The 72,089-nt window shown below is 40.7% G+C and overlaps 1 protein-coding gene across 1 annotated transcript; it reads right to left on the minus strand.

Annotated features, from left to right (window-relative positions):
• Positions 1-1,147: 1,147 nt before the first annotated feature.
• LOC127229323 (SLAIN motif-containing protein 2-like) lies at positions 1,148-34,700 on the minus strand (the record flags this gene model as incomplete). Its single annotated transcript, XM_051194417.1, has 6 exons — positions 34,253-34,700; positions 15,130-15,278; positions 9,396-9,560; positions 4,206-4,367; positions 1,757-2,116; positions 1,148-1,279 (listed from the first exon to the last, which is right to left on the minus strand). Coding segments are annotated over exons 1-6 (1,357 nt in total), but the record flags the coding sequence as incomplete, so codon positions are not given.
• Positions 34,701-72,089: the final 37,389 nt, after the last annotated feature.

Below are 72,089 nucleotides of genomic sequence, written 5' to 3' on the forward strand. Positions count from 1 at the left end.
ATCAAATGAAAACTAAAAACTTCATAGGACAGATGCAGATATTAAGTGAGATTGTACAAATCCTTATAAAAGACTTTTAGAAGAAAAGCCAAAAGTTCAGTTTTGTTATAGATTAATAGACTGTATTATTGAACAACCAATTACCTTTATTATGATATAGCCTAAACTATTTAATAGTAAATTTTAATTTTATTTGACTTTTGTGACAGTAGGGATAAAATCCAGGGGCATCATACACATTCATCAAGTATTATCAATGAGTTAATTCTCCAGCTCTAGAAAAGTTTAAAAACGAAGATTTTTAAAGAAAATCTATTTTATAGGACATAGACTTGGGTAGCGGTACTGCTTACTTTCTATAAAATAAAAGCAAAGCCATCCCCTTGAAAGTGACTAGAATTTTTTTGTATTCAATACTTATTTGTAATAAATGCTTGACTTTTTATTTTGTAACAATAATTATGTTAAATACAGGCAATTCTATGGTAGCACAATACATATATTCTTTAAGACCCTTAAATTACATGGTATTACACACAAAATATGTAACTTGGAATAGTGGTATACACTTTTAATCCCATCATGTGTTGGTGCAGAGACAGGAGGATCTCTGTGTAATTAAAGGCTAGCTTGATCTACATTGTGAGTTCATCGACAGCTTTTCAGGCTATTCAGAGAGAAACTCTGTCTCAAAACTAAAAAACAAAAATAAAATAAAGGTGATCTTTGGTAAAAAGAGGAAGTTGAAACCACAGAGAGTGTCAAAAAATTAGAAAAACTGGTTAGAATTAAGTAGCCTATGAAGAAGCAATTTTTAAATTTTACCACAATATTATCTTTTTGTTTTACTCGATTTTCTATTTAAAAATCTGTATTTAGTTACTGGCAGGTAGGAGGGCTGCATCCACTGAGGACAGGTATAGAGGTTAGACATCAGTTTCTCTTTTCATCATGTGAGTTCCAGGTATCTAATTCAGGTTGTTGGCTTGCCATCATGCCTTTATCGGCTGAGCTAACCTACTGGCTATACAGAATCATATTGTGACAATGGTTTATTATGAAGTTATTCAGTACCAAAATCAGCTTGTATAGTTTTCATTTCCTGTCCCTGAATGACATTTCAAAGTGTTGGGATGGATGGACTTACTGGCTGAAGCCTGAGGCTGCATCCGAGGGACTCCTCCATTGGCATGAAAATTGGAGTGGCTTCTACTACTTTTCACAGAGTCAACTGGCGTGTTTGATGTTCGAGGTTTGGCCAAGACTGCGTCTAGTTTTTCTAAAAAAACATGAGATTTTAAATAAATTAATAATAAAAATCAAACCATTATCTCAGATATTAAGTTAATTTAGAATGATACATTTAAGCACATTTTTTCTGTACTCTATGTAGAAGTAACAGGAAAATGCAAAAAAAAAAAAAAAAACCCAGAGGCTATAAATGGATGGGAAATAACAACACCCTTAAAGAAAACTACAAAATTATATAATCAAATCTAAAGGCAAAGGTTACCCCATGAGTAAAATAAAGCAAATCCCTTAAAAATCCCACATGACCACTTAGCCCTGTAATTGGCTTGCAAATCCACAGTAGCTAACTGGCAGGTACTTAGTTTAATAAAGTTAAATTCACTTTCTCCTCATGTATACATTAATAAAATGTTAAACTTGACTACTTAAAAAAAATGTGGGGAATAATGGGCATTCCTTTTACTCTAAAATATGGACATCTTATTCCCAAAGTCTGCTATTTTACCTTCATTTTTACCATTGCTTGTCTGTAAATCTGTGGGATGGCCTTGGAGGGAAAGGCGAGGTTGCTGTAAACGGCTAATCATGGGTTGTGGGGACACTCTACTGTATTCTATTCCCCGGGCAGGAGATCGCGAACGAGGTGAATTTCGAGGTGACTGCTTGGGAGATGGTGGGGGTGAATTGCGTGGTGATGGAGAAAACCTGTTAACAGCGGGGTATACTGCATGGTGCATACTATCATCTCCATCATCCAAGCTCTGTGCATCCAGTTCTTGATCACTAAAAGTGCCCCGCCTTGTAGAAGTGCAAGATGAACCAGAACTGCATCGAGAGGTGGTGGCTGCATATTGCTGCCGGAGACCTAGCAACAATGAAAGCATTATTAATTTCTTTGATTGTATTTTCAGACATTCAAATAATTTTAAAAATTTAAGTAAATGATTACTATTGAGAAATTCCAATTTAGGGTGTAAAGTACAAAGAAAAATTCCTTTTCTACTTCTAGACATCCTTCTATATAAAGATATATAAACTACATCTCAAAGTTATTTTTAAACTGAATGAAAATGTAGTATTTGTTTTAAGTTCAAAACTTCTTGAATCAGAGTCTAAGAAGATAAAGCTATAAATTAAAACCAACAAACAAAAAACCAGCTCTACTCTAAACACAGAAGAAACCCAAACTTGGATTGAAGAAACTCTGAGGGAGAACTATTATGTAGGCAATAAACAGAATATATTAGTTAGCAAACAAACTTTTAAAGTTATAATGGGAGAGGAAGGAATCTAAGTACATCGACAGCAAGTACTGCTAGCTACTGGCACCCACTAGAAAGGATCTTACAGTCAGAATAGACCTTTATGCCATTTCTTATGCACAGAAACTGCTATTGAAGGGGTGAGAGCTAAAGCATCTTTTAAGGCCACAACTTCTTGGAGAAGTAGTTCAGTGAAGAGGACACACAGGGTAAATCTCCATAAACTACAAAATAAAGAACAAGTAACTCCTCCAAGTCCTTAGAACTTCTAGGTTTATGTAGCCCTGTAGGCCTGGGAAGTGCAGTAGTAACTGAGTTACTTATTGTCTAGCTACAGCAAATAGCAATAAGAGAAGTCAGCAAAGCAATAGAGAACATTGTTTTAGAAATGGAAGTCAGAGCCCAATGCATCCTCTCCAGTAACAAAAGAGAGCTTTGAGCAAGTCACCAAGGATTTTGTACTTTTCACTGTAAAAACTAAGACACTTGACCAGGTATGTAATTGACCAAATATGTAATTCTAATTTTTAATATTATATACAAATATTAGAAGAGCCATGGTGTAAAACTAAAAAAGGAGGGAAGGAAGATATTTTCAAGTACGTAGCATGGGTGTTTGGTAACAACTTTTTATTTACTCTGAAAAGAAATATTTTTGTGTGTGAATGTCTTACAAGAACTACTAAATTAGAATAAAGTTAAAATTTCTTTTTGTTACCAAAGCTACAGTAAATAAATAGTTTGCTGAGCTCCTCCAGAGAAATCAGCATCCAAAGTAAAAACTGAGTTTATTCTATGGTGTGGAATTAGGCAGCATTCTCTTTCCAGCCTCTTATGACTCCACTGCCAACTCCGTGAGAGAGATAAAAGTCAAAGAAAACTGTATTGTGCCACTAGGGTTTTGGGGCTAATGAATCCAGGCAGCATGAAGCTCTTCATTTTTTCTAAGGGGGGGGGTCATACTAAAGTGGAAATGATTCAGTAGACTAAGAAACATTCTGCAGTTTCCCACAACATATTTGACAAGACACATCATGCACACGGTGCAACCAAACGCTCTTAAAGTTTTAGCAACACTCCAGATGCTCAGCCACTGTCCAGACTCTTGACATGTAATTCACTGAAAAGGTTACAGGGATCACATTGTAGTTTACTGTGTAACAAGAATAGCACCACAACCACATTCTTGCATTCGAAGAGCCAGGGTATACATCCTCAAAAAGTACGAAAAATTTTTGTCTGTGTATATTTTAGGGGTGCCAGAGGCAACAAAGACATTAGATAACATAGTAGTTTGGGGCTCTTATAGTACTTAGACAGGTGTACACTATAACTATGGTATTACAATTTCAAAGTGTAGTAAATGAAAAGGTAAAAAGTCTCCCTTGGGGGCCATTAAATACACACTAAAAGACACAGAGTAATAATTACAATGCTAAGAGCCAATACAGACTGTACAGGGTATGAATACCATTCATAGGAGCCGAGCCAAATATGCCTTTCTGTGTCCTTCCAACTGCAAAGTTGTCTTAATATAAAATAAGACTTAAAAGCAAATACTAATGAAACGTCTACCTCAACATTTATACTTTCACCATATTTTTAATACTTTAAAATACATACAATAAATTTAGTATATACAACAAACTTGTGTATTAACAAAAATCCCAACTTTCAACAATTAAAACTTACTTTCTTCCTGCATCCGGGCTAGAATCTGCACATCAGTTACATCATTTAGCTTATAGTTGGATCCAATTGAATCTTCATCTAATTCTGAAGCACTTAACTCACTATCTATAGAGGATTGAGGGCTGAGTGGAGGATTTCTATCTGATGAACTTTTGAAGTTACCTTTAGAAAAGGAAAACACATCAAACCTTGGTAAGAGAAAAGCTGAGTTAAATAACTGTTGCAAGTAGCCAAATAATTTCATCCTTTGATTCAGTTTTATTCTGCCGTTTACATGTATAAAACTCTCAAAAAGTGAAATTAGAAACTGACCTCATTAGGGAGAAGGGTTACCCAGACTCCTTTGCATACTTTGTCACAAATACAAAACATCTTTTAAGTATAACTCATCTCATTTCCCATAACTATAACTTTCATCCAGTGCCTGAAAAGCAGCTGATTCAGCAACTACAGGGTAGATCAGTGGTTCTCACCCTTCCTAATGCTGTGACCCTTTAATATAGTTCCTTATGTTGTGGTGACCCCAACCATAAAATTAGCTTCACTGCTACTTCATAGCTGTAATATTGTTACTGTTATAAATTGTAATGTAAATATCCATGTTTTCGATGGTCTTAGAAGACCCCCACAAAAGAGTCACAACCAATAGGTTGAGAACTGCTGCCCAAAGCAGTCACAATCCACAGGTTGAAAACCACTGGGTTAGAGGCTTTCATCTTTTGCACGATACTCAGGAAAGCCATTCTGTAAGTAAATGTTTTCTCAAATTCAGCCATTAGCACAGCAATCTTTTCCTTGAAGAAAAAATTTACTTTCCTAAACAAAACTAATTTGAAAAAAGTAGATTTCTTAGACATTTAAGAACCAACCAACCAACAAAAAAAAAAAAAAAAAAAAAAAAAGACACTCGGTTAATTTGTCCTGCATGATGTCATGCTTACCAAATTAGAAATGGGGATCAGGATGTTGTGATGTTTGGCAGTGAAGTACAAGAGATGAGTAGATTTTTTAAAGAAAATGAGTAGATTTTTAAAAAGTACTCTATCGCCTAAACCAAAAGGACAGAAAACTGTGCAGGACAGGGAATATACACTAGCAGCAGGAACCTAGCATGTATCTCAAGGAACACTCTTCATGGTGACCTGTTTCTCTGAAGAAGCAATAAAAAGCTCAACACTCCCACTAATGTGTTTAATACAGACTGATTTACCTACCATACTTTGTAGCTTTAAAATTTTTTATTGTTATTTATTTTTATTTTATGTGCATTAGTGTTTTGTCTTTATGTATGTCTAGGAGAAGGTGTAGGGTCCCTTAGAACTGGTGTTACAAACAACTGTGAGACGCCATGTGGGTGCCGAGAATTCAACAAGGGTCCTCTGGAAGAGCAGTCTTAACTGCTGAGCCATTTCTCCAGCCCTGTAGCTTGTATGTATGTATGTATGTATGTATGTATGTATGTATGTATATATGTATGTATGTATGTATGTATGTTTTTTTTTTTAAGCACAGGTTTTACTTTGTAATATAAATGATCCTTGAACTTGCTATGCAGACTAGGCTAGCCTCAAACTTCTAATCCTCCTGCCTCAGGCATATACTATATCATGCCCATCTAGTTTCCCCAAAATTTTCACCATTATAGTCAACTCTACACAGCATAGTTCTAGACATGCCTGAGAGCTCTCTTTGTCTGGGAACCATCTTAACCAATAAGTAGCCGAATCCCTTTCCTATCCCCCATCTTTACCCTTCTGTCTGAAGCCACCTCCACACCACAGGTGTACTTCCAGATCAGTAACCTACTCTCTGGAGAGCCAGTTTTGACCCTCCTTTCCTCTCTCATCCTTTTCTGCCTGCTGCCATTTCCACACTCAAGAGCCCTGGTTCCAGACCCATGGTTTGGAGACCATCTTTGCAAGGTCAATTACACAGCTCATCTACCACTTTTACCTAGCTCAGATCATACATTTCCTGCACTGGCCAGATTATCAATCCCACTGGACACAAAAGCAAAGAGAGAAGTCCACAAGCTCAACCTGTGAACTAGCCAAAGCAATAAGGCAATAGGCAAGAGAAGGAAATTAGAATGATATAAATAAGAAGTTAAATATATTCCTATTTGCAGATAATATGACATTATATATAAGAGATCCCAAAAATTTTGACCAGAAAACTTCTACAATTAATAATTTCAGCAAACTGACCAGGGACAAAATAAATTTATAAAAAGGAGTAGCCTTTCTATATACCAGCAACAAACATATTAAGAAAGATGTCATGGACACACTCCCATTCACACAAGCATTAAAACAATAAAATATTCAAACAAACTTATTCAAGGAGGTGACAAACTTGCACAACAAAAACCTTCATATTTGTGAATGAAACTGAGAAAGACACTATGTTCATGGATCAGTTAAATTCTTATGGTAAAAATAGCTATCCTACTAAAAGCAATTACAGATCCAACAATAAAATACAAACCAAAATACCCACAACATCCTTAACAGAAAGAGGAACCTATCCTAAAATTCATATAGAACCAGAAAAGACCCTGAATAGCCTAAGTAACCCTAAACGAAAAGAGTAATACTGAATGGGTTGCCATTCCAGACTTCAAGGTACAGTAGAGCTATATTAAAAATAATAAAGACAATACAATAAACCAGATGTGCAGACCAACAGAATAAAATAGAAGACTCAAACATGACTATTCATAACAACAGCCATCTGATATTTGACAAAGAGGAAAACACACATGCAGGAGAAAAGACAGCATCTTTTAACAGCTGGTGCTGGGAAAACAAGATGTCCAGACACAGAAGAATGAAAGTAGACATTTATCTATCATCCCATACAAAAACTAGTTAGTAGTAGATCAAAGACCTCAATTTGAAACCCGAAATACTAAAACTGCTACAAGAAAACATAGGCAATATCCTACAAGCTGAAAGTGTAGGAAAGAACTTTTTGTATAGGACCCTTCTGTCCAGCAACTGAGGCCAACAATTGACAAATGGGACCTTATAAAACTAAAAAGTAAGCGGGGCATTGTAACACATGCCTTTAATCCCAGCACTTGTGAAGCAGAAGCAAGTGGATCTCTGTGAGTTCAAGGTCAGCCTTGAGGTCCAGGACAGCTGGGCTGCATAGAGAGCCTGTTTCAAAAACACTTCAAAAACAAATAAGCAAGCAAACCTCAACAAAAGAAACTAGAGTTCCTGTAGAGCTAAAAAACAAAAAAACAAAAACAAACAAACAAACAAAAAACAAACAAACAAAAAAAAAAAGGCAAGAAGAACCCTATAGAATGGGAGAAAATCTCTGCCAGCCATTCATGATAGAAGATTAAATATTCAGGACATACAAAGAACTCAAAAATCAGAATGAAGGAAATACATGACCCAATTAAAACATGGGCTAGGCATTTGAACAGAGTGCTCATAATAAAAAGAATCAAAATGGCTAAACAATATCTCAAAAAATATTCATTATCCTTAGCAATCAGGGAAAGACAAATTTAAAATAAGTTTGAGATTTCATCTTACCCCATTCAGAATGACTAAGATCAACAAAACATAACAAATACAGGCAAAATCATGGATAAAGAGAGGAATCCTCAGTCACTCTTGGTGGGAGTATAAATTTGAGGGTGCAGCCACTTTGAAAATCAGTATGGATAATCCTCAAAAACTAAAATTAAATCTACTATATGATTCAGCCATATCATTCCTTGGCCTATGCCCAAAGGACTTAACATTTTACTCTGCAAAACTTGCTCAGCTATGTTCATTGCTGCCCTATGCACAAGAGCCAGGAAATGAAACAACCTAAATGTCCTTCAGCTGGTGAATGAATAATGAAAATGTGGTACATATATATAATGGGTTACTATACAGCTATAAAAATGAAATTTTCAGGTAAATATCTGGCCCTAGAAAAGATTCACATATTGAGTGAGGTAACTCAGACCCTGAGTGACAAATGGTACATGTTTTCCCATCTGCCATTCCTGGTTCCAAAGCTTCAGATGTGAAACATGGAGTCACTGAGAAAAATCAGTAAAGTATAATGGAACCATGGGTACGGGGAGTTCTAGAGATGGGAATGAAAGATGATACACAGAGGGAAAAATGGAGAAGAAGGGCTCCAACTAGGCATGGGGAGGGACATCAATACAGAAGAAGAAAGGGAGGGCAGACAACACCAAGGTTATTTGATAAAGGAAGTTTTGCCACTTAAGCTAACAATGTTCCCTTACAGGAACCAAAAACTAACAAAATTCCAGTACCAGGTACAAGAAACTTCCTTTCAAATGATTGGTCAGGGTAATTCAAGTGACTCCCAAAATAATTGCTGTTGCTCTTGGTTGCCTCTTAGAGGTTAAAGGTCAGATCCTATTGCTGATTATACCACTTAGGGGCAGCAGAGTCTATAAACCAGCACAAGGGCCTGATGGGCAGGTGGGTTTCTGGAGCTCAGAAACCTATTTATAAACAGGTCAGACCCTATTTCAAAACTAAGGTGGAAAATAAAAGGAAGAGACACCTGATGTCAACCTGTGGACTCCCCATGTAATGCACACACATGCACAAATTCACAACTATACATCACACAGTTTCGAGGAAAGCTACACTTAGAGGTATATAAGAAGGCAGTAAGTTAGCAAAGACTAAGCTACTCAAGAAAAGTGTCAGTAGCAGAACAGGAACAGAAGAGACATGCAAGTCACAGCAGTCTGTCCTCCTCCTGTCTTTTACAGCACCTACTGCCCTTGGCACAGATGGGCCATATGCACATTAATCATATTAAATCATATGCTATGATTTAACTGTAGTACCATGCTCACTAAAACTCTTTTAAAAACAGGTCTGTAGATTTTACAACTCTAACAGGATATAAATGCGGTTTTATTGGTTAAAAGAATCAAGTGTGTAGTTCTGCTTAATTTAACCAGATTTAAGTACTAATTTAAAAGCCACATTTAGGTACAATGCAAAGAAAATGATATGCAGAGAATGCATAGCCACTGACTTAACTTGGTGCCCTCAGCACTCAGTAGAGGAACTAGCATAAACAGCACATCCAAGAGAGTCTCTCTTAGTGTTTCAGGGTTTCCTAAACAAAATGAGCCTAAACCTAGGATGAATTGTTCCTTTCTGAGCATTAGGTAAAGCCACTCCTTACCTGAATTTCCAGGAAGTATAAGCTGCTTGACTATAGGAGGTCGCACTGGTGTTGAGGACGGAGAATTGAAACCGCTGCTGTAAGGGCTACTGGCATTTGGGCTATAAGGACTTGTATAACTCATAGAGTTGAAAGGATTATTGTATAAATTTTGCCTCTTGAGAGCTGCATTAATGAAGAGAGAAAAATCAAATTTAGTAAGTGGGAAAAGTTTAACATTTCAAAAAAGTTTCTTAGCAAAGATTCATGAAGGACAGGATGGACCTGTTAAACTGCCTTTTATATCACTATGTTCATGTCCGTAGAGCTGCTGTCAGCTTTGTTAGAGAACCTTTTCACAGTAGTCAGCAGTAACTAGACTTGTAACTGGTCCAAATGCTGAGAATAAGTGATTGTTGAGTGCTTAAGCCACAAATAAGACATCTATATCACCCCCCCCCACACACACACACAAAGCTTAGGGGTCATGGAAGAAGGGGCGGGAAAGAGCCTAAGAGCTGGGAGCAGGGGGATGTGGACATGCTGATTCCCAAGCATAACATGGCTGCTACAAGAGCTCTCCATGAGACTTAGCTGTAACATCCTATAATGGACAAAAGAGAGGCTGGGAAGTCTTTGGGGATTCTATGCAGTTAATAGTTGATGGGGGGATGCTAAGACAATTTTCTTCAGTGGTAGCTACTAGTAAGGTACCTACAATCCAGTCAACAAACATGAATTTCATTGTAAAAGACACACACACACACACACACACACACACACCACATTTAATGGAAGTCATGAAATACCACACCCAGAAGTCTAGAAGTCTGAAATCTATTTAGTAATGATGTTAAAGCTTCAGGAGTTGTTTTTGGTTTTTTTTGTTTTGTTTTTTTTAATTAACTCATGTTTTACATTCCAATCCCAGTTCCCCCTTCCCTCCTCTTCTCCCACTACCCCTACCTTCCATCTGCTCTTCAGAGAGGGTAAGGCCTTCTCTAGGAAGTCTGCTAAGTCTGTCCCAACATCTCATTGAGGCTGGACCAAGGCACCTCTCCACCTCCCACTGCCCCCCCCCCCCCCCCCCCAAGAGAGGAAGGCATCTCTTCATAAGGGATTTTTTTTTTTTTTTCTTTTTTTGAGCAAAGAGCACTGTGTCCCAATCATATCAGAGGAAAGGTAGCAGAAAATCTGATGAAAGGACCAGACTAGGTAATAAACAGTGACTGAAAAAAACAGAATGAACAAAAGAAAAAAGGGACAGACATTAAAATTGTAAAGATAATAAAGAAAAAGAAATAGGATGGCTGAAGTTCTGGTTTGCCTACTGACAGAACAGTGATTTGGGAAGGAATCTTCTGTGTACTTTTTCTGTCTAATTAGATTACGTGAGATACGACATCTTGTACATATTTGTTATGTGCTACTTACTATGCAGCATGATGACAGAAATGTCAACCCGAGCAGAAGAAAACTGCTAATTTAGATTTCCTCTACTTTATTATACTTTACTTGCTTACTAATCACCAGCATGCTGTACTCCTATGAAATGTCAAACATTTACAACATTAATGAACATCAATATGCCAGAGTCCCATATTTGTTTTCAGTCTTAGGTTTTCCTCTGAGTTCTAATCCGAATTCCTCCCCATGGGTATTCAATGTATCTATCTTCCACTCAGCATACCAAATCCAATTCATGACCTTCCTTCTAGAAGCAGTTTCTCCTAGGGAATCACAGGAGGTCCTTCTTTCAGACTGGTGTGGTAGTTTGAGTAAGAATGGCCTCTATATATACTCATATGTTTGAATACTTGGTCCCCAGTTGTTGGAACTGTTTAGGAAGGATTAGGAGGTGTAGCCTTGCTGGAGGTGTATCACTGGAGGTGGGCTTTGAGGTTTCAAAAGCCCACGCCATTTCAGTTATCTTTCTTTTTGCCTCCAACTTTCAGGTACGATATAAAGTCTCAGTTTCTGCTCCTGGGTCATGTGTGCCTGCTGCTACGTCCCCACCATGACAAGCTTCCAATGAAATGCCTTTGTAAATTGCCTTGGTCACAGCACCTCTTCACAGCAATAGGAAAGTAACTGAGACAACAGGTACCATTTGTCCTGCCATACAAATGTAAAACTTAGAAATCACTACGGATGCTTTCTTCTGTTTTATCTCTCACATTATTTATCCCTTTATCACTCACAACTTCCCCATGTTAAATATATTCTGACTTTATACATAGTTCTTACCTCTCCCAGCTCAAGCAATAGAAATCGGAACTTTTCTTCTTCCAGGTCAGTCTCAGAAACTAACATTACATTACCTTCCCCCTTTTTTGTTTGTTTGTTTTTCAAGTTAGGGTTTCTCTGTATTGCTTTGGAGCCTGGAGCCTGTCCTGGAACTTGCTCTGTAGACCAGGCTGGCCTTCAACTCACAGAGATCTGCCTGCTTCTGCCTCCGGAGTGCTGGGATTAAAGGCGTGCGCCACCAACGCCCAGCCTTAAAGATTTTTTTTAAGCCTATTTTATCTTATAGATTAAGCCCCCTATTTCAGAGGGGGCCTTTGCTGGCAACCCTTTCTGTACAATCATATTTGACACAGCTGTCCATTCTTCAATCAAGATTTTGCAATTAAGTCTCCATTAAAAACTCAAAGTTGTACCCCCCCCCCAAAAATAAGGCAAGCTAAAGCCAAACATTTATAAGAAAAAAAAAAACTGAAAAGACAAAGTGGGGGGGGGATAATAGCTAAACACCCATGTAAATGTCAATCATGTTCCCAGGACTAAGCTATGATGGATGTGGAAGTCTCATTTCACTGTAGCCAAGGTTTGTTTTAAACTTGATGTACAATCCAGGATGGCTTTGAACTCAAGTCTTCCTACTTCAGCACATATTAGAATTGCAGACACATACCACCCACCTCCTAGCTCTCTTATAGTCTTTAATACCCTTGTTATAATAAAACAACCCTTCATTTAAAATTGCTATTTTTGAGATCCAGCAGCTTTGCTTTCAGCTCACAAATCTAGGTTGGTAATTAGTAACTGGCAAATGTTCCCACTCTGTTTTAAACCGTTATCTGGAGAATCATAGCCTGCAAGCCAAATTCAAACCACTCCTTCCTACTCATTCACATATTGTTCACAACTCCCTGGGTGCTATGCTTGTGTATGTATGCATGTGTGTCCTATATGGACATGTGCCAGTGCATGTATACAGGGGAAACAAAGACAAGGGATGTCCTACCAGTTTCTGCTTTATTCCTTTGAGACCAGGTCTCTCATTGAACCTGATACTAGCCAACAACCCCCAGAAATCCTCCCATTTCTACCTTACAACTCTGAGTTCAGGTACATGCATGGCATGCTGTACTTTTTACAGGAGTAATGGGAACTGGAACTCAAGTCCTTATGGTTGGTGCAGACCATGTTCTTACGTACTGACTCATTTCCTCATCCTCCTAGAACACTCTTAATGTCTAATAATATCATCTGACTAAAATTTAGTTATTTCAGATTGTCTACAGATTTATAGCAATTTATTTCACTCAATCACAGACTGAATATAAGGGAAATCAAGTTCCAGAGAATAATTATAATTCTATTTGTTTTTCCAAAGGGGCTTCTTTACAGAGATGAAAAGATGCAGACTCGGCAGCACGTAACAACCATTTCTTATTGCATGCCAGGTTAACTGTTCACCTAGTCTTCCCTCTGTTTTCTTTATCACTTTTAGCTTGAACGCTAACCAAAGAACACACATGTCTATAATAAAGCCAAAGCAGAAATTTTTAACCACAAATATAACTAAAAACAAGTCAGGGGCAGGTTGCAGGAAGAGAACCATGGTTCAGTTCCTAGCACCCACACGGATAATTTTAGTTTCAGGGGATCTAATGCCTTGTTCCTGTCTCTGTGAGCACCTACACATGAACACCTATTATTCATATACTCATACACAAAGACTGTTTCTCTAATTTTTAAGTGTCTTTAAGCACAAGGACCTGAACTCAGATTCCCAGCACTCACAAAACCCTGAGCACAGCAGGATCCATCTGCAAACCTAGTGCTGGAGCAGGTGGAGAGAGACAGACCCTTGAGCTGTGTTGCCAGCCAATAGAGCTGCCTCAGTGAGCTCTAAGCTTCATTGAGAAACCGTGACTCAAAATCTAAGGTGGACAGCAACTGAGGAAAACATAGCACTGACTAGTTTTTATGTCAACTTCACACAGGCTGAAGTCGTTTGCAACTGGGAACCTCAGATGACAAAGTGCCCCTACCAGATTGGCTTGTGATAATTTTCTTGACTGATGATTGATGTGGGAAGGCTCAGCTCACTATAAAGGATGCTACCCCTGGGCTGGCTTGCAAGAAAGGTTGAGCAAGCCAGCAACCAGTATTTCTCCATGGCCTACACATCAGCTCCTACCTCCAGGTTCCTGCCCTACTTCCCTTGGTGATGGGAACTATAAGCTGAAAGAAACCCTTTCCTCCCCAAGCTGCTTTTGGCATGATGTTTTATCACAGCAATAGATACCCTAACTAAGCCAACCCAATGACAATCTTTGGCTTACACACACACACACACACACACACACACACACACACACACACGCACGCACACACACACACGCCTGTACCAATACACATGCACACACACCCTCATGAATAACACATACAAATACACATATATACAAAAAGGAAAAGAAAACTTCAGAATAACTTATCATGCTTTATAATTCCTACTTCATAAATAGTGAGTTTTAAAAGAGACCAAGATAGGGCTGGAGAGATGGTTTAGTGGTTAAGAGCACTGGATGCTCTTCTAGTGGTACTGAGCTCAATAGCCAACAATCACATGATGGCTCACAACCACCTATAATGGAATCAGATGCCCTGTTCTATCTGCTGACCTCTTTGTCATGCAGGCATACATGCAAATAGAGCACTCATATACACAAATAATTTTTTTTTTTTTTTTTAAAGGGAGGACTGGGAGCCAGGCGATGGTGGTATATGCCTTTAATCCCAGCATTGCAGTGGTAAAACCAGGTGGATCTCTTGTGAGTTCCAGACCAGCCTGGTCTAAAGAATGAGTTCCAGGATAGTCAGGGCCATTACAAAGACAAATCCTGTCTGGAAGCGTGCACACATGCACGCGCGCGCGCGCGCACACACACACACACACACACACACACACACACACACACACACTTTGTAAGGTTTAAATGAATGCTGTTAAAAGAGTATAAAGGCAATTAAAATATTAAGTACAAAAAAGATAAGCAACATCTGAGAAGGAAGGGAAATGAATAACAGGCACTGTGCTAGACTCTTTCACATATATTATCATTTCTTCATTGGGATGAGGGATGTGAGCTCATAGGAGCCAAACAATCAAGTTCTCTAGTGAGGAGGTAGTACCATTTGGGCCTCTACGAGTATACTTTAGCACAATCCATTTACCAAAGTGTGGTATGTAGGATAATTTTAGATAATGCAAGAGAAACATTTTTCATTTTAGAAACGATTTTAGGTCATTATTAGAAAAATTAAAATTCATAATCTCCAAAATTATAGGTGACACTAAGACTTTTAAAAATTGTTATTACATGAATCCAGCCTTCATGATGGTATACAGTAAGATTCAGAAAGGCTATCAAGCCAAGAATTGCCTGCCCAAACACGCACATTCATTGTATATTCGTTCAGGCCAAGAAAATGAATGAATTCACAAGTAAAATTATAGACATACCTGACATAGTTTGATCAAGTTTGTGAATAAGAGACTTTTTAGCACATTCCACATCAGGACTTGGGTAATCCAAAACTTGCCTGCACCAAACTAACGGACTAACAGATTTCTGCATTGGTGTGAGTTTTTTCTTTGGTGATGTGTATAGCCTAGAAAAAAAACACAAAAGGGCAACATTTGTTACTGAGCACAGGACTATGAAGTAGGGTCTTTCTGTACTGGTTCAAAGAGAGGGTGGTAAGTGATAGATATGTTTAAAGTCACAACTATTCAATGTGCAAGAAAATAATTCTGGCAAGCAGTATTATCCCAACCTCAACCCCAAAATGAACCCAAAAGAGGGATTCTCAAGATGATTCTACCTTTTTTCCTGTGACTAGAGCTATGAAGAAATATGTGGCATGGCAACTATTGATTAGAACCATGACCTTAAATCAAGTGGGGAAGCGGGAGGGGCTCCACCCCCTTTTCCCTTTCTAGGGAACACACACACCTGGCCATGTGCAGTACTACTGGGTAATCTTTTCAAACACTGGTGTGTCCGAGAAGACCAGCATTTCATATCTTTAATGATCTACCATAAACCATGTGTGAGATTACTTTGTTTTAGGAAAGAAGAAAGGGACAGCATTTGAAAGGTCCTGCAGAGGCACACAGAAGGAAAATGATGAGAGGGTAGTATACTTAATCTCCACACTGGAGTTCTTCAGAACAGTCCAGAGTATACTGGTTGTAATAATCACTTCAGGTGTAGTTCCTTATGAAAAATATAGATATTTGATTTTTTTAAATGAGGATCATTTGTGCATTGAGTGGAATTTATAAAGGGAACACATCTTGCTTTGATGTATTTACACAGATATCTCAAGAAAAAGCTTACACTCTCACATTTTCCTCTCATCAAATTTAGCCAATAGCATGAAGTGATGTTCTGGTAAAGTACCTTTTTTTTTTTTTAACAATACCATATTAGACAAACTACTTTAAATAACACAAACTTTCCCATTCCCTCTCTTTTTTCCTCTCTCTGTAGTTTAAGTCTAGTAATACCATTTAGCTTTGACAAAGATGATCAAGAGCATGTAAGGTAAATGACTCCTGTAGTTCAAACTTAACAATTCAAAAAGTAATGCATTCATTTTCTTTCCAACATAAGTACCACAGATGTCTGTAACCAATCTTCATCTTGGCTGCCCGCTTTAAAAAACCATGGTAAACATACTGACTCTATCAGTTCAATCTCTGCAAGGTAAACAATTTACGTCAACACAAACATTTTTACAACTTTGTTTTTTAGGAAATGTCTCACTCTGTAGTCCTCGATGGCCTGGAACTCACTATGTAGACAATACAAATTTCTTAAGTCATAACATATGACTTAATCAAGGAGGCATGGGGGAGGGATTCAGGACTCAGGAGGGAGGCTAAAGATTTCTGGTAAACTTAAGTCAATGTGATGATGAGATTAAATCCAAGATAAATTGAGATGTGCTGCCAGTTTTTGCCTAAAAACTGACATTACCTCCAGTGTTAACTAGTTTTTACATCAACTTGACACATGCTAGTGCCAACTGAAAAGACAGAACCTCAGTTGGGAAAATGCCCCTATTACGTTGGCCTGAAGGCAAGCCTGTGGGGCATTTTCTTAGTGATTGATCTGGGAGAGCCCAGCCCACTGTGGATGGTGCTAGCACTGAGCCCAAAGTCCGGAATAGTATACAAAGAAGCAAACAACTAGCTGAGCAACAGTAAGCAGCACCCCTCCATGACCTCTGTATCAGTTTCTGCACCTCCAGTCCCTGCCCTGACTTCCTTGGATGATGAGCTATATACTGTAGCATGAGGTAAACCCTTTCCTTCCTAAATTGATTTTGGTCATGGTGTTAGCACAACAATAAAAATCCTAACAAAGACACTTCATTATCCTATTAAAGTTAAGTCAGAGGTCCAGTAAGCCTCACTCCCAAAAAACAAAACTCCAAAGAGTAAGGCATATTATCTCAACCCTTTCTCTCCTCCCTAAAGTCCATGGAGCCCATGGGGAGTTGTTCTTCCACACTGTTTATAAGGAGATAGGTAGATCTGGCTAAAACCTAACACACAGCCAATCTGTGTCTACATGGTACACACTTACACAGGATGACTGTTTAATCTCAAAAAATTTTCAGAGTATGAATGAACAGAATTCATCACACTGAAAACAGTCAAGAAGTGTAAGAACAAAATAACTGAATTTAACTAAAACAAACAGCAAATGTTCTAGGGTAGATTTATAATTATACTTAATTTGTAGCATTGCTCCCCAAGTTAGTTCTTCAGAATACTGTTAAAAAGTAGAGCCATTCATTTGAAAACAACGAACAAAATACCAGCATAATGTAAGTATGAATATATGTATGATTATGATGGAATTACTTCCCAAACAATGGACTTTAAAACCACCAAAACTGAATTGCCAATACATATTGCCTGTACCCAAAAGGTGTACTTACAGCAGAGGAAAGGAAATATCAAACTTAGTATTTAATGTGGGAATAGGGCCGGAAAATTTAAGTACCATTTGAAAATTGTCTTTAAAAAAAGTGCTGGTGGGGAGACAGTTTGCCTTACAAGCCTGAGGCCCCGAGTTTGATCCCCAAAACCCAAGTAAAACAATCCAGGCAAGGTAACACATGTGTCAGCAGTGGGAAGGGAGAGGCATGTAGGTGACCCTGGGGCTCACCTAGCCTATTCCAGGCAAGTTCCAGGCTACCCAGCAGAAAACAGAAATAAAAACAAAAGATGGATGAGGCCATTATTGTTAACCTACTTATTATAACCTGACAATGGTGGGATAGGAAGACCTGTGGATTATCATCCTGGCCACAATCAGCAGAGAAGAGAGTAATTGTTGATGAAGGAAGGCTCCCAAATACTGGCTTCATCTTTTTGTTTGTTGAGGCAGAGTCTCACTGTGAAGCGTTGGCTGGCCTCATAGAGCTCCTCCTGCCTCTGCCTCTGCCTCCAAAGTCCTGGAATTAAAAGCCTGAGCTACCATTCCTGCTTGTTGAAACACCTGCTTGTCACCTGAATGTTCTCTAGATGTTCTTTGTTTTTTAGTACCTTTGGTAACAATATTTAGGACAGATCAACAATCTTAGTTCACTTCCTTTGTAGTATTGTCAATTTAAGTATTCCACAGTACTGAATTTGAGTGTGAGTTAGCTGGTTGCAATTCATGATGGCTAAAGACCTTCTTTTCAAGGTAGGGACAACTTTATATCAGCGGTTCTCAACCTGTGGGCCACGATACCTCTGGGCATTGGTTCATAACCTGTGGGTCACAAACCTTTCACAGAAATTGCCTAAGTCCATCAGAAAACAGATATTTATAATTCTTAACAGTAGCAAAATAATAGTTATGAAGTAGCAACAAAAATAACTAATGGTTGGGGTCACCTCAATACAAAGAACTGTACTAAAAGGTCCCACATTAGGAAGGTTGAGAACCATTGATCTACAAGGAGAGCCTTATCCTCTTCCCAATCACTGGCCTAGCATCCTTGCTTTGAAGCACTCTGACAATTTCGTTAACATTTTAGACTGTTGATGCTTGTTTCTCTTCCATCTTCTGCAGTTTCAGTGTTACAAATGGTTTTACCTGGCTTTTCAGGTTCTGTTTTCTTGTGTTAAATGGACACCCTATCATTTATAGGCAAGATGCTGATGGCCGCATAACCTAGCCCAACTTTTTAAAATAAAATCTGATGGAACAATTCGCTCCTCTGCTAAACTTCTGTGTCAGTTTCCTTTGCCTTCAGGATAGCTTCTTCCAAAACTGGTGCCTCTGAGAAGTGTCTAATGATCCTATTGCACTATATCTTTAGCTTCACTTCTCACCTTCCTCCACAACCCAAATCTAAATTGAGTCATATAGGACCAGTTTCTATTCCTGGAAAACCTAAAACTTTTGCTGTTAGGTTACTTGTGTATACTGTTATATTAGCCTTGTCTGAAACAATCCCAATTCAATTCTTTTGCCTCAATGTCCCCTGGCCAATTTCACTCATATCATTCCTACTTTCTACTGGTCTCAGCTTACACAGGATTTCTTCAGGAATACCTTCCTTGAGCATCTCTGGTGCAAACAGTACTAGTTATCCCCATTAAGCACAATGTTGGAAAGCAAGATGTTTTAAGGAAGCATCTTTATAGCCATTTACATACAGCATATCTTACCAAGAAGGGAATTCCACATTCCAATATAATCTCCATCCCACTGAACTCCCTCTACTCATTTTATTCTGTTTGAATGTTTTGAGTTAATAGTTTTAACACAAAAAGACAATTTAGAAATGTATTGGCGGTGGGAACAAAACTGATATAACATGTATAAAACTCAAATCATGATTGCTAAGTAAAAGAAGCCAGCCACAAGACACCACATTCTTTATGACTTATTACATACAAAGTCTGGAATCCACAAATCTATGGAAAACAAAGTACATTAGTGGTTGCCTAGGAATGGGAGGGTGGGTAGAGAACAGGAGTAGAAAATAACTACTTTTTATGAGTACCAAGTGTCATTTGGAAGTGTGGGAAACAGGAAATAGTCTAAAACTGTATTATAGTAATTGCTGTATAATTCTGTAAGCACACTAAAAAGCAACAAACAATAAAAAGCATTAATACATTTAGTCAGGTAAGTTTTATATTATGTAAATTACATTTTATTAATCAACAATTATTACAAGAAATTAAACACCTTTAAACATAATTTATTCATATGGTTAAATGTGGAGAACTTTTAGAAATGTAACTAAGAATATGAATGAGTGAGATTTGGATTATGTCACACACGAATATGTCCATGAGACAACCAAGAATGTAACTTTATTGTGTTTTTGTTCACGTTCACACACACACACACACACACACACACGTCACACTCAAATGAAGACCAGAGGTTACCTTTAGGTGTCATTCACCAAGCGCCATCTACCTTGTTTTTTAAGCAGATGTCTCTTGAGTTGGAACTCCCTATGTAGGCCAAAATGTCTTGTCATGAAGCCCCAAGGATCCCCATCTCTGCCTTCCCAGTCCTGATATTACAAGCACATATTGCCACACCATGAGGACTGAACTCAGGTCCTGATTATGTGGCAAACATTCTATCAACTGAGCAGTCTCCCCAGCACTGAATTTAACTTTTTAAAATGCAAGCACCTTTACAGTACAGAAGTCTACAGATATAAGAATAATAACAACCCTTCCCTTGCTGAAATTAACCCCCATGTTACTTATATTTTGGATTATCTGACTCTTCTATTCATGCTTATATAACTGGAATATTATTAGACTATGGAAAGAAAAGAAAGTAAAGACAAAGAATGACAAAAATTTAACCAAATTTAATGTAAAAAAAAAAAACTAGAAGATACTTATTGAAATATATTTCTTGAGATTGCTGTGAAAATTTTTCTTCTTTGCTGGACAGTGGTGGCACATGCCTTTAATTCCAGAACTGAGGAGGCAGAGGCAGGTAGATCTCTAAGTTTAATACCAGCCTGGTCTACATAGTGAGTTCCAGGATACCCAGGGCTACACAGAGAAACCCTTTCTCAAAAAAGGCTTGTTCATGGTGTTTTATCACAACAACAACAAAGTAACTAGTACACATACTTAAGTAGTTAGAATGAAATGGAAAGACTATCACCAAGGTACTGCTGTTTCAGGCTACAAGAAATAAGTGTTTTCAGCCAATAAAGGCACCTGTAAGTCCTGTTCTCACCTTCATTTACCTGTCACACTAATCTTCCCAAAAAACACCATTTGTTAAGAACATTCCTACACTCAAAAAGCCTCATCAGGCTTTCCACAATATGTTCTCCAACCCAATGATTTAGCTTTATTTTAAAAGTTATTTCTGCTTGATGCACATTAACTGTATTTTCAACTGTGTTTCTCATTTGTTCTCTAACAAACTTCACTCTACTTAAGTGTGTTTACAGGCCATTCCTCTATGTTATTCAAGTACTAATTCTTTACCCTGACTGAAAGACATACCCTTCCACCTGTATCCAAGTCCAAAGTCCTAGCTCTCATATTTAAGTGCATATAAACTTCTGTCCTGGGAACAATTATGGTTTTCATAGAGAACTAGTTTATATTCTGTCTCCAGCTATAGTTCATTTTAATTTTCAACCTGACATAATCTAGATTATCCCAGGACAAGGTAAATCAATGGTGTATTATTGGCCAGTGAGTATGTCTGTTGGGACTGCCTTGACCATGTGAATGGATATGGAAACACCCAGCTTACTGTGGGTGGCATCAATCCCTAGGTCTGTGAGCTGAGTAGAGAAAACATGCATGCATCCACTTTCTCTGCTCTTGACTGTTAACATGGTGTGACTAGCTGTTTCAAGTTCCTATCACTTTGATTCCTGCAATGATGGGCCACAACCTAAAATTAATTGAGAGCTCACACAAGCCCTTTCTTCCCTCAACTGTTTCTGTCAGGGCATTTTGTCACTGCAACTAGAAAAGAAAGTACAGACAAAAAAAAAAAAAAAAAATCACAAAAGCTTTGTGTCATGCTCCACTCAATCACGCAAACAAACATGTGTGTGTCAGCTCCTACTGGCCAGGTTTGGAATAGGACAGGAATTCAAAGATGAGCTATGAGGAAACTAGATTATTACACCTCACAGACATCATTAATCTCTCACAGGCTACACTACCATCAAGATACCTGCCTACTAGATTCCAAACCTCAAGCTAGATGCAGGTTTCTAAGACTAGGGTTTTTTGTTTTGTTTTCTGTTTGTTTGTTTTGTTTTTGTTTAGTTTGGTTTTAAATCAGATTCCTGGATTTAAGTGGGAAGCATATCATCATCATCATCTATTGAGATAAGGTTTTTCTGTATAGCCCTGGCTGTTCTGGAACTCACTCTGTAAACCAGGCTGGCCTCAAACTCAAAGGGATCCACCACCTGCCACTGCTTTCCAAGTGCTGGGATTGAAGACATGGCCACCACACCCAGCTTATTTTATTTTTCTAAACTAGAAATATTTTATGCATGATCATTTTGTCTATGTGTATGTCTTTGCACCATGTGTGTGCTTAATGTCATGGAGGACAGAAGTGGGCACTGGATCCCCTAGAACTGGAATTATAGATGGTCATGAGGCACCATGTGGAATAAATAAGTCTAGTCCTCTATGAGAAAAAGTGCTCTAAGCCACTGACCTCCATCTCCAGCCCCTGGGTTTTGTTTTTAATCATCTTCAAATAAGCTTTGGATAAGAATATCCAATGGCAAACAAATTGCATATGACAAACACAAGATCCTTTATCTATTAGAAGAAAACTGATACAACATATTTAAAGGATATGCACATTCATGTTCTAAGATGATTAAAAGCAGCCATTTCTAACTCTACTACTGAGGTATTAACGACAACATACCATCTTTTTTTTTAAAAAAAAAAAAAAAAAAGCAACAATCTGCCATCTAATCACACGACAATTAAAACATGAAGTAGTGGTTGGTACCAAATTCCTTGACAGAGCCTAATAAATCCCATTCTTACCCATTCTTTCCATCAAAGAGACTCTCAACAGCTATCATGACTGGCTGTTTTGTAACCTCTCCCAGAGATGAGCAGAAGCTCTTGAGTAGTAGCAGAAGGCAGTATGGAGAGCTTTTCTTCTAGTAAACTAGACTTAGGAGACAGCTTGACTTGTCTTGATCATGTAAATCTAAAGTGAACACTTCTGCTTCATCTTTTCTTTCCAGGTAGTTTCACCAGATATCATAATACTGTGCTATGTGTATCTACTGTTCCTCATATTTCATGGAGATTAATATTTAATACCCCTTCCAATAGTTTTTATTTATTTATTGACATAGAGACACAGTTTGTGGAAGAAATGTTGTTTATTAGATTTGTTTTGAATATCATCTCCAAAAAACGGGTGTAAGTTAAAGTTGGACATTTTTATTATTTTTCTTTAAGTGTATGTAGGTATGCCTGTGTAGAATGCCACATGTGTACAGGTGCTCTTTATTGCTTGAAGCTGGATTACAGGCGCCTGTGAGCCAAACCTGAGTCCTCTGGAAGAGGACTAGTTTAATGTAACTGAATTTCTACTACAGACAAGATGCTGTGGTCTTATCTAGAAATATGAAGGTGATTATGATACTGCTCATGACCTAGACTAGAGACACAAAAGCAAAGCACTATTGTGTCAATAGTCTCCAAAACAGACACAGTGATGAGTTAACATGAGAGGAAGAACGGTAAAATGTGAGAATTTCCTAAGACAGAAAGTTGCAGATTTTGGCGAGGGGTGGTGGTGGTGGGGTACCAAATGTACAATGAACATCAAAAGCACCGAGGCCTGAAGACTCAGGAGCTGTTCTGACAAAATGGACCCAGGTGAAAGGTGAATCTGCACAGCATAGAGCCACTCAGACCTTCTGTCCTTGCTAGCACAGTTTGATCTCCTAAGCATGATAAAGGCTTCTAATAATTTATAAAATTCTTATCTTCCCTCAGTAGGAAAGGAATTGGATATTATTGAGGATATTCAAGAAAAACCTAAAAAATAACCCATGCTTCCACTGCCACATACTTCTCTATTTAAGCTTCTGCTCTATTATGTGCTTGAATGACTGTTTTGTTTTTCACAGAAACAGAATTACAACACTTACAAGTAACTTCATCATTAAATATTTTACATATCTTTTAGCGGCCCTGCAACAGGTCCACTCTGCAATCTTTGTAGGAACATTTTCTCCAATGATTCTGAAGCAAGTCTGGAGGCCCAATAAAAAACTAACAACAACAACAAAACTTTCACATTATATCAAAAATTGTCCAATTTTAACTTATACCCATTTTTTAGATATGATATTCAAAACAAATCTAATAATCAACAACTCTTCCCCACACTACGCATCTATAACTAAATAAATCCAGGCCAACTATTTTCCACAGATGGCTTTCAGGCTTAGTGTAAATCTCAATTTTCCCCTATGTAGCAGCTATGTGACTTTAGGTTCAGCGTCCTTTACTATAAGGGGAATGACATACACAAGCTATAAAATGGATTGAACTTTGAGGACACAATGCTAAATAAAACAAGCCAAAACAAAAGGACAGGTGTGCCTGATTCCATCTATGTTAACTTCTCTCAACCTTACAAAACCTTACACCTTACAAAACTTCAACACCTTACAAAAGAGGGTTCTTCTGGCTCTGTTTCAGAGGGTCTCAGTAAGCATGAAAAGCATGGCAATAGCAGACAGTCCACAGCACCAGCACACGAGCAGATGGATAGATACATGGTGGCAGGCAATGAGCAGAACAGTGAAGGGCTGTAACCTTCTATATGCCACCCTTAGAAATCTTCCTCTACCAGTCAGGCCTGACCTCCTAAAGCTCCACAGACTGCTAAAATAGCCCACTAGCTGGTCAACAAGTGCCAAGAACACGACACCGTGGAGGACACTCCATATTCAAAATGTAATAGTAAGCTACCTGGAAGAATCAAGTTTACAGACACAGAAAGCAGATTGGTAGTTGTTAGTGGGCGGGGTACAAGAAGTGAGAATTATAGTTAACTGGCTCAGAATTTCACCTGGAAGGAACAGTTTTGAAAATAAGTAGTGGTAACTGAGATTAGTGGCTCACACCTGTAATCATAGCACTGGAGAGGCTGTCTTGGCCTTACCAGGTATGAGAGGAAGCTCACAGATTTACAATCTCAAAAATGTAGAGGACAAAATTATCAGACCTATGACCACATCTCAGTCTACTTTTGATTTTGCTTTTCTACAATTTTGTGATATATAGCTTCTGGCATCTCTACAAAGAGCATGACGACTCATGTTTTTCTTAGAAACTATTTTCAATTTGCAGACTGCATAGTGGATTTAGGGGGCTCATGCCAGTCATAAAGGTTCTCTCAAAGGTATGGAGAAGGAGAAAGCTAAAGCACAGCCTTTAGGGTGCTAACCGTCAGCCAGCTAACCTAAGCAGCGCAGGCCCTATGAATACATAGGCTATACTGACCCTGCATCTATTCCAGGGCAGCACAGTAAGCAGAGACACAACATAAATTCATTTACACACTTCTTCAAATAAATTCTCCCCCTTTGTGCATACACAAATTCCTTTTTTCTATTAGCACAATTCACAGGACAGATGAAACATTGACTAATAGCATTCTCCCCACAATAATATTTTTACAATATAGTCTGCAGTTCAATTCTTTTACCAAAAGCATCAAATTATAAATGTAAAATAAGAATGGTATTGTGGGTGTTGATATCAGACCCAACAGGTCAAAGACAGGCATGAATAAAGCTGCCCATGTATGGAAGTTTCAACTTTAGCACAGACAAAGGACACAGCTGTGACAGTACAGAGACATGAATGAGGGGGACACTAAGTGCTCAGACACCTGCTGAAAACTTTACTTGCATGACAAGCAGAAAACCTAAGAGATCCTGTATTTACCTCAACCGTTTACATCAGAAATAACAGCTGAGGAGTAAATAGGAACTTGGGTTTGCTCTGATCACCACTGAGGACATATAAATATCAAAACACAGACAACAGAAGGGCAACTCCTTTAACAAGTTAAATTAGGGACTTGGGAGGTATCTCCAAAGTTAATTTGTTTGCCATATACACAATAAAAGTTTTCTGTTCCCAGAAATGCCAGGTGGGAATGGCAGCTCACTTTAAAATTCCAGTCTCTGAAGGAGACACCCCCCCCCAGCCCCATTCACCCCACCCCGATTGGCAGGACCACCCATTTATCAGTGAGCTCGAGGTTTGACCGGGAAACCCTAACTCAATGAATAGTAGAAGTAGAAGAACTATCAAGGTAGGTTTCTGACTTAAACTTGGGCCTACACACCACACATCCACACACACATTATTTCATACATACATGCCTACACACTTGAATAAGTGTACATACACAAGCACAGCACACACCAGACAAGAAAGGGAAAAATTTAAATTACCATTTGATCCATAAAATCCACTACTGAGGACTGTCAAAATGTGAAAGCAACGTTTTCCATCAAGGAATGAAGAAAATGTGATGTATATAACAATGAAATATCACCTAGCCTTAACAAAGAAAGAAATCCTGTCAAACGCTACAAATCCTGAGTAACGTATGCTAAGTGTGACAATTAAATGACAAATAAAACCCACTTGTATAAGGTGCCTACAGCAGGTCAGGCTCTGAAAGCAGACTGGTGACTGTCAGACAGGAGAAACAGAGTTACTGTTTAACAGTTAGGAAGTTTCCATTTAGGAATATGGAAATGACCTACAGCTGGACACTGCTGACACTTCTGTAAGAAAATGAATATATTTAATGTCACTGAACTGTATATTTGTTTAACAGCCAGGAGTGTTGGGTGGCTCATGCCTGTAATCCCAACATTTGGGAGGCTGAAGGATGCTGCAAGTTCCAGAACAGCCTGGGAGGACAACCTAATGAGTTATAAGCAAGCAGAGGGAGACCCTGTATAAAGAATTAAAAAAAAAAAAAAAAAAAAAAAATAGGCAGGGGAGATGGCTCAAAGGGAAAAAGGTGAAATGCTTGCAATAAGCTCAAGATTCTCGGTTTGATCCCAAGAATTGTTTTTGGGTTTTTTTTTTTTTTTTTTGGGGGGGGAGTGAGGGGAGGAGATGACTGTGTGCTTTTAATCCCAGTGCTGGGGAGACAGAAACAGGTAGATGTCCACTCACTGGCCAGGCAGCCTAGCCTCCTGGTTGAGTTCCAAGCCAGTGAGAAAAAAAGTAGGCTGCACCCGAGGTCTCTGGCATCTGCGCAAACATGAACATGTACACACAGCAGCAAAGACATTCATGTTATTCTACTTTAAATAAATCTTGAAGAATGCAAAAGCCTAAACTTGCATGTGTAAGGATGTGAGTAAAGGTGAAACTTCATTTACTGTTGGGATTACAAACTGGTGCAGCCACTCTGGAATTTCAACCACCATGGAGACATCTCGAAAAGCTCAATAATAATAAATCTATCACATGAGCCAGCTATAGCACTCCTTGACATATGCCCAAGGACTCATGAACAGGCTACTGCTGTTGCCCTTGGTTGTCTCCCAGAAGTTGATGGTAGGTCCCTATTACTGAAGACACCATGCACTTTGGACACAGGACTCTGAGGAAATAAGCTGGATCTGATCCAAAGGCTCCTCCCTGAGGAATAACCTTTAAAGAGCCAGAAGATGCTATGTGAGCTCTTACTTAGGGAGGAAAGCAATCAAGAGGTTCTATCCAGCTGTGATAGCTAGGAACCACAATAATGATCACCAGCATGGTACAACAGTGCCACTTCGATCTTAGTAGTAACCAATATGTGTCTAGCTGGTCTTAAGGGCCACTCAACAGGAGAGAAATCATGCCTAGTACTGAACACCTAGCCAACTATCAGTTACTACCAAGCTCTTAGAGGCAAATGTACTACTGCCACTTTCCTAAACCAGCATAATTGCTAATTGCATTCTAAGTGCTTAGCCTTCTAACAACAGCTAAGTGGAGTTCTCACCCCTTGTTTCAGCAGATGGAGGCCATTACAGGAAGCTCAGCTCCTGTTGACATCTACAGCACAACACCTCCACCTATGGCTAAAGAAACATGGTGTGTGTGTGTGGTGGGGGGAGGGGGAGTGAGAGCCAAAGCACCAGAAGTCGTCTTTGAAACTGTGCCTTCTAGTTACTACAGGAAAGCTACACACATGAAATCTCAACAATATGGCTGCCAACACTAGGTGACATACCAACAGGGATTGGAGAAATGTCATGGGCTGCAACCATGACAAAGCATCTCAGGCAATTAATAACTGCTCAGAAAGGGAGAATTGGTTTTCCCCAGAGATTCAATACCAAGTGGTCAGCCCTAATAACATATATACAAGCAACACTAAATGAACTCAGCTGAGTCTATTTACATATACATTCATATATGTGTAATATATTAAAGAGAAAGATTATAAACTTAAGAGGAAGCAGGGGTTGGGGAGCATGTGAGAGACATTGAAGGAAGGAGAGGGAAACGATATAATTATATTTTAATTAAAAATAAGGGAAATTGCACCTGTGGTGATGCACACTTTTAATCCTAGCACTCTAGAGACAGAGGCAGGGCAATCTCTGTGAGTTCAAGGTCAGCATGGTTCTAGGCCAGCGAGAACTACACATCTTCAAAAAAAAAAAATTTAAAGAAACTTAAAAATTAAAATCAGCCAGGTGTGGTGGAGCACGCCTTTAATTCCCAGCATTCAGGGGGCAGAGGCAGGTGGATTTCTGTGAGTTTGAGGCCAGTCTGGTCGAGTTCCAGGATAACCAGAGCTGTTTTACAGGGAAACCCTGTCTTGATAAAAACCAAGAGAGAGATCAATATCCAGAATCTATAAAAAATTCTTACAACTTTACAGTGTAAAGACAAATAACCCAATTAGAAAAATGGGCACATGGAGTCAGGGATATAGCTCAATGGTAGAATGCTCACCTAGCATACTCAAAGCACTGGGTCCAATCTGTAGTACTGAAAATAAAAATCTTTTGAATAGACATTTTTCTAAAAGAATTATGACAAATGACTGAGAAATACAGAGAAAAGATTCTCAGCATCATTAAGCATTAGAGAAATGCAAATCAGAACAAAAACGATATTAACAGGACTATTATAATAAAAAAGGTAGATCTAACAAGGGCTGACAAAGATGCAGAAAAATCAGAATCCTCATACATTGCTTGTGATAATGAGAAGTGGTACAGCTACTGTGGAAAACAGTTTCTCAAAAAATTAAGCATGATGATACCATTTGGAGTAATTTCACTCCTAGGCACATACCCAAGGGGAAAAAAATAAAACATATGTTCATGCAAAAATATGTAAATAAATGTCATAGCAGCATTATTTATAATAGCCAAATGGTGAAAACAATCCAAATGTCCACCTACTAATGAATGAACAAACCAAAACATGGTAAATTCACACAAAGGGATATTGTTCAGGCATATAAAAGAAGGAAAAGATCAAAGTAATATTCTGACATGTGCTGCAGCATGAACCTTGAAAGAATTATGCTAGATGAAAAGCAGACATATTGGCCATTTGCTATATGATTTCATTTACATGAAGTGCCCAGTATAAGGCAATGTGATAGCTCAGAGAGAGGAAAATAAGGAATGACTGCTAATAAGTTACAGTAGCCATCATCGATGAGGAGTATGTGTAGTTTGATAGGGGTGATGGCTGCACAACTAACTTTGCCTATATTAAAAGTCACTGTTTTGTAGACTTTAAAACATGCCTTATGGGGCCAGAGAGATAGCTCAGTGGATAAAGACACCTGCCACCAAGCCTTACTAACTGAGTTCAATCCCGGGAAATCACATGGAAGAAAGAAAACACCAACTCCCACAAGTTATATTCTGCCCTCCAGGTGCCCAGTAAATAAGTTAAAAAATAAACTGTACATTATAAAAAATAATTTAAATGATGCATCATATACTATAAAATTATAGTTCAATGAAAAACTTAAAGAGGAAAATAAATTACAGTAACATCAGTAGGAAGCAGCCATAGTCCCAATCACAAACAGAATATGCCCTGACATTGAATATGTAAGACAAAATAATTCCATCAGTTTGTTTGGATGGGAAGAAAGGTCTTCAAAGAGAATCAATGGCCAAAGAAACAAACTGAGCTATTAAGCTATATGTAGTTAAAAGAGGCTTAGGTCTACCCCTCCAAACCATAGAAAAATAACAACAACAACAATAACAACAACAAAAATCATAAAACCAAAGATGGTAATTTCTAAAGAGAATAATAAGCAGTTCTAAAAGTTCTGCAGCAAACTGATTCCTTACAAAACTCAAAGTAAGATTAAACAATGCAGAAAGGAGTGACTTCATAAACGTTACTAGATTCATCAGAACCACGTCAAACCAAATTCACTCCAATTTCTCCTTTAAGAGAGTGACTTCTAAGAACCATGCAGGCTCATTACAGCCCAATTACACTGTAGCATTTGCCAAAATCTTTCAGAATATTCACACAAACTAAAGGTCATAGGGGCCTGACAACAGACTGAACTAATAGCCAGTGAGTAACCATAATGGTGTTAATGGAGGCAATCAGGTTGAGCTGCATACTTCAGAGTAATCTACTCTGTCACTTAAGTTTTTGTCAACAATCTGAACAAAGATCTACAATGTTGTCTACTAAATACAAACATACAAAATGCCTAAGTCAAAATGAACATGAAATTTAAATGCCTTGTATTTAAACTCAAGAAAAAAAAAAGTATCACACAAAAAAGGAAGACATAGTTTAACATAGTTTATGTAGAAAACACATGGACAAGTTCATACTACAAGCACATATTAAACGCAGTCACAGCAGTTGAAACTGTTATGATTAACAGTTTAAAATGTAATAGTGGGCCTCAGTGCACACTGTAATCCCAATACTTGGGAGGCTGAGGATTGTCATGAGTTCAAACCAGTCTGGGCTATGTAATAAGATCCAGTCTAGCCTGGGGTATAGTATAAGACCATCTCTAAACTAATTAATCAGTGAATTCATAGTATTTACTGTTTTAAAAGTAGCTTTTAGTCGGGCCTTCCTGGCTCACACCTTTAATCCCAGCACTCAGGAGGCAGAGGCAGGAGGAAGGAGGATCTCTGTGAGTTTGAGGCCAGCCTGGTCTATAGTGCGAGTTCCAGGACATGCTCTAAAACAATTCAGAGAAACCCTGTCTCGAAAAACCAAAAAAAAAAAAAAGGGGGGGGGTGTTATACAATTCTGGATATGTCTAAAAATGAGCACCTAGAGTAAGAAAAAAATTAAAAATAAGCCAGGTGTGCTGGCTTGTGCCTTTGATCCCAACACCTGGTAAACAGAGGCAGGCAGATCTCTGAATATGAGGCCAGTCTAGCCTACAAGTTTCAGGACGTGGTATGACCCCGTTTCAATAATAATACTCTACTACTACTACTACTATTAACAGAGAATTATATTATCTAAGAAATTATTCAATGAACTGAAATTTATTCTGAAGATAAAATGTCTAGCATATGGTAGGAAAAGGGTGAGGTACACACTAGTAGTCTTCAAATACATAAAGAGGCAGTTTATGTAGGAAAGCTGATGCTGTATTTGGAAGAAAATACAAAACACAATGGAAATATCACAGGCTTTAATGTATAAAGAGCTGGATTCTAATCTTAGTGTCATCATTTACTGTGTGTGTTATTTGATGCCAAGATAAAGTTTCCTTACACAGAAACTGATACCGACCTTACCTTATAAATATATAAACATTAAATCTAATTAGATGCAAAAAACTTTTGTAATTCCTTCCCCCCAGTATCACCAAATGCACTAACTATGACACACAATCATCTTAATTCTTTTGCTGAGACTTTTCTGAATAATGAGAGCAAAGTTGTTCAGACTGAGAGTTGTAATAACCCATTAGTGAATGCAGAAGTCAGCCTAGTAGTAACTAGCATATTTCCCCCTAATGAAATACAAAAAATAAATAAAATAAAATAAAATAAATACAAAAAAATTAGAAACTATTAAAGTGGTGTACCACTCATAGTAAAAGTAGATACTGTTATTCATATACTGGTGTGTACTGTACTGTGTACTTGGTATCACAAAGCTGTCTACCACTACCGCCTAAGTGTTCTGAGACAGTTCTCCTTGAGAACTCAACTAAGTTTAGGAAACAACCACAGTCCCTAGAGATTTATTATGGCCAGTATACATCTGCATCTCAGAGAAGCCCAGCATGAAAGAGACACGTTATTTTTTATAAACCCAGTTTCCCTTATATTAATTTTACTCCAGAATCTGATTATTTTTCCATATATGCCCACTCCTACCTTCTGCATTTTGTGGCATATATGCTAGGGGCAAATATTTCTCCAGATGAAAATGAAGTGCAATAGAAGCAAGCTTTGGAAGGTAGTTTCTGACTTGCCAGGAAAGCAAACTTTACTATGACTTCCTGCTACTGACAGCCACGCCCAAGGCATTTTGATTTCTTTATCTAACTCTCCCCTGACCTATCACAGCTAAGAGACTAAGATCAAACCCAGGGCCAGATTTTAATTTCAGATTTAATTTAATTTCAAGAAGAAGCATAAGATATCTATAGCACCAAGACACAAAAACAGATAAAAACAATAAGTAGGAATCAGGTAGTCAAAACAAACTCCTGGCATGCTTACCTATGAATATTTGCATATTGTACCTTGACAAACACACACTCAGAACCAAAGTAGCTAAAGACTTGCTTGGTGTTTGGAGGAGTCACTGTGCTCCACCAATACATCTACAATGGGCTGACAAGTGCAGCCAATTCTCATTATCATGAATGAGCACTGATCTCATCATTACTTGGAAAAGATGGATGATACTTGGATGACTCTGGGTTCTTTGAAAGTACATACATACACAGGAGTCCTTCAGAGGGCAATAAGTCTCACTAACATGAAGCTGAAGCTGTAGCTACAAAGTTCTATAATACTTGGTATCACTTGGCAATAATAACATAAGAAAGCATACCTCTGTCATTCATATCATCCTAAGTATGAGTTCTGAACACTTCTTGTAGTTTTCAGGACATAAAATGCAGTTCCTAGTTCCCACTCTCAGATTTCTACCTTATCTGAAAGTTTGCCCCATTATCAGGACCAATGCTTGCTACCTAGCCTTTGCTCACTGTCAGCATTCATGTTCTCTATCTCTCCTCAGACCTCACTGCATGCATCCTATCTTGTTTAACTGCTGAGACTTAGCTCTCAACCGCCTCATACATGGGCATCAGCACTTAAGAATCTTTAGACTCTCCCACAGCAGGGATCACATGGAAACTCACTAAATAGTGGTGACTTAAATAGCCAGGCTTAAGGGTGATAGTACCCAGTCCTGTAGAACTGACTGTATGCCAAGCCCAGTGCTAAAAGTACACATGGATTATCTAATTTAATCGTCGGAACTCTACAGATGTTAAGAATGGTAATTTTCCTGAGGACAAGAGTGAAACTCAAAGTAACTTCTTCAAGGTCATAAACCTTTAAAGTAGCAAATTTAGGGCCTGCATTCAGAGCAAGCTTACAATAAATACTTCAAAGTTCTAGGCCTGGACACCATTCTGTTAGGGAGTCCAACTTCACAGAAGTTTTAATGTCAACAGCAAAACATTCTAGCTAAAAGTTAAGACTTCAAAAAGATGAATTATGAGGACAATTTGCCGCAGATGTTTTTAAGTCTAATAAAAGCCTCTCATTCCCTTTCTATTTAATGAAAGTGTGACTTTAAGGTGTGGGGTCACAAGCTCATCAAGAGATGCCGTATGACAATTACAGCTTTGGTCTGGATTTTAAAATAGGGCTTTTTTTTCTGCCTCTAGGATGGCATGGAAATGATGGTCAGCTTTGGTAACTACCGCCTCACAGCTCCGAAATTGTTAGACCCAATTCTTGTTTTCAAAAATATAAAATTCAGGGTTCTTGTTCCACAACCGACTTAACACAAAGCAGTCCGATCCCTTCTCTGCCCTCTCTCTGTACACAAAGCAAGCTTTACCCCCACTACCCAAAGGGGAGTGTCGCTCACCCAGCCTCCCCCACAGACATACCCATCTCACTCCAGTCCAAAACACTGCTACTCAGTACGTCCTAGCACCTGGTGCTACCTCATGAAGCAGACCCCCTCCCTATATCCGAAATGCCCAGACCACCACCCGAAAGCCAGTCTTTCACACAAAGCAGGATCCCTTTCTACGAAGCAGCTGGCTACCTCTGAGTGCTCCGAGCGTGCGGGCCCACGGGAGCTGTGCCAAGCCACAGATCCCATCTGGGTCCACTCGGGTCCAGCACCCCAAGATTCCACGCACAAACCAGAGAAGAACTAGCTACAGATCCGTTCCCAAGGCTCGAACCAACTCTAGGCGACCTGCCCGCAGCAGAAGCAGGCAAAGCCAGCATCCCCACCACCGTCGAGCCCACCCTGCTTCCCCGGGGACCCCACCCCACACCCCGGCCCGGCACCCCGCACTCACCAGCTCTCCTCCTCTTCCTCCCAGCCTGACAGTCGCTCCAGCTCGTCGGGCCGCAGAGGCTCTACCTCGTCCAGCAAGCCGCCCTCGCCCGCCGCCAGCAAAGAGGTGGTGTCCCGCAGGTCCTCGCTGCTGGTCCGCCGCGGGCCTGAGCCCGCCACGCCGCCCACCTTGGCTCCCAGGCCCAGCGGGAAGCCCCGAGGGGACGCCGCGCCCGAGCAAGGGGTGGACACGCCGGCCCGAGCCGGGCTGCCGGGCCCGAGGAGGCCTGCGCCCTGCACGGCTCCTGAGCGGCTCCTCAGCTGCTCGTTCTGCTTCTCCAGCTTCTTCACCAGCTCCTGCAGCTTCCGCACCTCCTGGTCCGCGTTCACATTGGAGTTAACGTCCTCCATGCCGGCCGCGCCGCCCGCTCCGACTCCCAAGCCGCCGGGGAAGCGCCGGGGGATGGGGTGGGGGGTAGACAGGCGTTACCGCCGCCGCTCACGCTAGCCGAGGCGCCCGCATAGAGCAGGGCCAGGCCCCACCGCCAGGGTCCCCCCGGCTCGGGTTGCGAAGCACCGCTGGCCCCAGCCGAGCCGCCTCATCTGCGCCGGCTCCGCGACTGGGGGAGGCGGCGCCAATATCCGGCCTCGGCCGCCATCTTCCCTCCGTCCCTCCGCCCCCTGCCGGCCAGCCCGGTCGGTGACCTCAGAGCGTCGGGGGAGGACGTGGCCGCCCGCGGGCTGAAAGGACTAGGCGCTGGGCTCGCGGGGGGCGGGGCGGGGCGGGGCCCGCAAGAGTCACGGGGTCTGGAGGGGCGGGGTCACTGTGGGGGCGGGGTCCCGGCCGGAAGGGGTGTGGTGGGCGACGGCCGGCGAAGGTGGGCAGGGCCGGGCTGGCTCTGGGGTGCTGCCCTGGCCGCCGGCCCTACCGGACCTAGGCTCGTGGCGGGCGGGACTGAGACTCTGAACCTGGCTCGGGCTCTGCCCCTCCCGAGGCGTCGGTGGTGATGGTGAGGGGCCGGTGCTGAGGCTCCGCCTGGCCGCGTGCACAGTTCGCTTGGTTTGTTTGGCCTTACTGGGTTGGTTTTTACTTGAAACCCGAGACTGTCGTAGCTTGCGGCGCAGCCCCGGAGACCTCGATTCCCAAATGGTTAAGAGCGCGAAGGTCAAAATAATAACCGTGATTTGTTGAGTGCTTACTACCGGCCAGACACTGCGCTGAACACTTTTAAAGGAATTATGTCATCCGTTAAAACACGTGGAGGAGGTTGTTTTGTTTTTTGTTTGTTTGTTTTGTTTTAAGGTTTACAGCGCAGAAACAGAAGTGGGCGATGGAAAACACATCAGTATTCATCTTACAACGTTAATTAATGCGTGTTGTATTCCTCCGATCTTACCTCTGCCCCCAAAGACTTTATAATAATAGTATGTCTTGACTTTGTTTAGTTTCAAGGCAAGGTTTCCCTGCGTATCCCTGGCTGGCATGCCTCTGCCTCCAGTGCTGGAGATTAAAGGCATATGCCCCCTTGACTTTTTGGTTTTGTTTTTAATTGTGCCGGAAAAGTACTTAAGCACGGGGTTGACAGATAACAGAGAACGTGGGAGGGACATAGGTAATTGTTACTTCGGCAGCAACTGCAAACAATTTAAATGTTTTGCTTCCATCACATTGGCAGTTGTCAATTGTAAGTTACATGACTTGCCTATACAGAGTAGTTAAATGCACCTAATTTCTCAACTACTTGGCTGGTGTTTGCAGTCTGTTCTTGCCTCCTCCACCTTAAGCTAACACTGAACCAATCTTACACCTGGGTGTGGACTCATGAGAACTTAAACACTTCTGCCTTTCTGTACTGTATTTTCCTTGCCTAGAATATCCTACCTACTACATTTGATTTCTTTTTGTAAAAAACCTATGCCTACCCCAACCACGGAAATAGTTACTGTTTGCTCTGACATCACCACCTCAATAGTTGGCTACAGATATTTGTATTTTTTAAGTGCATTTTTTTCTAGCAAGTCTTCGTTTTGACCCATACAGCTCATTACAATGAACCATTTCATTTCCCTTGCCATGTGCAGTACAGTGTTTGACAAAATGGATATTCAATGTGTTTTGCTATAATTAAATGGGATGTTAAGTTTTGACAGGTCAAGTCCCAGATAGCAAAATAAGTAATTTGAGTATGCTAAAGTTTGCTGTCTAGTACAAGCATGTTCCTAGCTATTCAGACTTATTTAAAAAGATGCCTTTGTTTGCTAACAGAATTTTGTGAAACAAAATATCTGTATGACACATATTAAATGCTATGGTTGTCTGTGGCACAGCTGAACTCATTGCTGAAGGGTACACCACTGAGACCACATCACATATCACAGTAATTCATTTATATTAATGAAGTCTAACTAGCCAGTGTCTAAAGAATGCTTTAAATGTATTTCTTGAAAAGTTTAGTTAACATGAAGTTATCATCAGTGTTCTTGAGAGGGAGGAGGGCCTGATGTATGATCTGTGGACCAGGAGGTCTGCTGGCAGGTTCTCCTTGTACCATGAATGTGATCCTTGAACGTTATTTCTCTCCCTTTAATCTGGGCCTTATTTTTTGTGAGAATGCGTGAACTGAGTGATTCTAATATTTAATCTATTACCAAGAAGTAAAGGATTCTAGTGAATCATCATGATTATAAATTATAAGTGTGAATATTCATAGATGATATATTTAGATTTTAAATCCACTTCCCTTACTACACCTTGGTTTTTAATTTAGTAACTAGTAAGTGTATAGTATATGGCAGGCACTACTCAGGCACTTGATGGTTAATAGGCTTCGTTTGTTCAAGGCAGCATCTCATGTAGATCCAGCAAGCCTAGAACTCACTAGGAGTCTAGAATGAGCTTGAACTCCCACCCCTTCTGACTCTACCTATAATAAACCTTTTGTATGCCAAAAACTGAAGTTAGCTGGGTATAGTGGTGCATGTCCTTAATGCTAGATTCTAGAGGCAGAAACAGGAGGATCTCTGAGTTTGAGGCCAACCTGTTCTACATAACAAGTTCCAAGACAGCCAGAACTACATAAAGAGACCTTGTATCAAAACAACAAAACTGAAGTTATGGTTCATACAAGTATTTAACACCACACACAGAATCAAATCTGTTTGCCCTATACTACACTATTACAGTAAAAGCTCTTTTTTATGTTTAAGCCAAAAACTGTGATGATGACTACTAGTCATGTTCATTCACCAAATCCATTCCTTAAGCAGACCCAACTGCCTTGAATTCAACCGCCCAGCTGTTGGAATGTCAGGACTCTATTTCAAGTTGCCCTTGTTCTCCCCTCTGGTTTCCGCCCTTCTCTCTTGATGGGCACATCCCCTTTGCTATTGATAGCCTGATGGATACAGTAACCAGAAGATCCTTCCTGTAAGTCAAGTCACTATCAGAAGCCTCCCCAGAAGTTGCTTCCCAACTTACTCAACTCCCAAGTCCCTTTGACCCACTTGGCTTTGGATAGTTGATTCTGAAAGTGTAGCTCCTGGACCACCACTCTTAAGTCCCTCTTTCTGCTAACCTCACTAACCTTCTAGACTGTTTTCAAAAACAGCCAAACACATTTCTACTGTCAGGACTTTGTACTGGCTGCAGACTTGTCTAGTTAGGATCTTTGGATCATCCAGAAGGTCACTCGTGGTTTAGTCTGCCCAAATGTCACCTAGGTTTACTGTCTTCATTATTGCTACCTCACAAAATAGCATTTCTGTCATTGTTGATCTTCTTGGGCTCCTCCTCCCCTTATCAGATACATTTTTGTTGTTATATCCCCAGTAGAACTGCAGAAATTCCCCCACTACATCCCCAGTCTGTAAAACAGTATCTGGTATGTACTAAGTTCCCAGTAAATATTTGTCAAATGAATATATGTGGGTCAGGTGAAGCCTCCTAAAATAGGATGTCAGATAGATGTGTTGGTTATATCTTGAATCATCAAACTAGAAATTCCTAATTGTTTTGAACAGTTGGTTTTTAATCTACATTTTTCTTCTTCCAAAAGAACTGCATGTCATACCACATAAAGCACCTTTAAAACTAGGTCATAGTCCATGTCCTGAGAGCCAGCAGCCCTGCAGAATTGCTGAGGGTAGCCTTGGGTTCTGCCTGAAGTGGGAGATAAGTGTATTTTCTTTCCATCTGAGACATTGCCACAGCCTTCCTCTTTCAGGTTACTTACAACACTCTTCTCGGGTGACTCAGAAGTTAGTGTTAGTCTAAGGTCACTTTTTAAATAAAGACAGGATCTCAGGTTCCCCCAGACTAGTCTGGAATTTGCTATGTAGCTGTGGATAGCCTTGAGCTCCTAATCCTCCCAGCTTTAATTACAGGTGTTCAGTACCATTCCCAGTTTTCTGTGGTGTTGGGGATGGAGCCCAGGGCTTCACATCCCTTCTAGGTAAGCACTCTGCAGACTTAGCTGCATCCCCAGCCAAAACCAAACAAACATTGATCAAAGTAGATAGGAGGAGAGCTAGTAGGTGTCTGACAAGGGCAACACAACAATCCCAACTAGCTTTTCAGGCGCCCCCTCCCATGAGAAGCTCACTTTGTTGCTGAATGAAGGAGCTGCTGTTTTCTGAGCAGGTGTGGTCTTTTCTACGGCTTGCTCCTACTTGCATATTTGCCCCACTGAAAGCCCTGACAAAGTGGAAATCATTACAAACCACTGCAAGTATGTTGAGGGAAAAGCATGACTCAGTGGCTTAAAGGCATTTAGCAGTCCTGAATCAAGGGTTGTGGTAGGGGGCACATACCCAAAAGTAATTCTGAGACTGCTTTGCACTTACAGGAATATCTGTGTGTATTTAAAAAAAAAAAAAAAAAAAAAAAAAAAACTGCTCAGAGAGGTAGAGGCAAGTGAGTTCAAGGCCAGCCAGGACTACACAGTAAGATCCTGTCTCAAAATAAATAAAAAAAATAAGTAAATAATTATTTTTAAAAGCCTTTTGAAATCCTTTGGCCTAGCCTGCACTAGCCAGGGTTTCTACTCTATCTGCATTGCACATACTTGGTCAGTCATTTCCTGCTGTCTCTGTCCCTCACCAGTGTCTTTCCTCCAGATGTGCCTGACTTTGGTCTTCCTGGGGCCTCTTAGGGAAAATGAATGAAACCAACCTTATGCCTATCCATCCCCTTTTAGCAGCAAGTGGAAAAATAAATTGTCACATAGCAGTATTTCCTCCTCTGTTTAGGTAGTAGTATTTCAGCAGGGCAGTGAGTTTGAAAAGTACAGTCTGAACTAAATATCCTAGATGTCCTAAAGAACTAAGAAGACGAGAGAAACTTGCCAGGAGTTATGTGAATCTCCAAGGACAAGGTGAATCCCAGCAACCTAATTTACAATTTAAAATATAAATCTGGACTTTGTTTTAGGGATGTGATGAATTCATTGTAAATGAAGAAACACACAGAGAGATTTCCCAGGAAGCCATAGTAGGTAGCAGCAAAGCTGGGTATGAAACCAGTGGTCTAACTTCCTAGTCTGTGCTCACAATCCCTGGTTGCCAGTATCTATGATGAGTTTACCATTCTTTTACTTAGAAGAATAGTCATATCTCCATTACTATCTGATGTGGTCTTTGGGGACAATATTGAGAACTTAAGAGTTAATAACTTTGTAATGTCCAAAAACTCAGGCCTTTTGTTCTAGGAGCAAGCTTGCCAAATTTGATTTATCAGCACTTCTAAGATATGACACATTGCAACAATCAGGACCTTAGAGAGGAAGGCAACCCCTCTGTGTCTTGCTCAAATACTTTCTAGAAGCCATTGACAGTGACTGCATTCCAGGTACATGCAAGATGGATGAATGCTGGACAACACCTGTTGGTGGCTTGCTGAAGTGAAGCGTTGACATCAGCTTCTCACTAGAAAGGCTGGTGAACAGGCCTGTATGGAGTTTATAAGACAGACATTACCCAGGGAATGCAGTGTCATTTCAATGAACCAAGTAAGAAGATAGTGATGGCAGAGTTGACCAGAAAATGAAAATTTGATTAGATCCTGGATTGAGACAGACTATAAACAGATACCAAAAGCCAAAGCATAGCACCAGGGAAGGATGTGGTGAGGAGTACTACAGTTTAATACAGATAATGGTAATTCTTGGTGAATGCCAAAACCAAGTGGTTATAGTCGGCCGTATTCTTTTGCTTGTTTGGTTTTTGTTTTTCTCTATGTAGCCCTGGACGTCCTGGAACTTGCAGGCTGATCTTGAACTCTGCCTCTGTCTCCTGAGTGTTTGAGATTAAAATCATGTGCCACCACTGCCTGGCTCTCAGCTGTCTTTTGTAGAAAGAGTTGTGGAAAATACATTTTCATTTAAGGGGCTAGGATGCTGTTCTTTGGCAAGGTGGTTTCTAGCACCGGGACAAATTAATAACCAGATCTTCTGAAGGAAGTCACAATCTATAAAACTGCCTGAGTCCAAACAGATTTCCATCTTCCCCTAGCTCCCGAGGTAGCCCTCAAATCCTTGCTCTACTCTGGAGAAATGAGGGTTTGAGGCAGGGCAGGGCAGACATGAGTAGTAGGCACAGGTGGCCCCCTTTTTATCAGCTCGTTTTGCTTCCGGTGGGCTACCTAAAGTAGTAGCCCATGACCCAAAAAGATGTTCTGCTTGTTGGTCTAGTGGCATGCCAGAATTATGGAAGGATTTGGTTCATTTTAATCTCACATGGTACTTCTGGATCTTTATGATTTTTTCCACTGCCCATTTTTTCCAGCCGAGATCTGGAAGCCAGGTATCAATCTATCTAGTCAACCTTGAGTCAGACATATCTTTAGTCAGTTCTGCCATAAGGAACCCTTGAGTCTGGATATTGAACCCAGACCTTGGTGTCCAATAGATAGCTCTTGAGCCAACCACCAAAATATTGCTGGGCACTGCCAGCAGGGTTTATCATGGGGGCAGCTATGAGCAACCTAGCAGGAAGAGGGCTGAATTCTACAGGACAAGCAGATGTGTATCTTGCTTTCAAAAAACTACATGGAGAGGCATCAAATTTCTCCATCCTCCCCAACAGGCAGAATAAAAATGCCTTTCTGTTTCTTCCCTTCTGATGCACCCTGAACAACATCATAGTGTTGCACAAGCTCCTTCCAAAAGTGGCGTGGCTTGTCAGAATCTAGGCAAAGCATGACCACAGTACAAACAGGTCCTTCTCCCCAGTCAAAAGGCTAACAGAGGCCACTAGCCCATGTTCCTTCTGAGCAGAACAATGTGGTTGCCAGATCTTCCATGTGGTTATAGCAGTGGGCTTGACTATGAACATTATATTTGGGTAAGAGCATACTTTGGAGAACCCCATTTGGGATTGGTGCAATAAGGAAAACTTGGCAGGCCCTTTTCACAAGGATTCAAAACAATGTGCTGGAGAACTCATTTTGAGGGTTACAGTGTAGTTTAAAGGCTCAAGTTTCAGCAAGTCCTGTCATTAACTGAGAAACAAACAAACAAAAAAAAAAAACAACAAAAAAAACTCATGTTTTTCCTTGCAATTTTCTATGGTTTTTCTTATAATTTTAATATTTTTATATCCAGCCCTTTACTGCATCTGTATCTGTATGTGTGTTAGGGACACTGCATGTTCTAGATTAACCTGTTAATGTTTATTCACTCTGCAATTGGTTACTAGTTCAAGGTATTCTTGGGATCAGAGGTGATAAAGGTCATAGGAATATGTTTCTTCATCTGTATTGACCTGTTATCCATGTAGGAGATATGTGCAGATTGTTTTATATACAAACCAACTGGTGAAAAATGACATGTAAGCAATATGAAAAGTAAAAAAAGTAAAAAAGTAAAAGGTTTTTTTTTTTTGCAGGAGAGAGAGAGAGAGAGAGAGAGAGAGAGAGAGAGAGAGAGAGACATGAGAATAGAATCCAGTTTCATCTGAAATAGTTTTCCTCAGTGTGATTTAAAATTGGCCTATAGGAGCCAGGCATTGGTGACACATGCCTTTAATCTCAGCACTTGGAAGGCAGAGGCAAGTGGATCTCTGTGAGTTTGAGGCCAGCCTGCTCTACAGAGCTAGTTCCAGGACAGGCTCCAAAGCAATACAGAGAAACCCTGTCTCATAAAACAAACAACAACAAAAAATAGCCTATAGGGAGGGTTAAGGTCTATAACCTTAGTTATAATTAGCAGAAAATCTCCTTAAGCATATCAATTTACAAAAGAATGATAGCACATGCCTTTAATCCCAGCACCTGGGAGGCAGAGACAGGAAGATCTCTGTGATCTACATAGCAAGTCCAAGGCCAGCCAGAGCTATGCAGTGTGCCCTTGTCTCAAAAAACAAAGAAAAAAACAAAAAACAAAAACAAACAAACAAAAAAAAAGACTACATGGTGAAACCCTGTCTCAAAATAAGGAAGGATGAATGAGTTGTTATTCATAAAGCTTAAGTCCAAGACTTCATTCAAAAAGTAGATAGTGACAAGTTCTAAACCAGAAGCAGGAGGGAGATGGGTATGGTAGCACACCCCTTTAACATCAGCGCTCAGGAGGCAGAGGCTGGCAGAAGCTAAGTTCAAGGGTAGTCTGGTCTAGTGAGTACGAGACCAGCCAGGGTTACTGGGAGAGACTTGTCAGGGAAAAAACAAAAAACAAACAAACAAAACAAAAAACAGGAGGGGGAACAATATGTATGTGCTTATATTTATAAAACACGGCAATAGAAGACTATATTCAAAGTCCATATATGTGGTGAGCTAGCAGGGAAAGGGGGAATGTAAAGGGCACAGAGACCCCGCGATGGAGAATAGTAAAGCAGGGAGGGGGTATGAGTGGGAGTGGGACTTGATGAGTGGTGGCCCAGACCTCTGTGAGCAGGGAGGCAGTCAGTGCCAGCCATCTAACCAGGGCCTGCCTCAGGCTAAGAAGATGTTGTATCCCTGACCCACACTCCCAGCATCCACTGAGACATCAGAGATGGGGAAGAATCAGGTTATGTGGGACACTGGGGGAAGGGACCATCAGCAGAACAGCAGACCCCAAAGTCCTCAGCTAATAACATGTACCCCTACAGGAAAAGCAAGTTTCCCATGCCTAACCTGGAGCTGGAGGCAATGAAGTCCGGTAGGTGAGAAGGGAAGACCCTGTGGGAACCCTTATTCAGTAAGTTGACAACATGATTCCAAGGTTCTTTATGACAGATCCTGGTTTACATTTTGTCAGGATTCCCATGTGCTTCTTGTATGTTTGCCATTTGCCCTGTTCTCCTTTCTTCCTCTTAAGCCCTCTGCCCTCAGTCCTCGTGATTCTGTGTTCCCTTGCTAACATCAGCTGACATGTGGGTTTTGGTTTGGTGTTAGAGCAAGTGTTGACATTTTGGCTCATGTGCCTACTGTGACCTAATCGTTTAGCCATCCAGTGTTCTAATTCCAGATTCTTGGGTGACATAATGTTAGCCTCACATATGGGTAGACTAAGTAATATTAGTCCACTGTGGTATCATAAACTGAGGTCAGACTCCAAAGGAAGCAGAAACTTCAACATTTCCCAGAGTTGGTATGGGCAGATCAGGAATAGCAGGTCTCCATCATGGGATGCCTCAGCATCTTTCTCAAAAATATACAATAGTCAACAACTCTAGCATATACAGGTAGTCTATAACCCTTCTGCACTGTAAGACTCTGCCCACCGCCGAGTCTTGCCGCCACGCCAGCCCCAAATAATACACAGAGACTCTGTATTTGATATTATGTTCTTGGCCAGTTTTTTATCGGCTAGCTCTGTCTTAAATATTAACCCATTTGTGTTAATCTATGTATTTCCACGTGGTCTTCTTACCCGGAGCCGGCTGCCACATACTGTTCTCTCCAGACACTCCATGTTGACTCCTCCTCACTACTTCCTATTTCCTCCTTGTCTCCTAGTCCCTCCTATCTTCCTTTCCTATTGGCCAACAGTGCTTTATTATTAACCAGTATGAGAAACATATATACATAATGGCATCTCCCCATCATCTCCTCTTTTCTGTTTAAATAAAAAGAAGGGGTTTAACCTTAACATAGCAAAATATATAACACAACAGTTATAAAATAAGAATCACAGTTAACAATATTTAGTCCATTAACATTTAGCAAGATTAAAAGAAACTATTCTATTATCTATCTTGTGAGTCTAAAGTCTATGTAACTTATCTTTAATCCTACGGAAAACTATAATCATTACTATCTGTCTTTAACTCTTTCAAAGACCACAGAAGGATAATATATAAGCTCTAGAAATGATAGAGACATCTTGCCTTTTCAGTCATCTGAAGTTCTTCTGTAATCTTCCATCTCCAGCCCATAGGCCATAGTGTGTCTAGCAGACTCTTCACCAAAGCAGGAAACTCTAAACTGTCTTCTTGTATTGGCAGTTTGTCAGTCATTTTTCTCTGTGTCCTGAAGATTGTCTGGCAGACTCTTCATGAAGCAGGAACTCTGTAACAATGTCCATCTTGAATCAGCAGTCACTTTCCTGTGGGTCCTGCATGTCCAGTTTATACAGCATAAAGTCAAACAGTCCAGACAAGAGCAGTATCCTGTCCAAATGGCTAGTCTTGCCATATTGGAGGCAAACTCCATAATGAGTTTCTTTAATGTCCATCTTCCTTTTTGACGCAAGTGGTGTTGCCAGGAGCAATTATGTCTCACTCTGCCATGCTTAGTGACCACCTAGTGGTGATGGGAATGATAGATGACTATGACCCTATTATAATAATTATGGCTTTATTATCACTTATCTGCCTTTTGTCTAAGATCAAGAGTAATTATGGCTTTATAGTAAAATCAGGGCTCTAAAGCTATCTGTGGTAAGGCCTAGTTCTTTTATATTTACACCCATCTACAGATGAGTGATTTCTTTTTTATATATAAGATACACTAAAATGAAGTCCCAGAAAAAATTAAATTAAAAAACCTAGATATGAAATGGACCTGTTTGTTAGCTTTGCTAGTGTATTTGTTCCTTTACATATATCTAGAAGACTTTGCTTGAGGAAGGAAAGGTCATTTGGATCACACTTTGGAAGAACTGTTCATCACAGTGGGAAGTCATAGCCACAGGAGTTAGAGGTGGCCAGTGACATTAAAACAACAGGAAGGGAGGAGTGGTGAACCCTGGCGCTAAACTCATGGCCTCCTTTTTATTTAGTCCAACCCAAAGAATGGTACACCTACAGTTAGGTGGGTCTCTCCACCTCAGTTCATCCTGTCTGGAAACTTCCGCACAGACACACCCAGAGGCTTGTCTCCAGGGTAATTCTGAATCCTGTAAATCAACCATTACAGATGGAGAAGCACCCTGTCAGATCCCTGTACTAAATACTTAGCTCTGTTTCTGCACTGATTACTATGTTGTAAAATGCACTGTACTAAACCTTACCACCCCCAACACTTACATTTTACATCAATGATAGCCTATGAATGTTCTTAACAAGCATAGTAAGAAACAAGGCCTGTGAAGTCATTTCACTTTCCTCATGAATATCTTACTTGTCCAAATGGGCACCAGTAGCAGGAACCCGTGGTCTCCCTTGGAAGTCAGTTCAAACTTGTTCTATTTAGATTCTCAATCATAGATGAGCTCTTCTGCCAAGTTTGACTAGAATAGCTCCTACTTTCTTGTAGGTTAGAAACAGATAAGAGAGGGGGAAGGAAAAAAAAATCACTACAGGAGTTATCGTTATAAATTTCAAGGGCAGAAAGACAAAGCATCAATCCTCATTGATCGGGGAGGAGGCACCTACATACTCAGCCTTCACCGAGGTCTGCAATCCTGGTTCTGTGATTGATAGAAACCTCTCTTCCTAAAGCAGCAAGCATCTGAGTGTGTAACTGTTATCCTCAATTCTCTATACAGTGAATTAACTGATCCAGGTGCATTTGTTGTGGCTTCACCACCTGAAACAACACATAACAAGAATACCTGAAGTAATTGACTTGTTTACAAATTCTCCTCCCACAACAATGAGTCAGAAATCATACAGTTTATTCTGGTGACCTTGACCTCTGTTTTGTAAGATGGTATGACTTCAGTTTCCAGAGAATTCTGATTCACCAGAAATTCAAATTCACATGCAACTATAACAAAAACACCTGAAATGGTTTGTCAGGGAGGTATTGGTGCTCACTCTTTAGTGGTCCACGCTTTTGGTTTTATCACCAGACTCAAAATACCACAGAATCCTCTGTTCAGGAAAAACTTGGGGTCCACCCTTTGGGAAACATACTCTTTGAAAAACAAACTGAAAATAAAAAACAAGAAACTATTTTTAGCAATTATTTCAAAGTCACCCTTGCCAAGAATTTACATTGTTCTCCATGCTGCCGTGTGAAAAACACATAAATGCTGTTCTAGCATTATCTTCTGGAGAGTCATCTATGTTTTTCTCAAGAAAAGTAGCTAAAGCCAGGTGTGGTGGTATACGCCTTTACTTCCAGGACTTGGAAGGCAGAGGCAGGTAGATCTTTTAGGAATGCTGTGAGTTCAAAGACAACCTGGTCTACATAGCAAGTGTCAGGCTAGCCAAGGCTACACAGAGAGACCTTGTCTTATAATGATGATGATGATGTAGTTATAAACAAGTGAACATTCAGTAAGATCCAAATTGACAAACATTTAACATTCCATGAATTCATTTGTAAACCATGCTGACCTTAACAGTGCTGTTTTAGAAGGTACCACAGCTGTGAAGCTGTCCTTGGGGTAGATGGGGGTGTTGTCCACTCAGTTTCTGACCTGCTTACTAGAACATTTCTACATGGAGTGCCTAATTTGAGAGCAAGGCACAGCCTGCTCTGGTGCTGGGTAATGTCGTCTAGGATGTTTGTATGCCAAACAGCTGGAGATAAACATAAAACCTCACTCTGGAACAAGGAACAGGTTTGGTTACTGGCCACGAAAAGGATGAAGCCTTCCTGCAGGACAAAGGTCAGGCATACTACTATGTAAACAATTATGAAAGATTTGGATTTGGGGAGGGATCTCTCCCACTTAACATCAAATACAAGCTTTTCCTGTCAGCCTGGGAGACTGAAGTTTAGAACCAGTGATAGTTTAACTCCTCTGTTTAGCAGGAAACTTATGCTTTCTGTGAAACTAGTACATGGTAATTCTCTAGGTTGCAAGTGGGATGAACCTCACTTATTTCAATACAGCAGGAAGAGTCCCTACCTTCCTCTAGCTCCTGCATCGTGTTCTTACATTGTCACACCGGAACCTTACCTTTTAACCTCCCAAGCCCCATTTGTCCGCAGAACACAGGCTGACTTTCCCCCCTTTTTGTTTTGCTTTTCAAGACAGGGTTTCTCTGTAGCTCTGGAGCTTCCTGGAACTTGCTCTAGAGACCAGGCTGGCCTCAAACTTACTGCAATCCACTTGCTTCTACTCTTGAGTGCTGGGATTAAAGGTGTGTGTCACCACCACCTCCTGGCCAATAGGCTTTAGGCTTCCTGGAAGTCCATTGCTTGTAATCAAAATAGACCCAATACATCTGGGTTTTTTCATTTGGTGTGTGTGTGTGTGTGTGTGTGTGTGTGTGTGTGTGTGTGTGTGTGTGTGTGTGTGTGTGTTGAGCAGCATTCCAGGTCAGATTCTAGCTGCCGAGTACAATCACTACAGAGCACAAACCAGAGCATTTCAATTTTCATAAGACAGTAGCCCAAAGCTAAGTAAACTAGTAGGCAAGCATTGCCTTTCTGTTGTTTGTTTGTGTTTGTTTTTGAGGCAGAGGTTCACTCTGTGGCCCTGACTGGACTGCAGCTCCCTTTGTAGAAAAGACTGGCCTGGAACTCACAGAGATCCTCCAGCCTCAACTTCCAAAGTGCTGAGATCATAGGAGTGCCACACCACATCCTGTGCATAGTTGCAAATTTGGGGAAGTGCTATAAACAAACAGAAAACAAGATTTGCAAATTACAAGGATGCTGGGCAGTGGAAGCCCACACCTTTAAGGTTTGAGGCCAGCCTGGTCTACAAAAACGAGTTCCAGGACAACCAGAGATACACAGAGAAACCTGCTTGCCTGTATGTGTACTGAGTCTCTCTCTCTCTGCGCATGCAAGAGTGCCCATAGATGCCAGAAGAAAGCATTGAATAACAGGTGGTTGTGAGCCACTTGATGTGGGCACTGGAAACCCAGCCCAGGTCCTCTACAAGAACTGCAAGCGCTCTTAACTGCTGAGCCATCTCTGCAGCACACTGTTTCCCAGGACCTGGGCATCCAGGCTCTCCACTCTTCAATGTTGGGCGGTATCGAATTCAATAAAAGTGGTGGCAACACTGTGAAAAGTTACTGAGGTTGGAAGGTGCCAAATGGCTTGTGAGCCACCATCGAGGCACCATTAATGAGAATTTTGTGGTGGTCCACTTGATTCCCAGACTTGCAGAATTCATGATGCAGCTTGAGAAAATGAGAAGGAGTAACAAGATCTGGGGGATGAAAAGAAGAAGGAAGGACCTAGCCAGGCACTGTAAGATAACAGTGATAATAGAGAGCCAGGGCAGTGGCTCTGCAAAAAGTACTTTTTAGGTCCCGCAGTGGCAACAGTTGAGCATGCTTGCCACTCTTCTAAAGGACTCCAGTTCAGTTCCAAGTACCTATTGTAGCTCACAACCACCTGTACTAAGGGGTCTGACCTCTACCGGCATCCACATACGCTTGACATTCACTCCCATGGACACACAAATAACAATAATAAAAATCTTTAAAAATACTTTTTTCACACCAGAAGTTGGTGGCGCATGCCTTTAATCCCAGCACTTGGGCAGAGGCAGGTGGATCGCTGTGAGTTTGAGGACAACCTGGTCTACAGAGCTAGTTCCAGGGCAGGCTCCAAAGCAATACAGAGAAACCCTGTCTCCTAAAAACAACAATAATGACAAAACAACAAACAAACAAACAGCTTGTTTTCTTAGGAACCTGAAGCAGGGGCATTGCCATGAGTCTGAGACCAGGTTGGGCTCATACTGAGACCAGTATGAGATTCTGTCTTCATAAATTAATAAAATAAAATTTTTGGAGGATGCATAATTTGGCTTTTAATTATCATTTCAGGGGTTGGAGAGATAGCTCAGGGGTTAAGAGCACAGGCTAGTCTTTCAGAGGACCAGGCAGGGTTCAGCTAGATTCCCAGCACCCATATGGCAGTTTAGACTGTCTGTACCTCCAACTCCAGGGGATCTGATCTGATGCCCTCTGCTGTCCTTCACAGGCAATGCATGCACACAGTGCACAGGCATACAAACAGGGAAAATAGCCATATACATAAAGTAAAAGTAAAAAGAAAATGTGACTCCATACCGAGTCAGCATCCCTTTGGTTCCTGGGGATCCCTGGAAACAGGGTTCTTAGTAATGTGCTATTGAAACAGTTTGAGAGCTTGTGAAGGTAATCATTGCTGATTGGAAGGATCCTGTGTACATTAGAGGATTATTGGGAAAATTATAGGGAGGCACAGAAAGTAACCAGGAGCTGAGGGGACTGGGTAGTCAAGAACCCAGCTGGGTCATTTGACTGGAACACTCTGCTTATCTTGTCACTACACAAAGCACACTGTCACCCTGGCTCAGCTTTCCCTGCTGTCATTCCACTGAAGGGAGAATAACACCACCAGCAGTAGAATCAGTGCCCTGTGACACTGTCCCCACGTCTTTGTATCAAGGCTCAAAGCCCTGACAGGGATGCTTCTAAATGGTGACCTTAGGTCACATGCTTGTTCCCTCACTGTGAGGAATCTACGGAACAAGTGCCTGTTATTTTTAGCTTCCTTGGTGGGAGGTAAAAACCTGCCTCCTGCCAAAAGTCATTAACTAGGGACTTTTTCCAACAGGAGATTGTTTGCATTATCAAGCTTCGAGCAGCTGTGTATCCACCACAGAAGCTGGGGGGGGGGGGTAATGCACATTGGTAATGATGGTCTGAAATGGCTGGTGTCCATCAGAATAAGATACATCATCACCATCCCATCATCATCGTTATTTGGTTTTTTGAGACAGGATTTCTCTGTGTAGCCCTGGAGCCCATCCTGGAACTCAATCTGTAGGCCAGGCTGGTCTCAAACTCACAGAGATCCGCCTGGCTCTGCCTCCCGAGTGCTGGGTTTAAAAAGGTGTGCCACCATTGCCCAACTAAGATACATTATTGTAGGACAACAGCAAATAACTCTCAAAGGCCAGGCACTTACATCAGCAAAGATGTATTTCAGGTTGTGTCACTTGCAGATTTTGAATATTGACTTCACTTTGGGTGCTTAGCAGCCTCTAGAATATTGCTGATCTCATAACAGCAAAAATGGGTGGAGATACAAGTCACACTCTTCTCTCTCTCTCTCTTTTTTTTAAGCTTCCCTTTGGAAGTGATGAACTTAACTTGCTTGCACATTACTGCTCAAAATAAACCAGGCGGCCAATGTGATTTCTGCTTAGTAACTGGGAAACATGACATCACACCAAGATAAGCTGTCTGTATTTTTGAATAATAACAAGGTCAGGGCAATTATATTTGGAAAAGAATAAGAAGACACACACACACACACACACACACACACACACACACACACACACACTAGCTTGTGCCTGTGCATTTGTTTTGAAACAAGTCTTATGTACCTCAGGCTGATCTTAACCTGAGCCCATTATGAAGCTGAGCTTTGAACTCCCGATTCTCATTGCTACCTCTCTACGTAGCTAGACAAGGCCCAGCAAGCCCAGTAGAGTAATATTTTGATTAGACGTTATTATAATGCAGACATCATCGAGGACAGAGATTAGGTATGGTAGATAGTAGGGCTGAGGTAATGGGGTTTAGGTGCATTTAAAGTAGTTGCCTGCTCATCTTAATGCTGTAGGTAGGGGTAAGGAGAAGAACAACAATGCTAATAGTCAGGGAACGGCCAAGACACTTTGTTTTCAGGGTAATGAGCCTGATCCTTAATCTGCAGGCAATGAGGCATCATGAGGACATATATAATGGGCCAAGAGAGCTAGCAGCGCTTTGGACAGATTCCTCTGTTATGTTCATCACTTCCAAACAGAAGCCTCTTGTAGTGCATCCTAGTGACTTCTTCCCCACCCCCCACTTTTTTCTGTTATGAGATTAGTAATATTCTAGAGACTTCTAAGCATCCTCTGTCCAAAGGGTGTTGAAGCATGGACTTGAGGGTCATCCATGGAAAGTACTGTGCGTATTTGAGTGAGAATGACTCCAATAAGCTAGTAAGAGAGGAGAGGAGGCAGCAGAGAGAGGGGACCACAGGACTGGAATTGTTGACTGATCAGATGGGATGGGTGAGAAGAAAAGATGGCTGAAGGATGCGCCAGTTCATCCAGCCTGCACAATTTAATTTCCTTTGTCTTCCTACCTAGTGACAGAACAGAATGCCAGTAGCACCTCTGTAGCATTTTACAGTACAAGACCTCCTGCTTCCCCAGATGTGTATAGGAACAAGCCAAAGGTCTCCTGACTGCATCTTCATGTACAATGACAGCAGTCAGAAATGAAGGCTTGCTAATCTCTTTTGTCCTCTTACCCTACCCCCACTTCCTATTTCTTCTTACCTTGTCTGTGGACATGCATTGCTATTGAGACAATAAAGGCAGAACAAGTGTGAATTACAGACAGCTCTTCCCAGATCACTTTGCTCCAAGAGTTTCACAGTCCTCAAAGATGCAGGCAGCTCCATATCTGGTGTTACGAGAAAGCATTTATCAGGGTGGGAAAATATTAAATACATATTGTTTGTCTCAGCAAAACTCACAGTCTAAAAGAACAGGAAATTTACTCCATGTAAAAACAAAATCCATACTTTCTTGGATAATGCTTTAACATAATGGAATGGAAGAATCCTTCTATTATTGTTAAGAAAAAGCAAAGCATAAAAGTAAATACTATTGTAAAGGCAATTTTTATTTTATTAAAATGTAGAAGAAACTGTGATGCTGTGGTCCTAGGTGTGATGGGGTACATTTGGGATCCCAGCACTCTGGAAGCCAAAGCAGGAGGAATTTGGGATTTGCCTGGGTTATATAGCAAGTTCCCCTCTCTCAAAAATAAACTGAGCATCAGTCATATTTTTTTTAAAAAAACTATGGCAGTAGGGGTGATTTCTATTCATTTTAATAAAAAAAGATTACTTACATGGGTGTTTTGCCTGCAAACTTATCTGTGTACCATGTGCATCTGTGCCAGAGGAGGCCAGGTGTCAGATTGCCTGGAACTGGAGGAGGGCCCTCTGGCTAGTGCTCTTCAGTGCTGGGTCATTTCTCTAATTTTTAACAAATCCATGTGATAACATGATTTCTTCCAGGGTGAGAAGGAAGACTCTCTTTCTCACCTTATCCAGCCCCACCTCTTAGATCAACTCTAAGATGATAAAGGAAGGCTATTGAAAGTTCAGGAACGGCCAACAAGTGCAGTTTATTTGAACTTCTGGGTCAGTTCTTCAATGAAGCACAGCATCAACCTTGAGATGCCAGAACCAAGGCGTCAGGCTTTCTATCCAGTTCTTGGGCCCTCTGAGGAGCTGCCAGGAAGACATCAAGTATGGCCTGTGGAATATGGTTACTAACTATGGTTAATCAGATTCTTTTAATTTTTTTTTACAATTTATTGAAATTTATTTTACATGCATTGGTGTGAAGGTGTCAGATCCCCTGGAACTTGAGTTATAGACAGTTGTGAGTTGCCATGTGGATGCTGGGAATTGAACCTGGGTCCTCTGGAATAGCAGCCAGTGCTCTTAACCACTAAGCCATTTCTCAAGCCCCAGGTTAGTCAGATTCTTAATAACTGGCCATTAGCCAAGACACATGAAAGACAGGACAAATAATGTATTAAAATCTGCTAGTTGCATCAATTATTATGGAGCTGTTTGCTAAGAGTCCCTTAGTCACATGATGCCATAGAAAGAGTTTTCAGGAAATGTTCAGGATGTAGGGCAGGCAGGGGCTTGGTGCTCCATTCTGTGCATTCAGAAAGGAAAGAGGAGGAAGCCAAATGACAAGAGATCATCAGGGATCAGGGACATGCAGAAGCAGGGCTGGTAGGTTGGGCAGGTCTAAGCCTGAGACAGTAATCTGTGTATGAGGCTTGGTGGCTTCTGCCAAGAAGGTGGCTCATTTGACCTAGATACCTGTTAGGGAAAAATGAATCTTTGTAGAAGTATACACATAAAAGATGATGGAAGACAATCTCCTCAATGTTGTAGAAGGAATATATAGATGAAGGGAAGCTAGGACTGCAATTACAGACTTTCTGTGAAATCATGGTCTACCAGTTCAGCAGCACAGATGTAGCTAGGTATGGTATGGTATGGTATGGTATGGTATGGTATGGTATGGTATGGCATGGGTGGGCTTGGGGGTCTGTTTGGCATGAGTGCCTGGAAACAGTGGCATCTTGGTGATAATGAGCACACCTTGCACCAGCATGGTATTTAAGTAATTTACTGAAAGGAACCAGAGCTCCCTGGAGAAGTTTCTGGTTCAAGGTTGCCAAGGAATGCACAAATCAAACATTTTTTTTTTTTGCACCTGAGAATAGGGAAGCTGTCAGGTTTATTTGCGATGTGTTAAAGGACACCTGATCCAAACTAGTGGTTCACACTAGCCAAATTTGGGACAACCCCAGGAGTGGAATCTAAGCCAATGAGTAAAATGTGAGTAAGGCCTGTATTGACATAAAGAAGTGAATGGATATGTGAGTGAGAAGGCCCACATGGCGGTAGAATGCACCGGTGAAGAGAGAAGACAATGGCGTTGGACAGCAGCAGATGGTAACAACCACTGTGCAACAGCTGGTTAAAGTTTCACCAGAGAAAGGATATATGCATATTCCCGAAATACGTCCCAACACAACGTGGTTTCTTAATTAATAACCAAAAACATTATTTACTTAACAACGGAGAAACAAAATAATTAGTTGATCAGTGAAGAGACAAGTAGACGTTGTGTGCCTCCTGATTTGGTACTGAGTGAGGGGGTGTAAACAGACAGACAGTAGAATGGTAAAATGCCATTAAGTTGTCAATTTGGACCCCAAGTGAAGAGTACATCATTTCTTTACACTCATGTTTTATAATTTTGAAAGTTGTTTTTCCAAAATTTAAAGCAGAGCACCATATCTTAAAATACATTTTTTAAGAAAAAAAAAATACCATTAATACAGTATGAGTGAATAAATTGGCTAGGAGAGACAGTAAGGATTCGAGATTGAGATGCGATCCTGGACACCACCAGGATTCAGATTACATTCTGGGTGAAGTTCCACGGCCTAGGGCCCCACAATTCCGAGTAAACACAGTGCAGTACAGTTCCAGAAGGACAGTGCAGAAATCTCATCAAAGGCCAGGAAGCGCCACCTAGTGGCAGGAAAGAGATTTTTACCATATGTAAGTACAGGTACTGTGGAATTCAAACTGCGGGCCAATTTGGACTTCTGTTATCAGAAAGAACTTCAGCGAGCTTGATGAAGCCAGACTTACCAAATGTTATAATTTAATTACTGGAGAGGATTTTTTTGAGAGGTGTGGAGATTTAATATTTATTTGTTTATGCAAGGATACTTTGTGGACGTTGCCATGTGTTTTCTATTGTGTCATGACAAGAAACACAGGACTTTTGGTTGTTAGTTCAAGTCTCTGATTATTTTCCCGTTACAAAATTGCTGTGTTTACTCTTTATAATGAAAAAGTAGCTGGCACGTAGTTTATAACCATATTCTATTTTTCTACAAATATTTAGTGGCTGGTTGGACCATCTATAGATAGTTCTTTTATAATGCTTATATTATAAAATATTAATATTAAACACAATTTTAGATTCATATTATCTTATGAAAGTGTATGAGTGTTTTTCTTGCATGTATGTATGTGAACCATATCCATGCTTGCTGGCAAGGTCAAGAGAAGGGCATCAGGGTCCCTGGATCCCACCATTGTGAAACTACCATGTAGGAATTGGGAACAGAATCCAGGTTCATTGCAAAGTCAACAAGTGTGTTCTTTGTAAGGAGTAAGGTTTTTCTGCCCACCGCTGCTGGTCTTGTCTCGCCTCGCCAGCCCCAAATAACACACAGAGACTCTATATTTGATATAATGCTGTTGGCCAGTTACTTGTTTCTTATAGGCTAGCTCTGTCTTAAGTATTAACCCATTTCTATGTATTTCCACATGGTTTCACCTACCGGGGAGTGGGGAAGGCGAATCGTCTCCCCAGCCTCTCCATGTTGACTCCTCCTTCCTACTTCCTCTTTCCTCCTTTCTCCTAGTCCCACCTATCTTGCTCTCCTATTGGCCAACAGTGCTTTATTCATTAATCAGTATGAGAAACACATATACATCTCCTATCAGTACTTTTTTCTTTTCTTTTCTTTCTTTTTTTTTTTTTTTTTTTTTGGCTTTTCAAGACAGGTTTCTCTGTGTAGCCCTGACTGTTCTGGAATTCACTGTAACCAGGCTGGTCTCTAACTCATAGAGATACGCCTACCTCTGCCTCCCAAGTGCTGGGGTTAAAGGTGTGTGCCACCACCAACCACCTGGCTCAACAAGTGTTCTTAACCATGGAGCCATCTTTCTTGTCCCCTCGAAATTTTATCTATGTAGAGGAAACATTCTGAAGAAAAGATAGCAAAGTGTAGACAAAGTAAAATACGTGATACACAGACATACATGCAGGCAAAACACCCATACACATGAAATAACAAAATTTTTAAAAATGGCATGGTAAAGACAAGCGTAGTGCTGCATGTCTTTAATCCCAGCACTTGGGAGGCAGACAGAATCCCAGAATTCCGTGAATTACAGGTCAGCCAGGGCTACATAGCAGGACCCTGTCTAAAAGAAAGAAAAAGAAAATTTGAGATGGTAGGCCAATGCTTGTGACATTTTCTATAGATTTGAAATAGTTGATAATTAAAATAAATTTTAGGTTATTAACAAACACTCACATTATTACTGGAAGTATTGCTGTTTGCTATGGTGCTGGGCACTGAACGCAGGACATCACGAATGCCACACAAACACTGGCACAGGGCTAAATCCCCACTCACTAGTAACAGTTGACTGAACCATTTGGTACCTGTGGTGGCATAGAGGCGTTCATTCGTTTGGAGTCATCATATGTGTTTGCATCTTAATCAGAGGTCTGGGCCCAGGCTCTTTGTGTTGCAGGATTCAAGTACATAGTTTAAATTTACAACCAAGAAAAGCACAGAGACTTTACACAGGGGACAAGACAAACTCTCACTGACTTATGTAAGAGGAAAGAAAGCTTGGAAAATCCTTTCAAATCATACTGTCATTTTGCATTGAGGATCCGGGAAGATGGGCAACGAACCAAGATAATCTCAGAAACAGGTGTTCTTTGGGTGTAATTGGAACTGACTGTCATATCAGAAAGTTATCCTAGTGACAAAATTAACTCTTTTGATGAATCTGAGCTGCACAGATTGCTCCCCCGTGTCTTGCTTTTTACTTCTAAGTTGCCTCTATTAGTAGCCTAGGTAAAATTATTTCCATCTAACTATTCCAAACATACTGAAAATAATATTGTAATCACTTGCCTGTTGTATTAATTTAAATAATGTCGATATTTTTGCCATTGTGATGGTGTGAAAGAAAATGGTCCTCAGGGAGTGGCACTATTAAGAGGTGTGGCCTTGTTGAAGTAGGTGTGGCCTCATTGATAGAAGTATGTCACTGTGGGAGTGGGCTTTGAGGCCTCCTATACTCAAGCTGTACCCAGTATCACAGTTCGTTTCTTGCTGCTTGTGGATCCAGATGTAGAACTCTCAGCTTTTCCTCCAGCACCGTGTCTGCCTGCATGCCACCATGCTACCTGCCATGATGGTAATGGACTAAACCTCTGAACTGTAAGTGAGCCCAGTTAAATGTTTTCATTGATGAGTTGCTTTGGTCATGGTGTTATCACAGCAATTGAAACTCTAAAACAGCCATCTTTGCCTCAGGATTTTTTCTAAATAAATATGGATATGTGTGTGTGTGTGTGTGTGTGTGTGTGTACATATCTATAACTATATATATCTATATATCTATATATCTATATCTATATCTATCTATCTATCTATCTATATATATATATATATTGCTATGACTATGTCTAAAGCCATGCTTCCATCTGAGAACCATTCCAATCAATGTATCATTGCATGGGTTTATGCTATGACCACATATGTGTCTGTAAACATTATATTGTATATATAAAATTATATGCACATTTTATCATGTTTAATATAATTTGTTAGGATTTATTTTCATTTTGACTTAATATTTTTGAAATCCATCCTATGGGATACATGTACAAATGATTTACTTATTTTAACTGTAGAAATCATGGTTTGAACAATTTATATTTCCCAGTAGATGGAGAAATAGTGGTCTTTCTTTATGTCTTCCTTTCTTCCTTCCTTCCCTTCTTTTTTTTTAAAGACAGTTTTTATGTGTAGCCTTGGTTGTCCTGGAACTCACTGTGTGGACCAGGCTGGCCTTGAACTCAGAGATCCACCTGCCTCAGAAGTGCCAGGATTAAAGGTGTGGGGAATTAGTGCTTTATAAAGCTTTTCGGTTATATTTTTATTTAATTATGTGTGTTGGGTGTGTGGACATGGTCCATAGCTTGTGTATGGAGACCAGAGGACAAGTTTCCGGAGCTGGTTCTCTCCTTCTACCATATCGGTCCTAAGGATTGAACTCAGGTCATCAGACTTGGTGGCAAGCCCCTTTTCCTGCTGAGCCATATTTGTAGTCCTAGAGTGCTTTTGTATCATTCCTTCTTTTTTGTTGTCATGATGTAGTAAAAACTCCCTGTCTGTTTTTCCTTTTGCCTATGTAGGCAAGTTTCTCTGCAGTAAATTTGCTGAGCAGTAACACAAGGACACCCTGTGCTTTTTGAGGTGTAGCTGACTTTCTTCCCAATGGCTGTACCCATTGATACTCCCCACAGAGAGTGAGGACCTCTCCTAAGCCACTATGGAAAGATTTAGGGGTTGGTTGGCTGTTGAGCATTATCTGTTTGCTGCTTCAGATTTGCAATTTGCATTTGTAATTACTAGCAGGCAGAACTTGTTTTTGTGTATTTTACTGTTAGGTCTTCTTTTGAAATGCACCTGTTTATGTTCTGGGCCCCTTTTCATAGGTGTTTATTATTATTTTCTCTTTCATCTGTCTGACTTCTATTTATTACAGACTTTACCATGTTTTTCCTGGGCCTTATGAACACTTTCTCCCACATATTATTTGGCTACTTCATCGTGCCTGTAATAAGCAGAATATTTTAATGCAATGCTATGCAGTGTAATGAAAGTTACAGCTCACTTCATTTAGTTTGTTTTGTTTCTTGAAGGCTGGACAGGTAGCCCTCCTGAGAAAGTACTTATTCACCATGCTGTCCATTTCCTGCTTTTCTGTCCCTGCTGATGGCCCTGGGGACATAAAAATACTAGATAGATTCTTAAAAACTGAAGCTAAGTAGAAAATTCAAGACTGTTCATAAGAAAGTTCAGTTCAGGCAAATATTTTTTTTCTGACCAAATGGGAGATGTTCATCCCAGTTCAAGGTTTCAGCATTTGTCTTGTTTTGTTTGGAGACAGCAAAGGCTGAACTAGGTAGAGTGTTTTTTTCATGTTTAATAATTACTGCTATTCACATTTGTTCTTAGGCTTGGTGGGTGTGGTGTTCATTTAGCATGTGTGAGGTCTTGATTTCCCTCCCCCAGAATCACCCAAAAAGAGAAGGCGGAGGGAGAGAAGGAGAAAGAGAAGAAGGGGAAAGAGATCTTTAAAATATGTTTTAGAAGGAAATAGGGAATGTTAATTACCTACAAAAGGATAGTAAGTGGTGAGTCACATTGTTGCTAGAATCTGTCAGGGTATTTCTCACAGCAGTCTGCTAGCTGTGTGGATGCCAGCTGGGATTTTGTAACACCTGATGCCTCATACTTGGCCATATGTTAAGACATTGCTTTCCTGGAAGGATGGTGGCCACTTTTTGTATGCAACACAAAGTAGCTCACATGTAGCTCACACCCAGCTCCACCTTTGCTGAATGAACAATTGGATCTGTGGAAAGCTGATGTCATTGATAACTGGTTTCCACCGAGAAGAAAAAGCAGCACAGGCGATTCTTTTAAAAACTGTGAGAAGCCGGGCATTGGTGGCACACACCTTTAATCCAGCACTAGGGAGGCAGAGGCAAGTGGATCTCTGTGAGTTTGCAGCCAGCCTGGCCTACGAAGCAAGGTCTAGACAGGCTCTCAAGCTACAGAGAAACGCTGTCTCAAACAACAAGAACAACAACAAAAAAACCTGTGAGAGCAGGAAAAGGTACTCTACTTCTCTACTTTGCCCATAAGACTGTGTAGCTGAACCAACTCAGGCTTGGAAGTCATCTATGAATTTAACATTATCCTCATTATGCAAATTGTTTTAAAGCAAATTTAAGAAGCGCCTATTAGTCATTGGTAATACTAAATGTGTGTTCTTCATCACTGATGCTCTTTTCCCATGTGTGTAGTTACTCATTTCAACCAAAGATGAGGCAATAAAGCCCACCTGTTCTGTAAGTAGTTTTTGCTGTAACACTTTACTAGATCACTACATACCCTTCTAAAACATTATTATATGAAAACATATGGCTCATGGGTAAAGGCCTTTGCTGCCAAGTTGGATGACCTGAGTTGGAATCTGGAACCCATGTGGCATGGTGGGCGAGAATGACCACCACAAGATATTACCTGACCTCCATATGTGTGGTCTCCAACCCCAACAAATAGATACATACAAGTAAACAATAAAAAAAAAATAGGGGGCCGGAGAGGTGGCTCAGAGGTTAAGAGCACTGACTGATCTTCCAGAGGTCCTGAGTTCAATTCCCAGTGAGCACATGGTGGCTCACAACCATCTGTTATGATGCATACATGTAGGCAGAACACTACATGTATAATCAAATTCTTAAAAAAAAAAAACCCAAAAGCTTATGTAATACGAAATGTGCAGCATTTTCACTATTATTTTAACTCTTACAAATAAGGCGTTAGGTTTACTGCTCTACTTGGCAGATAATACATGCCAGGCTTACAATGTTCATAATATCCAATGGGATCCTTTAGCATCTGTTTACTAGATGGCTATTTAGCAGACATCACCACCATATGATAGGGAATCCTTAATCCTAGAGCAATTTCTAGCCATTTCTAGCACTGCATGCAATGAAATGAATTTGAAAACTCACCCATGAGTTGTTTCAAAATGAATTCGAGTGAACACTGTCTTTCACAAACTCCCATGCCACAGAGGTTGACTACAAGATATATATATATATATACACACACACACACACACACACACACACACAGAGAGAGAGAGAGAGAGAGAGAGAGAGAGAGAGATACATAGTCTATTCAAACACACACATTTGACTGGAATCATTTTTACATTCATGTTATATTTTAAAAATTGTTATTTTTGAAATGCATATAGTTTGCAACTGTGAGTTAGCAAATATTTAGGTAAATTCATGGATAATCGAGTTTAGGCAGAAAAGTATTATTTTAGAGAATATTTTTACATAGACTAGATTCATTATCCTCTATAGTGTAATCACCTGACTGCAGATGGAATTTATTGTTTTAAATTGCCCTTACATTCACTCCTGCAATACCTGTTTTAATACTTATTTGGGACAGATATTTAAAGATGCTTATTTCTTTTTAATTCTACAAGATGGCAGTTCTCAATCTGTGGGTCATTGAGGGTCACCTAGGACCATCAGAAAACACAGATATTTACATTATGATTCATAACAATAGCAAAACTACAGTTACGAAGTAGCAACAAAAATAATTTCATGGTTGGGGGTTACCACAACATGAGGGACTCTATTGAAGGGTTGTAGCGTTAGGAAGGTTGAGAATCACTGCTTATACAACCATTTGCTGTTGTCAGTTTTATAAACTATATAGCAAGACCTGAGAATTCTGTGACATCTAAATTTCAAGAGAATACAGACACACTAACTCATCGATATACATGTATACAAACTATGGTTGATAAATGGCCTGAGGGTCCCAGAAATGAGAATGACAGGAACTGGGGTGTCCTTCCATTTGGGTAGGAGGCAGTGTACTCAAACTTATCTTTGAATGAGGTCTGCAGATGCTGGGCAGCCAGATACCTCAGCACCGCACTCCCTCAAAATATCTTACAGTTATGCTGAAACTGCTCATGTTCCTTTGGTCTCCACACCCTTATACATGCAGCATTACACTTCACCTTGTAGGGGTAGAAAACAGTAGATGGAATGGGGTCCCTGTACTATGTGAGATGCTCTCAGTGCACTTACCTGGCATGGGCAAGTCTCTTTTTAAAATGTATAAAGACCACCTGTCCACTTTGGAGTCCTTCCCATGGCTGTATGTCAGTAATCTTTGTTCTGGAGGCCCACAGCAAGCTTGGGTTTGGCAGGTCTCACCACTTTTTTTCTGGACTTCCGGAACTCCCCCATAACTTGCTGGGACTGCCAGGTTCTATTCTGTTCTAGGATTCCAAACCTCCCTGACAGGAGGAACTCCATTGTTAACATGATTTCCCATCCAGTGTACTCTGAGCCACCCATAATGATGTGCAGAAGCTAGTTTGTATATACACCTCCTCCCCGCTACAGTATTTTTATCTCCAGCTTTTGGTGGTGAAAAAAAAGGGAGCTGGTTTCTATGGATTCATTCGATTCCACGTCTCTGTTTGTGGCTTCACATCTGGACATCACCTTTGAACTCAGAAAGTGAATTTTAGTGTCTTTATTATATTTTTAGATTTACTTATTTTTATTTTTATGTGTATGTTTGCCTGCATGTATGTATGTACTGGGAACAGAACCTGGGTCCTCTGGAAGAGCAACAATTGCTCTTAGCCACTGAACCATTTCTCCAGGCCCTAGTGTCTTTATTTTCACACCCAGAACTGGACATTGCTGACCTTGAAGGTTGGCTTTTTTGTTTTACTGCCCTGAAGGGACACAAGGTAAAATCAGTCATGGTATTTGGGGAGTAAAAGACATGAACATGTCACACCTTGTCTGAGTATTTTGCCTTACATGTAAAAAATGTCCTAGTCAGTCAAAATGACAGGAAAAATTGTTTTCATACCATGAACAAAGTCATACAAAATGTAAGTGCCTACACAGAAAACAGAAAAGAATGCACAATGGTCAAGTACTAATCTTATGTGTGTGTAGTCTGGTGGGGTTATAGGTGAGATTTTTATCTCTGGGCTTTCTAAAATGCTTGTAATCATCCTCATAAGTATGTCGAAATAAATTTACTAGGGTAAACAGAGAGATGCTGTTCATTGTCTGTTAATACACTCCTTTGAATAAACTTTGAGTACAGAAGAAATAGCTCCATTTATAAAGAGCCCATTCGCCTGTGTAAGCCATTCCAGTGGTTTAATAACCCTCCTGTCAGGAAGTGTTTCTGTCATTAAATCTCTTCTATTATATTTTAATGCCTTTAATCTCTGGCTGAAGTTCTAGTTGTTTATTTTTACCAATGTTATAATTGTGGTTAACCACAGGGGAAAGTATCCTTATGCATTGTAACTAACAACATGTTGGCTAAAGTATCACATGCTCTTTGAAAGTATGACAGACAGATTATGTAAACTGTCATAGTGCATCATAATATATGGGGGCAAACATGAACTGAGTTTGCTTCTGTAGTCTTAATAGCTATCACTTTCCTTTTAAACATTATGTCAATTAATCGTTAAATTTTATGATTTAAAATTTGTTTTACCAACCATTTCCTAAGAATGGGGATGTTTTGAAATAGCTGGACAATTGAAATGTCTCTGCAGTAAAATGTAGATCAGGGCTTGTGGTATTATTTTTAGATTTATTTTTCTAATTTTATGTGCACGTATATGCTCTTTCTACATTGGAACATTAGGGAAGGACAAATTGGATTCCCTGAAACTGGAGTTACAGATGATGGCGAGCCAACTGGTGGGTGCTGGGAGTAGAACCCAGATCCCTAGTCAGGGCAATAAATGCTCCTAATTATTGAGCCATCTCTCCAGCCCTACTTCTAGTATTTTATAAAGAAAACTGTTCTCCCCATAAATTAGACGATTTTTGTCTGAACTGTTGGAACCTCAGTATTATGCTGACCCTGCTCCTTAATGATGGGCTGGGCACGCATGCTCAGTGTGGCCACATCATGGCTACATCACATGTTTTGGGGCTGCGTGTGAGGACTCAGTACGCATGTGCAAGCTTCCCCTTTGAAGCAAGTGTCCCTCACCCTCTCTTTTTTTCTCTGTTCGCGGTTGGCCAACATCTCCCCACTTCTTTTCCCTCCACCAATAAACTCCAGTGGGCGTGTGAGTCTCACCTTCCTGTTTCATTGCCTGCTGCTGTAGCAGAAGAACAACAAGGATGCCATCTAACCCTCCACCATTGATAAAAGTATATCGTTCTGTGGTTTTATGATCACTGACTCTCAAATGGCAAAAAGTCAGAGCACATTATTCATAACCTTTATAGACTAGACTTTATATCATCAAAGGCCAATAGACTCGCACAGTCATGTGGTCCAGTTCAGATGGCAGAGCCGTGTAACAATTCTTGCTCAAGATGACAGAGTGTATGCTATTTTTGCAAGCAGTGAGGATAATGCAAATACCAACTCTATGCTTTAAATAGTCTTTTCCACACTCCATATTGACTTTGCACATGGCCCGAAATAAAATAGAATACAGCTACCGTAGAAATACTCCGGGGGGCAGCTAGTTGACAATCAGGCACTGTGAAAGCTTGGGTTGTAAGAGCATAGAATTTGTTAGGACAAAGAGAGGAAAACGGGACCAATTTTCTAAGCTATCATCCAGCATCCAGTTCAGAGTTTTGTGTAATTTCAGAAATTCCCCCAAGGGAGTGGCTGGTACAGATCTCTGTATGAGTATACCGTGGGATGTCCCAGTTTGAGGAATCTGGTCTAAGACCAGGTAATCAATTCCTAGTTCAAGGATTTCCAAATCCTCTCTGAAGGGGGTGTTAGGTGATTTTAGGGTTCATAAAGGAATCTGATGAAGTATAAGACGACTAGATATCCTGTCAGGTCACAGGTGAACGTGTGGAAACTTCAATGGTAGTGTTTCCCAAAGTGAAACACCCCAAGTGTTTCCCAGAGGGCGTTTCAGAGTGTGGTTTCCCCACCCACTTTTCTGTGGATATGAATGCTACAACATGTGGTAGTCTGCATTGTTCGGTGTGGTCCTCATATTAGTCAGGGTTCTCTACAACACAAGCAATATTATATATAATTTGTAAGAGGTGGTTGATTAGATTGGCTTACATGATTGGAGGCTGAAGAATCCCCACAGTGGCCATTGCCAGGGCGAATTCCTAGAGAAAGCTTCAGAAAACAAAACAAAACAACAACATGTTTTTGCAATCCCAGGCAAAAGCTAAAGCTGTAGGGATCCCTGGAGGGCTACAGGTCCAGGTTTCTATTGTCAGCACCCCAAAACTCCGCCTTCTCAAGAACCCTACAGTGTGAGCACACACGCAGTTCTCTCTCCTGCCTTGCCGCCACCACATTTAAGACAGATGTTCTGTTCAGTTCTCAGATCCACATAACCCTCATTCTTCTCTGGAGGCCGCTTTATGCAAATCCCCAGGAAAAAACTTTACCAATTTTCTAGGGCATCTTCAGTCCCCCACCGTGAAATTATTGAGTACTTGGAATAATCAACCTAAACTGAGGTGTGGTAGGTGTAGAACACAAAATGTGAAGGTTTGGTATCACGGGGGCGGGGGGGGATGAAAATTTCAAATACCAGGGCTGGAGAGGTGGTCCAGGCGTTTACATACGCTGCTCTTGCGGGAGGACCCAGGTCGGTTTCCAGCATCCACATGCTGCCTGACAAGCGCCTGTTACTCCAGTTCCAAGGGATCTAATGGTTCCTGAGTGTTCAGGCATGCATGTGGTGAACATACATACAGGTAGGCAAAACATACACACATAAAAATAGAGTGGACCTTTAAAATATCTCGTTTTTTAATTAGTCACAATAAAAAGAACATTTTGGGCTGGAGGTTTCATTGCCTGTGCTAAACAAAGGTCAGAAAGGCTGCGTTTGGGGCCCTGGGCTGAGAGAGTGTGGAAGGGATGCTCTTGCGGGCTGGACAGAGGAGCCGTGAGAGGCGCTCCCGGACCTACAAAACCCATGGGGGCTGGAAGGGTAGGGGTCCATTGGAAGGGTGGGTCTCTCCCACTCAGCTCTGACAGAGCTGAGAGACACAGGTGGCAGAAGTGTCCCTACAGGACTAGGCCGAACCTGGCAGTGAAATGACAAGCTACGGTAGTCCCCACCTTCTATCTGGGAGCACAGCCTGCCCCACACCCCCAGCTTTGCACAGGTGAGGGCCAATCCCTGGTGTTCCCGCTGTCCAGTGGGGCTGCAGCTTTGCTCTATCTCTGGGGACTCTGGAAAAAGTTATCCTGAGAGCCATCTTTCTGCCAGGATGCAGTCCTGGACTCGATCCCAGGGCACACCTCACAGCCAAAGCCCGGGTCTAGACAGGACCAAACTGCAAAGTGACACTGCACCCTATTGAGGACTTTTACACTCTTGCAGGTTACCTCCTGTGACACCAGCAAGTATAATAAATGGCATCATGTTAGCAAAATAATGAAAATAGTAATATAGGGCTGGAGAGATGCTTAGTGGTTAAGAACATTGGTTCCTTTTCAAGAGGGCAGGAGTTCCATTCCCAGCACCCACGTGGCAGCTCACAATACTCTATAATTCCCAGGGGATTCAGTACTTTTTTGGTCTCAGAGGGTACCAGACACTCATGTGGTACACCAACATACATTCAAGCAAAACACCCATACATATAAAAATAATAATAATCAGGATAAATTATGTTAAATGTGATATCTGGTTAATATTTTTTTGCCTGGATCTTTTTACTTTTTCATTGTATTTGTAGCCTGCATTTGAGTTTCCTTTATTTTTTTTCTACCAAACAGTTGTTGCTCTGAACTGACAGTATTGGAAGGGTCCCATTCATCACAATTCCACTCTCACAGTATGTTGGAAGTTAGGCCTGGGACTGCTAGAAAAGACTACAGGCCAGGCAAAATGAGGAGCATCTATCAACTGAATGGCTCACAGTAGGGTGATGCTGGCATAGGGAGCCAATGGGTGGACATGGTAAGCAGAAGCCAAGACAGATGAGTTAGTGGAGGAGAATGGCAAACATTTGCACTTGCAATTTTTTTTTTCCGATTTATTTATTTAATACCTATACAGTGTTCAGTCTGTATATATGCCCGCTCACCAGAAGAGGGCACCAGACCTTATCATAGGTGGTTGTAAGCCACTATGTGATTGCTGGGAATTGAACTTCCTCAGTATCACAAGTACCTGTCACACATTTCAAAGTCCACACTAGCCCTGCTCATCCCATTCCCTCCAGCTCATGGGCTCCCCTCGCCCCAGCTAATAGCCCAGTGACTCCCACTGTTCTCTGCTCCTGCTAATCTCACTAACTTCTCACTATTCTCTATCCCCTGCTATTTCCGTCTCTCACAGACATGGCCATGTCTGGTCTGCTGGACATGTTCAGTTTACTTCTTTATCTTTGTGCTCTAGACTCTTCCAGATGCCTCTGGCTGTCCTCTCTCAATACTACAATAAAACACAGTAACTGTATGATGGAGCAGTCATGTTGACAGTTTTACTGTGCCCCTCACATACATTGGGTGCCCAAACCCTTGTATATGGCTCTTGCCATGAACCCTTAATTTTCCTATTTCCTAATAAATATTAAATACAGTAGAGGGACTGGAGAGATGGCTCAAGGGTTAACAGCACTAGTTGTTGTTCTTCCAGAGAAACTGGGTTCCATTCCCAGCACTTACATGACAGCTCACAACTACCTATAATTTCAGTACCAGGGGATCTGACCCTCTCTGGCTTCCACAAGCACCACACACACACACACACACACACACACACACACACGGTGAACACACATACACATAGGCAAACACTCATACTAAACAATAAAATAAATAGGTACCTAGATATTGCAGAAAGATAGCCCCCCCCCATTGACTCCCTCTCCTTTCTTTCTTATCACATTAGGCATCAGGAAATACATAGCCAAGGGTCATTCAAGGAAGAGGAGAAGCTAACTTCTCTCTCGCATGTTGTTCCTTCTCTGCAGTCACTCAGACATGAAGCTGTCATGTTCCTGTGAATGACAATTCCTGGAAGGAATCTGAGTCTGCAAAGACTGACTGATTAAAACTGAAGTGGGTGGAGAGGTTGGCATGGCGCAGGTCCAGAAGCTAACTATCTTACCTTGGGCTAAGCCCCCTAATAGCCGTTCCTTGCCCACCAGAACTGACATCAAGTGACTAACAGATAAGGCCCTTTTGAAATCTATTAACTTAGTAGATGTCTAGCTTCCACCAATCCGAAAGCTAAGAATGTCATCAGACAGTATCTGAGGCCTACAGAAAAGCTTCCTCCATTTTGCTATAACCACCTCTGATGTGCCCACTAATGTCTTTTAAACTTGCCAAGATTTAGGATTTCTTTGTTCAGTAAAACTATGAAGCATGGAGGTTGGGGCAACCTAAATCTGTGTTCCTAGGCTTGGTCACTTGAAATGGCTCCAGAATAAGTTGCCTCTTAGTATCTTTAAGGTGAGTGCTGTGTTTTTATATTCACACTCTTATACTACCTTCCTCTTGATAATCAAAGTGCCACCTCTTAGGATCCATGAAGAGCTAACATCCTGAGATGGCCTCAGAAGACCCAAGTTTCATCACTATGGAGAGCTGTTCAAGGACTTTCTTTAGCAGGTGGTAGTGGTAGCACACACCTTTAATCCCAGCACTCGGGAGGCAGAGGCAGGCAAAGCTCGGTGAGTTTGAGGCCAGCCTTCTTATCTACAAAGAGAGTTACAGGAAAGGCTCCAAAGCTGTACAGAGTAACCCCATTTTGAAAAACCAAAGGGGGGGGGGACTGAAATAAAACAAAAAACAAGACAAAACAAGCAAAAAACAAAACAACTTTCTGTTTAGTCTTAAGCATTTTCTTCTTTTTTTATTTTTTTATTTTACATGTCCATCCCTCTCTCTCCCCCTCCTTCACTCTAACCCTCTCTCCCCTCTCACATGTAGCCTGACCACTCTCCTCTCCCACCCCCACCCCCATTCCACATGTAAGGCTATGCCATCCAGGTGGGGTCATGTAAATCTGTCAAGTCATTTGAAGTAGGGACTAGGACTTCTCTCCAGTCTCTAGGTTAAGGGAGTATCTCTCCATGGGGGATGTGTCTGCAAGGTCCTTTTGTGCACCAGGAATACATCCTGGTTCCACTGTCTGAGGTCCCTTAGACTACTCAGTCCTTCTAGCTGAGACCCATATTCAGAGGGGCTTGTGTCAGTCCCATGCTGGATTCCTAGCTATCAGTCTGGGGGCCCATTAGCTCCTCCTTGTTCAGGTCAGCTGTCTCTGTGTTTCTGCAATTCTGGTCTTGTCCTCTCCCTTTGCATCTGGATTCTAGTTTGACTCAGTGTTTAGTAATGGGTGTTTGCTTCTGTTTCCAACAGGTACTAGATGAGGGCTCCATGATGGTGGATAAGTTAGTCATTGATTTCATTATTAGGAAAGGGCATTTATGGTAGCCTTTCCACGGTTGCTCAAATTGTTAGTTGGTGGCAGTCTTGTAGGTCTCTAGACCTTTCTTTAGGATCAGCTTTCTCTTCAAAACAATAATGGCTCCCTCTTTTATGTTCTCTCTCTCTCTCTCTTTTCTTTTAAAGTTAATGTGGGAATAAAAGTGGCAAATCAGTGCAGCAGTCCAAGATAAAGGTTTTTTTTTTTTTTTTTTTTTTTTTGATAGAATTGAGTTCATCAGCCAGGATTCTCCCACAAAGAGAAGTTTATTGATTTATTCACCTATTCACCTGGCAAGGTGAAAGGTGAACAAACTAACCCAATGGCTGCTGAGTTCACAAAATCATGAATGTTGAAGAAGAAATCTCAGAGAAGACAGTTTCCAAATATACGCAATCACAATGGGCAAATAGGGGGGGAAAACTATGAGAAAAATATTTTATTTTTTTTAACCACCTGAACAAGATCCAGAGGGTTGTTGTCAGTGAAAATCTATTTCCTAATAATCAGATCATGTGCCTGGCTGGCCAAACTTCCCAGTGGGCTTTGTTCCCAAAGTGAGAAGCCAAGAAAGAAGTCAGACTTACCTTGGGCCATCCATTGTACTGTGTAGTGATAGGGGGTGTACCTGACCAGGAACAGGAAAGGCTTTTCCTAACATCTTCATGGCTGTTGTGTTGAAATTAGTCCTGGGCAACTAATTAGAACAGGCAAAATGTTCTTCATTTAAATACAAATAAAACAAAATATCAGCAAATTTAGGCCTCTGGGTGGAAGCCCCTGGAAAATATCATGTGTTCATGACTCTGAGGTTTTGTACAGTAGCATGTAACCAGTTTATAATACCAGAGTATACAATGTATTTCTGATTTTATAGAGCTAAACATCCTTAGCTTTGAGCCTTCATCCAATAGTCTAGTAAAAAATTACATTTTGGCTACTACCCACTTCCTTGGAATCAAGCAATAATCATAGGGTTGCATAGTCCCAGATGTTAGATCCAAATTGGTTCCTCAAATGGCAGTAATGTTGACAGTGTTCAAAATGACAGTCTGGGCTCAAGCTGGACTCTGACTGAGGAATGAGAAGGATTGGTTGTAGCTAAATATAGCCTAAAATCAGTGTCTCAGAAACCTTGAGAAGTGGGTGTCTGTTAATCAGGAAAAACCATTATTTCCCATATAATCTCTGGCAATGGAGCATCTACTTCCATATTAACTTGAACAGACCTGGAGCAAATCAAAGTCCCCACACTATCTACCAGGTTGTTATAGCCCACGAGCCCTCCCCTTTCACTACTTTAGTTCCTGGGATGTTTCAACTTACATGCCTCATCCCACCACAACACACCTCTTTAAAACAGGCAAGGCTTTCTTGCCTTCCCTTTGCCCCCCCTTTCCCTGTTTAGACTTGTAGTTTAATTAGCCAAATCAACCTTTCGTTCTACCCACAGAATGGTTTAGTTTGGTGGTTTCATTGCACCCTTGCTTACACCAGGAACTTTGGGGATGGCCTATGGTTTGTGTATTAACTGATGACATGACCACTGTGGTGGTTTGAATAGATATGGCCTCTATAGTCTTAGGTGTTTGAACACATGGTGCTTAGGGATTGGCACAATTAGGAGCTGTGGCCTTGATGGAGGAAGTGTGTCAGCAGTTTTAGAGTGCTGACTACTGTTCTAGAGGACCTGGGTTCAATTCCCAGCACCCACATGGCAGCTCACAACTGTCTGTAACTCCAAGATTTGACACCCTCAGACATACATTCATGCAGGCAAAACACCAACGTGTACAAATAATAAAAATAAAATATTGCTTGGAGATATTTCTATTTCTATTATTATTATTTCTTTTGAGACACAGTCTTCCTATGTAGACATGGCTGGCCTGGAGCTCAATATGTAGACCAACCTGCCCTCAAACTGAATTCCATTTGCCTCTCTCTCTGGAATGCTGGGATTAAATTCTTGCACCACCATGCACAGCTCTCTTATTTTTATTATTGTATTCTATCTTTGGGTTTGAACTTTTTTATGATCAGAGAAGGCAGCATGTACAATTACAGTTATTTACAGTTTTGTTGTGGTTTGATTTTTGACCCAGTTGTAGTTTGTCTTGGTACAGTTTGTGGTGACCCAGTTATGGTTTGTTTTGGTGCATGTTTCACAGACACTTGAAAAACATGCATGTTTTGATGTATTGATTCCCTGGGATTGGTTATAGAATGTTGTAAACCACTATGTGGGTGCTGGGAATCAAACCCAGGTCCTCTAGAGAAGTAGCTATAGCCATTAACTGCTGAACCATCTCTTTAGCCCTTTTGTATAGCTTTTTTTTTTAAGAGTCACTCCAGGCTTTACATTTTATTTGCAACTCCTATTGGTGTCACTTTTACCTCAGTTGAGGAAGCATGGATGTTTTATCTGTTTTTATGTACCTTTACCCTTACCCATGTATAACTGACCTCAGTGTTTCCTGGGATCTCCAACAACTGCATATTACAATCTTTGCCTCAGCCCACTATTACAGGTTGGAAAGAACAGGAGGAAATGAATGATTATTTTAATTTTATCTGCTCATATTTGTGCTCCCCGTGTTCTTTCTTCTTTACTCATATTCCAGGATACCTTTCTTGATGGATTCTTTTTCTTTATTGGCTGTTCTTTCAGTGTATAACATCTGATGATAAATATTCTTAATTTTCTTTTATCCCCCCTCTCTCTCCAGGTTTTGTTTGTGTAGTCTTGGTAGTTCTGGAACCAACTTTGTTGACCAGGCTGGCCTTGAATTCACAGAGATCTGCCTGAATCTTCCTCTTGAGTGCTGGGATTACAGGCATGTACCACCACTGCCAGCCTGACTACTTTACTCTCTCTTTAAATACTTCACTTTATTATTCTTAAAATATTCATTTTGTTTTCTATGACTGTCTATACACATTTTCCTTCCTTCCTCCTTCCTTCCTTCTGTACCTAAGCACATTTTCAAGCTTAGGCTTGTTCCCTCTATGGTTTTATTTTTTAATTTTATTTTTTTGAACTTGTTTTTATTGAGCTATACATTTCTCCCTACCCTCCTTCCCTCCTCTCCTCTCC

Source organism: Phodopus roborovskii, unplaced genomic scaffold (assembly GCF_943737965.1).
Source record: "Phodopus roborovskii unplaced genomic scaffold, PHOROB, whole genome shotgun sequence".
Classification (NCBI taxonomy): domain Eukaryota; kingdom Metazoa; phylum Chordata; class Mammalia; order Rodentia; family Cricetidae; genus Phodopus; species Phodopus roborovskii.